Source organism: Microtus oregoni, unplaced genomic scaffold (assembly GCF_018167655.1).
Source record: "Microtus oregoni isolate MIOR12 unplaced genomic scaffold, Mior012 000091F_ref0000469, whole genome shotgun sequence".
NCBI classification, from domain to species: domain Eukaryota; kingdom Metazoa; phylum Chordata; class Mammalia; order Rodentia; family Cricetidae; genus Microtus; species Microtus oregoni.
This window is the reverse complement of record NW_024544600.1, coordinates 2,209,277-2,280,872: the sequence shown is the minus strand read 5'-3', so window position 1 is coordinate 2,280,872 and position 71,596 is coordinate 2,209,277. Positions and strand designations below refer to the sequence as shown.

Here is a 71,596-nt window from a genome sequence, read left to right as displayed (position 1 = left end):
GTGGCAAAAAACCTATTTACAGCATATGTAGGGGAATCCCACATCAGTTTGCCAGTATTTTATTGAGTATTTTTGCATCACTGCTCATGAATGAGATTGGTCTATAATTCTCTTTCTTAGTAATATCTTTGTGTGATTTTGGGTATCAAGGTAATTGTAGCCTAATAAAAGGAGTTTGGCAATGTTCTTTCTTTTTCTTTTGTGTGAAACAATTTGAGGAGTATTGATGGTTATTAGTTCTTCTTTGAAAATCTTGCAGAATTCTGCACTGAAACTATCTGGTCCTGGGATTTTTTTTTTTTTGGTTGGGAGACTTTTGATGACTGCTTCTATTTCTTTAGCAGTTATAGGTCTACTTTATTTGCTTATTGGGTGTTGATTTAAACACTTGACATTTTGATATTTCTTCTACCTTCTGGAAATCACCTCTCCTGTCCATCCATCCTCATGGTCATAAGATTCAATATTGATTGTTTCTCAGATCCACTCTTCCAAGGGTGTTGTTATGAATAATGGTCAGAAAAAAAAGCTAAACAAAGGAGAATAGACTTAGGGTTTTTGTTTTGAAAAGAAAAAAGGGGGAATGCTGTGTGATAATGCTCTTATAAACTGTAAAGACTTGTCACTCATGTTGGTTTAATAAAATGCCGATTGGCTAGTATTCAAGCAGGAAGTATAGGCAGGGCAATCAGACTAAGAGAATTCTGAGAAGAGGAAAGGCAGAAACACAGTCATAAAACCAGTTGTAGAAGAAGCAAGATGAACATGCCTCGCTGAGAAAAGGTATCAAGATACGTGGCTAAACATAGATAAAAATCATGAGTGAGTTTAAGTTGTAATAAGTCCAAGCAATAGGCCAACAAATTAATAATTAATATAATCCTCTACATGCTTATTTGGGATGGAATAGCTGTGGGTGTGTGTAGGACAGAAATTTCCATCTACAGAAACCTTCCATGGATCTACTGTTTCAAAGCATGTTAGTGTCACTAAAGCAGGGCAGAGGGGAACCAAGTTGAGTATTTAGAATTCTGTTTAATATGTGAACTTTTTTATGTGGTTCATCAAAACAAAATGACAGACACTATGAAATGATGATAGCACAGAGTTTATTAAAATTGCTTATTTCCAGGGACACATGTTATAAGTGAGAAGAAAGAAAAAAATACCACATAAAAACATTGGGGTAGCTAAGAAAATACATTTGAAAAGATAATGGATGAAATCAAGTTTTATTTAGGAAGTAGTGTTTTCTTAAGATATTCGGCGAGAGATATAAAGATCCTAGTTCAGAATTTAGACTGATACCTGACCTTCACATCCGCCCCCATGAAGATGACATCCATAATCTTTGGAGATGACAGGAGAAACATGTGAGGGATACCATCTTTCCTCACAGCATTTCCCACACTTAAGTTAAATTTTATATTTGCCAGGTTTCCTGGTGAGAACATGAAGGGGGTCAGCAAAGGCTAAGGTGTAACTTTGTAAACCTAGGGCCCATCAACTCTCTGGAGAGCATGGCTGTGCAGACATTCCTTAGGGGCGCTGGTCAGCAGCAGCAGGGTTGGCAGCAGGGTGTGCTGCAGCTGATGGTCACACAGGTTGGCGTGCAACAGGTGTCCTTGCAGCAGGTGGTGCCACAGCAGGTGCTTTCACAGCAGCTGGGCACACAGCAGCAGGGCTGGCAGCAGGTGGGCACACAGCAGCAAGGCTGGCAGCAGGTAGGCACACAGCAACAGGGTTGGCAGCAGCAAGGCTGGCAGCAGGTAGGCATACAGCAACAGGGTTGGCAGCAGCAGGGCTGGCAGCAGGGTGTGCTGTAGCAGATGTTCACACAGGTTGGCTTGCAACAGGTGGTCTTGCAGCTGGTGGTATCACAGCAGCAGGGCTGGCAGCAGGGTATGCTGCAGCAACATGGGAGACAGCAAGGCTGACAACAGTTGGACTCAGGGCAGCTGGGCTCACAGCAGCAGCGCTGGCAGCAGGTGGTCTTGCAGCAGGTGGTCTTGCAGCAACATGGCTCACAACAAGGTGGGCAGCAGCAGAGGGCCATGGTATCAGGTGTAGAGGGTTTTACTCTGTTCGTAGGAGAGTTTTCAACAGGGTAGCAAGTTTTGCCAGTCAGGGCCTTTTATACCATGAGTCTCCCAGGATTAGGCCAATCAGAAAGACTCTTCTTCTTTGTTCACCATTTCCATATTTAATTTGTGTTCATGAAGAAGGAAATTCTTACCTAATATTCTGTCCATTTGAAAGAGTACATTTCTTATTTGGGGATAGCTTACTTGAACACTTTCCAGTTTCTCAACGATTAATCCCACTTGCTTTGTTCTAACTCTCATTGTCATCTGGTCTTTGGTAGCTCCTGCTCTATGGGCAGGTCAAGATTCCTTCATTCTTACAACTTTCTTCTGCCACCTGTGCTTAGATTTATAAATGTCTCTGGGCATGAGTGTACTGTATTCACAATGATGGATTCAACACCTTGTTCCCTGTCTGTTTGCCCACAAAGCCCATCCTCAAAAGCTATTTCCTACTGTCTTCAAGGGTCCGGGTCAGTCTTCCAAACTTGGCATCACTTTTAACATCTTTGCAAATCAAAATCAGTCTGTGTCTTTGATGATAGGATGATTGTGACAATCCTCACCATCATGACCCTCAGTTTGTACAATCTTTTTATGTAATCTTTTCCTAAATGAATTTGACACCGTTCACTGTAATTTTTTTCCAAGAAAACAAATTGTTTACTGTTTGGGACTATTCAAAACAATGCTGTTACAATTGTTTCTGTTTTAGACACTAAGGCTGGACGTCCACATCTGGGTATCTGGAAGCTTGCTTATCGTGAAATGCTAGCACTTTCATTTGCAGAAACCTAGTCCTTCTTTTACTAGATTTATTTTTGGATTCTTTTTTAACTTTATATTTTTTGTTTGTTTGCTTGTTTTTCTTTTGGTGTTTTTGATATAAGGTTACTCTGTGTCGTCCTGGCTGTTTTGGAACTAACTCCATAGACCAGGCTTGCCTTGAACTCATAAAGACCCCTCTGCCTCTTCCTCCTTAGTGCTGAGATTAAATCTGTGCATCACCCAGCTGCACTATATGTATTTGAATTTAAAACTTCCACTTTTGAGCCTGGTGGTGGTGACACACATCTTTAATCCCAGCACCTGGGAGGCAGAGACAGGTGGATCTCTGTGAGATTGAGGCCAGCCCCATCTACAAGAGCTAGTTCCAGGACACCTAGTCCAAAAAACAAACAACAACAACAAAAAAAAAACAGAAGAAAAATCCTACTATTTTTGTTTTGTATGACATAAAGAAATTGATTGATTTGTATTAGCTTGCACTGATTTCACAAAACAGTGCATTTGATCACAACATTGTTGTGAATGCATGTAACACAGTTTGATCAAATTCACTCACCATAACCCTCTTTGATGTCCCTTGTGGCCTCTTCCTGATTCTCTTTCTCTTCCCAAATTGACTAATCGCTTCTTTTGTGTCCCCACCCTTCCTTAGATGATGGAAACTTGACCTTTGCCTTTGGAGTCCTACATACTTCACTTATCAAGATGATCTCCACATTTCATGTTTTCTGGAAAACAACATCATTTATTCTTCCTTATATGCACCATATCTTATTCATGCATCTGACAGGCAGGCAGGCTGGTACTTTGTTGTATGTACTGTGGAATAGTCATGTGGTGGTTCTAATTTTAGTTTTTTGGAAGATCTTGCATGCTAATTTTTATATAGTGTATGCCAATTTCCATTACTATTAACAGTGTGTAAATCCTTTCCCCTGGATTCTCACCAGCACTTGTGTTTGCTGGTTTTCTTGATGACAGCCCTTCCTGAAGGAAGTGAGGCAGAGTTTCAAGGATGTTTTGACTTGTATTTCCTGGTGGCTAGTGGTGTTGGACATTGTTCTTCATGTATTCTTTTAGTCATTTGTACTTTCTGTTTTTTAAAAAAGTCTTCAAATAATTGGACCAGTTAGTGATTGTATTATCTTTCCCTTTGATTTTAACTTCTAAATTTATTCTCTCTCTCTCTCTCTCTCTCTCTCTCTCTCTCTCTCTCTCTCTCTCTATTGGATAACTAGTTGGCATAATTCCTGCTCAGATTGATACCTGTTCATGTGGTCAAGTATCGGATCCCTGCAACTGTTGGCTCAGGGCAGTTGCTCTTCTTCAAAGCTGATCTTTGCCTGCTGTACTTAGATACTAATTTTATTAGGGGATGGATATAATGCTATGGCACCCACAGTGATGAACTAACTAGTTGGATTCTAGCCTGAATTTCTATGTAAGTCTTGGCTTCTGTCCCTGTAAGAGCCTCTCATCTCTTCTCTATGTGTGAAGAAACATTTAGTTTGTGGCAGAAGTTAAAAAGGAACAAGATGTAATGGGCAAACCAGCTTCCCATTCAAACCCTCAAAAGGGTTCTCTGAGGGTAGGGAGAGTGCACGGATGTCCGCAGCCAGTACAATGTTTTTCTTGAACTTTTTCAGAGACAGGATCATGCCAGTGTCTCTGATGGGCATTCCACCCTCATATAAGATGATTTCCATCTGGGATAGATGAAGAACATGGTCATTATATAGAGACTGTCTTTGTACATCAGCATAATCTCCCTCTCTACAAAGTTGTTCTTGGGACATTTCCACCCCGTTAGCCCTACTTCATTGTTCAATGATTTTACTCTCTTCTTTCAACCAAGTTGTCCACTGTAATTGAGGACCAGGCACCAAGACTGTTTTAAGCAAGTCTCCGTAGTCTCTAGGAATAATTCTGTTATAAGTTGACCATGAGTTTACCATCTGCTTCACAAAAGGTGGATGTATGCCATTTGAGACTGTTGCTTCTTTGAATCTCCTTAAATCTAATATTTCCACAGGAGTCCATATAGCTATTGCACAGTCTTGGGATATTTGTCATTTGGCAGTTTCTGTAAGGTGACTGAATAAATTAAAGTCATTTGCTGTAAATCTTAGGCTGTTCATCTCTAACCTTATAATGCAATGCTGAAATTGGTTCTACATTAAATTCCTCTGTCTGGATCTGAATATCTCTATGATATTTTATTACAGTTTTTCTAAAACTTGTAGCTTAGCACTCTTGTTAACCAACCCTTTTAGTGAAAAAAACAAAAATTATAAGACTGATAAAGTTTAATATTGACATTAGGTAAGTACCATCTAAATTAGTTATCTTCTTTGTTTGGAGCCCAGGTTCTTCTTGAGTTTGAGTGGCAGGTGGATACTGTTTCAGAGAGGCTACAATAGGAAAATATCAAACTTGTTCAGAGACTTGGCGGGGGGCGGGGTAGTAAAGGAAGCCTAGCTGGGCAGGACAGGAGCCCCAAATTAAACTAAAACAGAAGTCCACATGTAGGTTCAGCTTCTGCCAGTGGCTATAGAGACACAGAAAGTGGCTTTTTCATGAATTCCTGCCCCGCACTGGGTGCCAGTATGTAGGATAAATTCTAATATGTGTTAGTAATAAAGGCTTGGAGTCAAATATTGGAGAAAATGCTGAGATCAGAGAGTTGAAGGAGCAAAACCACAGCCACCTTACCTCTCAACTTCCAGGCTGAAAAAAGAATGAGTTCCTGTGTCCTCCTGCCTTAACACTTCCTCTCTCCTACTAGCCATATAGCTTCCTTTCTCTGTGGACACTTTTTCTCTGTGGATAAACTTTTTGGGATGCTACTCTACAGAGACATGAAGCTCTAAGTTGATGAAGGCTATTATCTGGGAGCTGGGAAATGGTTCATTGTGTAAGAGCACTCGCTTGCAGAGAACCCAGATTCAGATCGCAGCTCCTATAAGGTGATGCACAACTCTCTGTGACTCATGTTCCAGGTTATCAGATGCTCTCTTCTGGCCTCAGTGGGAACTTGACTCATATGGAGCACGTAATACTTGTAGGCAAAATTTTATTCATTTATATACTCATAAATCTTTGACGTGTATGGCAGATAAACTCAAAACTGCCGTTAAAGAATTACATGAAGGGATAAAATAAGAGGGTTTCTATTCTCTGACACTAAACCAGTTCTTCCTATTTCACCAGCAACCATGGAAAAAACTGAGATCTCACCAAGACATGGCCCTCAAACTTGGCTGGAGTATGAGAAGGGAGAGGTGACAGATTAAACAACATTTTATATATATATAAGAGGATCTCCTGTGAGTCAAGGGAGACAAAGGAACATTTTAGACAATGAACAAGAGCATCCTCCTGAAACTATTCAGAGTGGTTATGCAGTATTGGAGTGCTTCCTATTCCTTTATCTTTTCTATGACCTGGTTTGAGTCCGGGTTGAAAGCTGGCTGGCTGCTGCTGATGCCATTTGGCAGTAATTCTCTAGGGAATTATATAATGAATCTGGGGTGGACTCAGGTCAGCATAGTCTTTTAGAGTTGAAACCTCTTTTTCTTGGATTCCTACTGTACTGTGTTTCTTAAGAAAAGCCAAGGTCCTGAATGTCTTTATGGCTTTCTAGAGAAGTATCATTTATGAAACCCAAACTCTTGTTCTAGGAAAAAACATTTTCAGGGTTTGGGGGTATTTTAAATCATAGCAAAATATCACTAAGACAGAAATATCACCAGGAAAACAGCATATCCAGTTGCTCAAGACAAAAATCAAGACTTCAGATTACTTTTAAGGGTAAAACTTTTAAGTCGCACAAGTACCCAGCTGTGCATCTCCACTCCTTTAATTCCAGTACTTGGAAGGCAGAGAAGGCAAATCTCTGTGAGTTCAAGGCCAGAATGTCTAACAGAGAGCTCCAAGATGGCAAGGGAAACACAGAGAGATTCCTTTTTGTTAGCTTTTTTGTTTTAAAAAGAGAATAGCACAAGTAGCTGTAGAGTCATTTTGTGCAAAGGCAACTTGTGGAAAGGAGTAGCTCAGACATTAGGAGAGCAGGCACTGGTGCTGTGATGGGAAGGAATGCCATTTCTCTACAGATAACTGGTTGATGAAGCATGGAATTTTAGAGCCCAGGGAGCTACACTTAGACAGTGCCTTGTCCAGTGCAGCACATCAGAGGGACACTGTCCCTTCATTCTGTGTTGCTTTTTTCCTGATGGCATGAGATATCTCCAAACCCTGGAATATTATTTGTGTAACTTTGGCAATATTAGAATGTTGTCTATTTAGTATCAGAGAAAGAAGAGATCAAAAGGTGTTGACAAGTATGTTGTGAAATTGAGGCTCTTCAGAAGAGGGCACTGGAAACTTACAACAAGAATTACAGGTGGTTATAAGTTGCTATGAGGACACCAGAATGAACCAGTGTTTGTACCTAAGACCACTTTGTGTCCTTAACCACACTGCCATCCCTGTAGCCCCAGAAGCTGGAACTCTTGCACAGCAGTAAGAACAGCAGGGGTACAGAAATTTATAAAGACTTCTCAAAAAGGTAACAGTATAGGTACTTTATGACTCAGTAGTCATACCTCAGAAGATTTATTCAAGATAACTGAAACCAGAATCTTCTTTTAATTCAAATTTTAATTTTTAATAACGTCCATTTATTGAATGTACTTAGGGAATATATAAAGTCCTTTAAGTATGTCATGGACTCATGTACTTTGGTGATGTTTGTTCTCCCATAGCTTCTCCCCTGGGTAGTTGCTCACTTTATCAAAGACAATCTATAGAATTTGAAGTTTTCTTGTAAAATTTTGGGTTTACAAATGAGAGCACTTCCTTGATAGTTTTTTGAGTTTTGTATATTTAATTCAACGTGAATACTCATATGTAGCTTTTTTTCTAGCAAAGGACATGATTGACATTAGAATCCTAAAAGGATGTCAACACTCCCAAGATTATGTCAATGCCATTAACAATTAATAAGAACTAGCTTAAAATTAAGTGCACTTTGACTAGCAAATGGATAAAAAAATTAAGACAGAGATTCCATTACTATATATGATTCCACCCAAATGATGTTTATAAACTTAGACAGCAAAGTAGAGAAAAGACCCTTGGTTTATGGGAGCTGAGTTTGGATGAACCAGGAAGATGGTCATCATTGGGTATTAAATTTCAATTATTGTAGATAGAAACCTTCTTTGGATCTACTGTTCAACACTATGGTTAGTGTCACTGATGCAGGGGGACCACATTAAACATTTAGTAGTCTATTGATTTTGTGGATTTTTCATTAAGTGATTCATCAGAATAAAATGACAGACACCATGGAATGATGATAGCCCAGAGTTTATTAAAATTGCTTTCTTATAGAGATACATTTCATAAGTGAGCATAAAAAAGAAAATAGCATATGAAAATTTGGGCATGACTCAGAAGAAAATACAGTTGAGAAGAAAACAGGTTAAATGAAGTTACATTTTTTGGGGAATTTTTTTTAAAGTTATTTGGTGAGAAACACAGAGATCTTGACTTAGAGTTTAAACTTATACCAGACCTTTACATCAGCCCCCATGAAGATGGCACAAGATCTATATTCCCTGGGAATGAGGAGAGTGAGGGGAATGGACTCCATCCTTCCTCACAGCATTTCCCACACTTAAGTTAGACTTTATATTCCTCAGGGTTTCCCGGTGAGAGCATGAAGGGGGTCAGCAAAGGTTAATATGTGACCTTGCATCTAGAGCATGACTGCTCTCCCCAGAGCATGGTTGTGCAGATATTCCTTAGGGGAGCTGGTCAGCAGCAGCAGGGCTGGCAGCAGGGTGTGCTGCAGCAGATGCTCACACAGGTTGCCCTCAACAGGTGGTCTTGTGGCAGGTTCTTTCACAGCAGGTGTTTACACAGCAGGTGGGAACACAGCAGCAGGGTTGGCAGCAGATGGGGGCACAGCAGCAGGGTTGGCAGCAGATGGGGGCACAGCAGCAGGGCTGGCAGCAACTGGGCACAGAGCAGCAGGGCTGACAGCAGCTGGGCACACAGCAGCAAGGCTGGCAGCAGGCAGGCACACAGCAGCAAGGCTGGCAGCAGGCAGGCACACAGCAGCAGGGCTGGCAGCAGAGTATGCTGCAACTTGGGGGACAGCAAGGCTGGCAACAGATGGACTCAGGGCAGCTGGATTCACTGCAGCAGGGCTGGCAGGAGGTGGTTTTGCAGCAGGTGGTCTTGCAGCAACATGGCTCACAGCAAGGTGGGCAGCAGCAGAGGGCCATGGTAGCAGGTGTGGAGGGTTTTACTCTGTTCATAGGAGAGTTTTCAACAGTGTAGCAAGTTTTTCCAGTCACAGACTTTTATACCATGGACCTCCAAGATTTGGACCAATCAGAAAGTCTCTTCCTCTTTGTTCACCATTTCCATATTTAATTTGTGTTCATGAAGACAGAAATTCTCACCTCATGCTCTGAATCATTTGGTAGCATCCTTTTCTTATTTGGGGATAGCCTACTTGAACTCTTTCCAATAACTCAGGTGCTCATCCCGTCAGCTTTGTTGCAGCTCTAGTCATCATCTGGTCTTTGGTAGCTCCTGCTCTATGGGCAGGTCAAGATTCCTTCGTTCTTACAACTTTCTTCTGCCATCTGTGCTTAGATTTACAAATGTCTCTGGGCATGAGTGTGCTGTATTCTGTAAGATGGACTCAACATCTGGTTCCCTGTCTATTTGCCCACAAAGCCCAATTCCAAAGTGTCCCATGTAGGTGTCAATACATGTATAATTTGCTACACCTTGTATTGGGGGCTCATTAAAAGTTGTTTCAGGTAAGGGTGTCTGGAATTATGTGTTTCATAGCAGAGTGGAACCAGCACTGATTGGTATAGAAAGAAACAGCGTATCGTGCTGGTGGCACAGCCTGGATAGCTGAGACTGGTGGGAGGTGCTGGGATTGAGACATGGAAGCTGCTTTTCAGGTGGAAGAACAGCAACCTTTATTTTTCCGCAGCTAAAGCCTTTTATACCTCTACTGCTTCTGTGGAAAACCAGCCGTCAGAAAGAACACAAACATCCTTGTCAATCACAGACCACAAGGAAGTTCCACTGTCGGTCAGGGGAAGTGAGGGCAGCTAGATCACAACAGCACTCTAGCAATAAGAAGGCATCAATGGGGATGTGAGTGGCCACTAGTCCTGACTGACTGTCCACACCTGGGAGTTCATGGGGACGAAGTGCTTAGATCCAGACAAACGGGGGTTGGCAGGTAACTGTAGTGCACATCTGGCTGACAGCAGGGACAGTGACCTTAGACTGGTGATCTCCTGATTTCCTTCTTTTGCCTGACTCTCTTTACTTTTATCCCCATCACATTCTGACTGGTCTTTCTCCTTTATTGTCTTCTCACCACTTTTCTTTCCATTCAGAGAAAGAATCATGGTTATTTGAGATGTATCTAATTTATTTGTGGTGAAAAAGATATGCATCTCTCTCTGTCTCTCTCTCTCTGTCTCTTTCTCTCTCTCTCCATTCCCCTCTCTTCTACTATTTATACTAAAAATACATAGATAATTTATTTCTAATTGAGAGAATAAAACATGAACACAGCCATAGCATTATTAAAGAAATGGAAACTTATCTCAGTCTTTACAAACCATTTCATGTCGCTTATCCTCAAAAGCTGTTTCCTACTGTCTTCAAGGGTCAGGGTCAGTCTTCCAACCTTGGCATCACTTTTAACATCTTTGCAAATCAACATCAGTTTGTGTCTTTGATGACAGAACGATTTGACAACTCTCACCATCGTGATCCCCAGTTTGTTCAATCTCATTTTTGTGTAATCTTCCACTAAGTGAATGTGACACCACTCACTCATTGGAGTTTTTCACCAAGAAAAATAGTTTTGGATTATTGAAAAGCAATGTCACTACTTTCTCTTTTAAACACCAAGGCTGGATGCCCTCATCCAGGTACCTGGAAGCTTGCTTATCATGAAATGAAATGCTGGTACTTTCTTTTGCAGGAGCCTTGCCCTTCTTTTACTAGATTTATTCTTGAGTTGTTTATTCTTTTATGTGTTTTCTGTTTGTTTTTATCTTTCTTTAATTCTGTTTTAATTTTTGAGACAGGGTTTATCTGTGTAGTCCTGATTGTTCTGGAACTCACTCTGTAGACCAGGTTGGCCTCGAACTCATAGAGATCCACCTATCTCTTCTTCCCTAGTGCTGGGATTAAAGGTGTACACCACCATCCCTTGGCTTTACTATATGTGTTTTAATTTAAAACTTCCATTTTTGTTTTGTATGACACACAGAAATTGATTAATTTGTATTAGCTTGCACTTATTTTTACAAAGTAGTGCATTTGATCATGACATTGTTATGAATACATGTAACACAGTTTGATCAAATTCCCTCATCATCCCTGTTTCTGATGCCCCCTGTGGCCTCCTCCCAATTTTCTTTCTCTTTGCAAATAGTCCTCACCTTCCTTATATGAGGGAAACTTCGCCTTTGTCTTTGGAGTCTGACTTACTTCACATAATAAGATGATCTCCAATTTTCATCTGTTTTCTGGCCAATGACATCATTTATTCCTCTTCGTATGTACCATATCTTATTCATGCATCCATCCACTGACAGACAGGGAGGCTGGTTCTTTGTTGTATGTACTGTGGAATAGTCATGAGGTGGTTCTAATTTTAGATTTTTTAAAGAGATCCTACAAGCTAATTTCCATACAGACTTGTTAATTTCCATTCCCATTACTGTGTGTAAAGGTTTCCTTTCCCCCTGGATCCTCACCAGAACTTGTTGGTTTTCTTGATGACAGCCTTTCCTGAGGGGAAAGAGGTAGAATTTCAAGGATGTTTTTATTTGTATTTCCTGGTGGCTAGTGGCATTGACCATTTTTGTAAACATTTTCTTTTAGTCATTTGTGGTTTTTGTTTCTTAAAAAGCCTTAAAATAATTTGGCAGTTTAAGGATTGTATGACCTTTTCCTCTAATTTTTTACTTTTAAATATCTAATGGATATCTACTTGGCATCAGTCCTCAGATTGACAGGTGAGTCATGCTCTACTTTTGTGGAGGAAGGCCTTGGAACTCCATCTGGTTAAGTGTCTTCTGTCTGAAAGAGTTGAATGGGGCAGTTGTTCTTCTACACAACTGATCTTTGCCTGCACTTAGATACTAAGTTTATTGGGGGATGGATATAATGTTATGACACCCACAGTGATGAACTAAATGTTGGCTTCTAGCCTGAACCTCCATTAGTCCAGGTTTCTGTCCCTTTAAGAGCCTCTCCACTCTCATCTCTATGTGAAGAAAGGTTTAGTTTTTGACAGAGGTAAGGAGAAATGAGATGTGATGGGCAAATCAGCTTCCCATTCATAGGATGAGGGTTCTTTGAGGGTAGGGAACAGCATGAGGAAGTAAACAGCCAGTATAATGTTTGCTGTAAACTTGTTTTCAGAGAGAGGGTCATGCCAGTGTCTATGCCTTCCACCCTCCTCTAAGATGATGTCCATCTGGGATAGATGTAGTATAGGCCAAGATGACACTGTTATAGAGGAATTGTATTATGGGAATGTATTCCAACGAGATGGTAATGAATCTGGGGGTGAATAGCAGGTCAGTATAGAACTAAAACCTGTTTTGCCTGGTTTCTGTCTTTTCAGGCAAAATGTCTGAAACAGAAGTCTTTCAAAAATATTTTTTCTTAATGCTACCTGTACCATCACTTTGCTATTACACATCAGAAACACCATCACTGGGGATGTGTCCACAAGTGCCTGATGATTATTTCTGAAAAGTTGTACTCAACAGCAATGTACATAGGAGTAAAGTCAAATTTACAAGGGCAATATGAAAGAATGAGAGATTTCAACATGCGTAAAGTGTACAACACTTTAATTGAGGAATTTGAAAAATAAATGTGTATCACTCAAAATGTATTTGGGTAGACCATCACAGATGTATGGAGATGGAGAGACACACCTCTACTTGTTGATGATACCTACCTGTGCCCAAGACAGAGGAGGGACAACTTTGATTAGTCTTCCTGATCACCAGGAAAGATTGAGGAAACTGCTTGCTTACATATCATTTCTCACAGCTGACTTATTAAATATTGGCTATTTAACATTCATTGGTCCAATGTCTGCCTTTGCCAAACCTTCTGCATAACCCAGAAGGAAGAGGTATTCTGTTTCAGTTATGCTTAGAAAAAACATTGTTCCCAGAAACAACCTGTTTACAACCCCTTTTCAGGTGGCCATGTTTGCTACTATTGAAACATTTGACATTTCAATTTTTCTTCAAAGCTCTGGAAATCATGTCTCATATCCATCCATCATCATGGTCATGAGATTCAATGTTATTTGTTTCTTGGATCCACTCCTCAAACGGTGCTGATTTTGCCTTCAACTGCATAATTATCTTTTTACATTGAGAACTAGCATTTTCAAAATCAGAGATTCAATTAGTATTTGTCTAGATTCTGAAGCTGGTATCATTCGATTATTGCTGAAGTCAGTCTTTGGAAGAAATTCATGGAGGTTTCCTTTGAGCCCTGTGAAATTTGTAAATGACTCTACTTTGTTTTCTATTTCTCCAATTCTGTGCCAAACATTCAAAAGTGCTGTGTGGCATAAATCAAGAATGTGATCATTACATAGAGATTGCCTTCATACACCAGTATAATCTCTCTCTCCAAGAAGTTGGTCTTGCGAGATTTCCATACCTCTAGCACTTCTTTGTTGTTCAATAGTCTTAGCCTCTTCTTTCAACCAGGTCATCTATGTAACTGTGGACCAGACTCCAAGATCACATTAACCAAGTCTTTCCACAAGTTCAACATCTGCTTCATAAAAGGTGAATGCATGCCAAATGAGTTTATTGTTTTCTTGACTCTCCTTAAATCTAACATTTCCACAGGAGTCCATTTAACTCTTGCACAGTCTTGGGGATATCTGTCATTTGACAGTTCTTCTAAGGTGTCTAGTTAAATTATAGTTTGTTGTTTGACAATCTTGGGCTGCTCCTCTCTAAACTTACAATGCAATGCTGAATTTGATTCTATATTAAATTCTTATGTCTGGATCTGAATATCTCGATGATCTGTTTTATTAAGCTTTTCTAAAACCTGCATCTTTTTTAATTTTATTTTTTTTAAAAAAGAAAAAAACCTACATATTTTCCATTATATACACCCAATCCAAGTTCCCACTTCTCCCCTTCCTTACATTCCTTTCACTTACCCGACCACCACCACACTACCCCCAATGCAATCCTCAGAGAAGGTAAGGCACATTGCTTTAGGGAAAGTCCAAGGCCCTCCCTACTATATCTAGACTGAGCAAGGTATCGATCCAAAGAAAATTAGTTTTCAAAAATCCAGTAAAAGCAGTAAGGATAAATCCTGCTGCCAATACTAGTGGCTTTTCAGTCTGCCCCAGCCATGCAACTGCCAACTACATTCAGAGGGACTAGGTTCATCCTATGCTTGTTCCTTCCCAGTCTGGCTGGAGTTGGTGAGCTCCCATTAGCTCAGGGAGACAGTTTCATTGGGTGTCCCCATCGTGTTCTTGACCACTTTGCTCACACTCTCACACCTCCCACTCTTCAAGTGGACTTTGGGAGCTCAGTCTAATTCTCTGATGAGGATCTCTGCCTCTGTTTCTAGCAGTTGCTAGATAAAGGTTCTATGGTGATATTTAAGATATTCATCAGTCTGACTACAGGGCAAGGCCAGTTCGGGCACCCTCTTCTCTATTGCTTAGAGTCTTAGCTGTAGTCATCCTTGTGAATTCCTGGGAATTTCTCTAGAGCCAGGTTTCTTGCTAATCCCACAATGGCTCCCTCAATCAAGATATCTCTTTTCTTTCCCTCATCTCTGTCCTTCCTCCAGCTCGACTATGTTATTCCCTCAAGTTCTTCTCACCCATTCCCTTCTCTCCTCGTTTTCCCCTTCTATTCTCCCTTCTTCCCCTCACCCCATGTTTCCAATTTTGTCAGGTAATCTTGTCTATTTTGACTTTCCAGGTGGATCTATCTATCTATATATTTCTTTTAGCTTCTCTAGGATCATGAACTATAGGCTCAATATCTTTTGTTTATAGCTAGTATCCACTTATGAATGAGCTCATACCATATTCAGCCTTTTGGATTTGGGTTACCTCACTCAGTATGGTGTTTTCTAGTCCCATCCATTTGCATCCAAAATTCAAGATGTCATTATTTTTTTTAATCACTGAGTAGTACTCTAATGTGTAAATGTGCCACATTTTCTTTATTCATTCTTTGGTTAAGGGGCATCTAGTTTCCAGGTTCTGGCTGTTACAAATAATGCTGCTATGAAGATAGCTGAACTTATTTTTTGTAGTATGATTGAGCATCTTTTTGGTTTGTCCCCAAGAGTGGTATTGTTGGATCCTGAGGTAGGTTGATTCCCAGTTTTCTGAGAAACTGCCATACTGATTTCCAAAGTGACTGTACAAATTTACATTCCCACCAGCAATGGATGAGTGTTCCCCTTACTCCACATCCTTTCTAGCATAAGCTATCATTGGTGTTTTTGATCTTAGCCATTCTTACAGTGTAAGATGGTATCTCAGAGTTGTAAAACCTGCATCTTAACACTCATTGACCAACTTTTTAGTGAAAAAATCCTGAAAATGATAAACAGATAATGTTTAGAATTGTCCTTTAACTCTCCATGACCTGACTTGAGCTTATAAAAGGGGATGGACAGCTAAAGTCACTGAAGAGAAACCGGGGAAGTGTGCAAGGTCCCTGGTCTTTGGGAAGACAGCTAGATACTCTACTGACAGAGATATCCAGACTCTCAAAGACATCATAGATGAAGCTCTCAGTTGATGAAGAATGTTCTTTCAGAGCTGGAATGATGGCTCAGTTCTTAAGAGCACTCTCTTGCAGAGACCCCAGATTCAGATCTCAGCACTTAAATGGTGGCCCGCAACTGTCTGTAATTCATGTTCTATGTGATCAGATGCCCTATACTGGCCTCTGTGGACACTGCACTCATGTGATGTATATACTTGTAGGCAAAATTTCATACATTTATACATTCATAAATCTTTGATGTGTATTGCAGATAACCTCATATCTGGTTTTAACGCATCTCATGAAGGGATAAATTAATCAGGTTTATATTCTCTGACATGAAACTAGTTCTTCTTTTCCCTCTTGGAGTCATGGAAGAAGCTGAGATACCCCTGAGCCATGATCCTCATACTTGGTCAGAATACAGGAAGGGAGAAGTGACAGGTGAAGCAACATTTAATACAAATAAAGGACGAGAGAGTCTTCTGTGGATCAAGAAAAAGAGAGGAGTATTTTAGGTAATGAATAAGAATATCTTCCTTGAATTATTCCCAGTAGGTATCCAGTAATGGTGGACTTCTTGTCCTTTAACTCTCTATGACCTGACTTGAGTCTGAGTTGAAAGCTAACTGGCTCGTGATGACACTGTCAGGCAGGAATTCACTAGGGATGAAATGAATCTTGGGGTGGACTCAAGGGTGGCATAGTGTCTTGTAGAGCAGGAATCCTTTTTATACAGCTTCCTGCTGTCCTCTGTTTCCTAATAGTCAAATTCCTAAAACACTTCATGGCTGGCTAGAGAAGTGCCATGTATAAAATTTGAACTCTGGGTTCCAGGAAAAGACATTTTCAGGGTTTTGTGGGTGTTTTAAATGGCAAAAAAATTTCCACTAAGTCAGAAATCTCACACAAAAGTACTACATCCAGGTGCCCGAGACAGAAATGAAGACTTCAAATTTCCTGTAAGGGTACAACTTCTAAGTAGCACAAGTACCCAGCTGTGCATCACCACACCTTTAATCCAAGTACTTGGGAGGCAGAGGAGGCAAACATCTGTGAGTTCAAGGCCAGGATGGCTTACAGAGAAAGCTCTAAGAGCCTTGCTACATAGAGCAATTCTTTTTTTGTTTGTTTTAAAATGAGAATAGCTCAAGTAGCTGCAGAGCCATTTTGTGAAAAGGCAACTTGTGGAAAGAGTAGGTACAGAGATTAGGAGAACAGGCACTGGTGCTGTTTTGGGGAAGGAATGCCATTTCTCTGCAGATTGATGAAGTATGGAACTTTACAGCTCAGGGACTCACACTTAGACAGTGCCTGTCCAGTGCAGCACAGCAGAGGGGCATGTTCCTTTGTTGTCTGTGATATTTTTCTCTGGTGGCATGAGATATCTCCAAATACTGGAGCATTACTTGTATAATGTTGACAGTTTTAGAATGTTGTCTATCTAGTATCAGAAAAAGAAGAGATCAAAAGCTGTTGACACACGTGAAGAAATTTGGACTCCTCAAAGTTTAATAAATTTGAAATGATTTATTTATTATAGTTTATACACATAAGTGTTTGCCTGCATGCATGTATATAGACCACATGTTCAAGATGTCAGAAAAGGGTATCAGATTGCCTTGGAACTAGAATTGCAGGTGGTTGTGAGCTGCTATGTGGATGCTGGGAAATGAGCTGAGGTTTCTACTCAAGAGCAATTTGTACTCTTAACTATGGTGCCATTCCTCTAGCCCCAAATCTGGAAATCTCTCACCTCAGAAGGAATATAAAGAAGAACAAAAGGTGTACAGAAATTTACCAAGACTTCCAAAAATAAAAGTAGAGGTACTTTAGGGCTCAGCAGTCATATCTCAGGGTATTTGTTCATGCTAATTGAAATCAGAGTGTCCTTTCAATTTAAATATTTATTTTTAATTGTATGAGCTTATTGAATGTAGGAGGAAATCCCTGAAGTCCTTCAAGAATGTCATGGACTCGTGTTCTTTGATGATATTTGCTCTTCCATAGCACCTCCCCTGACAAGTTGCCCCCTTCTCACAGACCATGTATAGGATTTGAAGTTCTGTGTAAAATCTTGGGTTTATAAATAGAGCATGTGGTTGATAACTATTTTGAGTTTGGTTTATTTCATTCAACATGCTAATCTCATACACATCTGTTCTCTAGCAAATGGCATGGTTGAAATCAGAATCCTAAAGTGATAGTGTCACTTGCAAGTTTGTGCCCTTCCAATTAACAATTGATAAGATGTAGCTGAATCTTAGATGCTCTTTGAGAAGCAACTGGATAAAGAAATTAAGACAAAAAGTCCATTGCTGTATACAGTTTCACACAAATGATGTTTATAAAAGTCAGACAACAAAGGAGAGAACAGACCCTTGGTTTATGGAAGCTGAGATTGGATGAACCAGGAAGATTATTATTATTATTTTTTTGAGGCAAGGTTTCTCTGTAGCTTTGGTACCTGTCCTGAAACTAGCTCCTGTAGACCAGGCTGGCCTCGAACTCTCAGAGATCCACCTGCCTCTGCATCGCGATTGCTGGCATTAAAGGCATGTGCCACCACCACCGGCTAGATTATCTTCATTGGGTATTAATTTCAATTAATCCAGATAGAAACCTTCCTTGGATCTACTGTTCAACACTATGGTTAGTGTCACCGAATCAGGGGGACCATGTTAAACATTTAAAAGCCTATTGATTTTGTGGATTTTTCACTCAGTGATTAATCAAAATAAAATAACAGACACAATGGGATGATGACCACACAGAGTTTATTAGAATTGCTTGCTTTCAGGACACATCTTATAAGTGAACAGAACGTTGGAAATAGCACATAATATTCTGGGTATAACTCCAAAGGAAATACAGTTGAGAATATAACAGGTTGAATCAAGTTTTATTTTTGGCAAAGGGTTTTCTTATTTGGTGAGAGATATAAAGATCCTAGCTCAGAATTTAAACTGGTACCAGATTTTCCTATCAGCCCCCAATAAGACAGCACAAGATGCATGATCTCTGGAGATGTGGAGTGAGAAGGTGAGGGATGCCATCCTTCACCATATTTCTCATACTTAAGATAGATTTTACATTCATCAGCTTTCCTTGTGAGAACATGAAGGTGGTCTGCGAAGGTTCAGATGTGGCTTTGTGCATCTAGGGCAAGACACTTATTCCCAGAGCATGGCTGTGCAGATGTTCCTTAGGGGAGCTGGTCAGCAGCAGCAGGGTTGGCAGCAGGGTGTGCAGCAGCTGATGGTGACACAGGTTGGTTTAAGGGAGGTGGTCTTGCAGCTGCTGATTTCACAGCATGTTGGTTGGCAGCAGAGCTGGAGCAAGCATGGCTGGCAGCAGGAGGGCACACAGCAGCAGGGCTGGCAGCAGGGAGTGCTGCAGCAGATGTTCACACAGGTTGGCTTGCAACAGGTGGTCTTGCAGCAGGTGTTTTCACAGCAGGTGGGCACACAGCAGGTGGGCACACAGCAGCAGGGCTGGCAGCAGCTGGGTTCACAGCAGCAGGGCTGGCAGCTGGTGGTCTTGCAGCAGGTGGTCTTGCAGCAGCATGGCTCACAGCAAGGTGGGCAGCAGCAGAGGGCCATGGTAGCAGGTGTGGAGGGTGATACTCTGTTCACAGGTGAGTTTTCAACAGTGTAGCAAGTTCTTCCAGTCAGGCCCTTTTATACCATGGGTCTCCAAGGTTTGAGCCAATTAGAAAGACTCTTCCTCTTTGTTCACCATTTCCATATTTAATTTGTGTTCATGAAGACGGAAATTCTCACCTCATGCTTTGAATCATTTGGAAGCATCCTTTTCTTATTTGGGGATAGCCTACTTGAACTCTTTCCAATAACTCAGGTGCTCATCCTGTCTGCTTTGATGCAGTTCTAGTCGTCATCTGGTCTTTGGTAGCTCCTGCTCTATGGGAAAGTCGAGATTCCTTCATTCTTACAACTTTCCTCTGCCATCTGTGCTTAGATTTACAAATGTCTCTGCGCATGAGTGTGCTATATTCTGTATGATGGACTCCACACCTATTTTCCTGTCTGTTTGTTTCCTGAGCTCTATTCCAAACTGTTACAGATGTGTATCAATCTCTGTATAAATTCCTATCCCTGTGTATCTGGGGCTTATTAAAGGTGGTTTGAGATAAGTGTGTCCAGAATGGTGTTTTTCATAGCAGTGTAGAGCCAGAACTGGTTGGTATAAAAAGAAACAGCACATTAGGAATAAGGCTGACCAAGGTGCTGAGAATACATAACAATTGAGGGCCCAGCACCAAGAAAGACTTTAATACCACTACATGTCAAGCTCAGAGGACATTGAAAATGAAGGACAGAAAGTGTGGAGGCCCCAAAATGTACGCCAATTCCTCCTTGTCTGAAGGTCAGAGAGTTTGAATTTGCTCAAAGTTGTGAAAATTGTGGCTACACACCCTGACCTAAGGTGTGATTACCTGGTATTTTGGACATTAAGATGGCTCATAGAGGTAGAGCCACTTCACCCTGACCAATGGTCAGAGAATTCAAACATACTTTTGCTCCTTATTTTGAAAGATGAGGTTTGACCTAGGAAGCAGCTACCTTCAGGATACTTGGTCTAGGGTGGGTTCACTTTCTAAACAATAGAAAGTTTTTCTCAAGAAATAACAACTTGATGTCTCAAGTATTGGGGCAAGAAACTGTTCTTGTTGTCCTTTGTATCATGTTAAAGCAGTCTTTTGCCTATTTTCTCATTTGGTGTTTGGATATAAAAGTGTATAGAAAATTCAACATGGGTGAACTCAACTCAGAAGTCAAAATGAAGAATTCAGCATTTACCAAGTTGTCTTCCCATTACCTTCCTGTGTCTCTGTAATTTTTTCTTATCTCTGTTCCTCCTAGCTAGCTTTTCTAATCCTTACATCCCTACCCTGGAAAGTGTGAACCCACCATGACTAGGATAGCGGCAGTAGTTACTCCAAAAAAGTCACTCCCAACATAAGAGTTAGAGGATAGGAGAAAAGGCCATAAAATGTTATCCCATAAGTCTCAAGGCAGCCATTGATCTTGTAAACTCACAGCAGCGGTAGTTACTTTCACTGAACCTGCACAAGACTGGCCCTGTCAATCATCAATGATAGATGGGGGAGGGGCTCAAAAGACCCAATGCTTTATTGCTGAATTCTTGGCTAAGGAAATATTCTGGGATAGAAAGAGTCTTCAGTTATGTACTCAATGCTGAGCCCCTCAGGCTCCAGTGGATAACATGGACACCCCTAGGTAAACTCTTTGCGCCACACATCAAATGAGGATGGATAAGAGGTTTGTGTGAGGGGCTGGGTAGACAAGGGTGACTGTGAAATAAGGGAAAGTAGAGGATGAGAATAATCAGCATGTGTTTTATATATATTTGAAAATGTCAGAGAACAAATTTAATAATAATAATAACAATAATGCTAAAAATGTTTTTAAAAAGGGAACACAGAGCTTCTGTTAAGGGTCTGTGCCTCATAGCAGCACACTAATGTTTTGTGTTTGTTCATGTTTCTTCTGAGACTTCATTCATTATAGCATCCTGCCTTTTGTCTCTTTTCACTTATAGAGGCTTTAAGGTCAAAGAAAAGGCTGTGTCTGCTAAACTCACTGAAGAGAAGCTGGGGAAGTGTGCCAGTCCCTGGTCTTTGGGAAGCTACTCTACTGACAGAGACATTCAGACTCTCAAAGGCATCATAGATGAAGCTCTCAGTTGATGAAGAATGTTCTTTTGGAGCTGGAGTGATGGCTCGGTTGTTAAGAGCACTCTCTCGCAGAGATCCCAGATTCAGATCTCAGTACTTATATGGCAGCTCACAACTGTCTGTAGTTCATGTTCTAGGTTGTCAGATGCCCACTTCTGGCCTCTGTGGGAACTGCACTCATATGGTACAAATAATACTTGTAGGCAAAATTTTATGCATTTGTATAGTTATTAATAGATCTTTGATGTGTATGGCAGATAAACTCATAACTGTTTTTAAAACATGCTATGAAGGGATAAAATAAAAGGGTTTCTATTCTCTGAAATGAAACCAGATCTTCTTATTCCTCTGGGAGTCATGGAAAAAGCTGAGAAACCACAAGCCATGGCCTTTATACTTGACCAGAGTACGGGAAGGGAGAAGTGGCAGGTGAAGCAACATTTAATATAAATAAAGGATGAGAGGATCTCATGGGGCAAGGGGAGACATAGGAGGATTTTAGATAATGAATGAAACATCTTCCTTGAACTGTTCAGAGTGGGAATCCAAAACTGGTGGACTTCCTATTCCTTCACCTCTCCTCTGACCTGGCTTGAGTCTGAGTTGACAGCTGACTGGCTGGTGGTGATGCTGTCAGGCAGGAACTCACCAGGGAGATGTAAGATGGGATGCAATTAAACTTGCGGTGGACTCCAGAGTAGCATAGTGTCTTGTAGAGCAGGAACCCTTTTTATACAGCTTCCTGTTGTCCTCTGTTTCCTAACAGTCAAATTCCTAAAATCCTTCTTGGCTGGCTAGAAAAGTGCCATGTATAAAAATTGAACTCTAGGTTCCAGGAAAAGACTTTTTCAGGGTTTTGTGGGTGTTTTAAGTGGTAAAAAATTTTCACTAAGTCAGAAATCTCACATGAAAACAGCACATCCAGGTGCCCAAGGCAGAAATGAAGACTTCAGATTCCCTTTAAGGGTACAACTTCTAAGTAGCACAAGTACCCAGCTGTGCATCACCACACCTTTAATCCGAGTACTTGGGAGGCAGAGGAGGCAAACATCTGTGAGTTCAAGGCCAGGGTGACTTACAGAGACAGTTCTAGGACAGTCTGGGTTACACTGACAGATTCTCTTTTTGTTTCTTTGCTTTAAAAAGAGAATAGCTCAAGTAGCCGCAAAGTCATTTTGTGTAAAGGCAACTTGTGGAAAACAGTAGCTCAGACATTAGGAGAGCAGGCACTGGTGCTGTGATGGGAAGGAATGCCATTTCTCTACAGATAACTGATTGATGAGACACGGAATTTTAGAGCCCAGGGATTTACACTTAGCCAAGCCTTCTCCACTGCAACACAGCAGAGGGACATTGTTCCTTCATTATCTGCATTATTTTTTCACTGATGGCACGAGATATCTCTAAACACTGGAATATTATTTGTATAATGTTGACAGTATTAGAATATTGTCTATTTAGTTTCAGAAAAAGTAGATATCCAAAGGTGTTGACATGTATATGGAGAAATTGGGACTCTTCAAACTTTAAAAAAACAACACAACTTATTTATTATATTTTATGTACATGAGCATTTTGCCTGCATGTATGTATTACAGCACATGCTTAGGGATGTCAGAAGAGGGCATTGGATGCCTATAACCAGAATTACAGGTGGTTGTGAGCTGCTGTGTGGATGCTGGGAAATGAACCAAGGTTTCTTCTCAAGAGCGATTCGTGCTCTTCATCACGGTGTCATCCCTCTAGCCCCAGTACTAGGAATTTCACACAGCAGAAGGGATAAAAAGAAGAATATAGATGTATAGAAATGTACAAAGACTTCTCAAAAAATAAATGTAGAGATACTTTTGGACTCAGTAGCCATATCTCAGGATATTTGTTCATGCTAATTGAAATCAGAGTGCCCTTTCAATTTAAATATTGATTTTAAATCATGTCCATTTATTGAATGTAGGAGGAAATCCACAAAGTCCTTTAAGTATGAAATGGACTCGTGTTCTTTGATGATATTTGCTCTTCCATATCCCTTCCCCTGACAAGTTGCTCTCTTTCTCACAGACAATCTATTGGATTTGAAGTTCTGTGTAAAATATTGGTTTTGCAAATGAGAGCACATGATTGATAATTATTTTGAGTTTCATTCAATGTGCTAAGCTCATATGCAGCTGTTCTCTAGAAAATGACATGGTTGAAATTGCAATCCTAGAGTGATACTGACACTTGCAAGTTTGTGCCCTTCCAATTAACAATTGAAAAGATGTAGCTGAGTCTTAGATGCTATTTGACAAGTAAATGGATGAAGAAACTAAGACAAAGGTCCATTGCTATATATGATTCCACACAAATAATGTTTATAAAAATCAGACAGCAAAGGAGAGAATAGACCCTTGGTTTATGGATGCTGAGACTGGTGAACCAGAAAGATGGTCAGCATTGGGTATTAAATTCCAATTAATCCAGATAGAAACTTTCCATGGATCTACTGTTCAACATTATACTTAGTGTCACTGATGCAGAGGGACCATGACAAACATTTAGAAGTCTATTAATTTGTGGATTTTTCACTAAGTGATTGATCAAAATAAATTGATAGACACTATGAAGTGATGATAACACAGAGTTTATTAATATTGCTTGCTTCAATGAACACATTTTATAAGTGAACAGAAAGAAGAAAATAGCACATACAAATCTGGAGTGACTCAGAAGAAAATACAGTTAATAAATACCTGGTCAAATCAAGTTTCATTTTGGGATAGTGTTTTCTTAAGTTATTTGGAGAGAGATAAAAAGATCCTAGCTCAGAATTTAAACTGATACCTGACTTTCCACATCAGCCCCCATGAAGATGTCACAAGATGCATAATCTCTGGAGATGAGGGGAGAGAGGTGTGAGGGACACCATCCTTCCTCACAGCATTTCCCCACACTTAAGTTAGATTTTACATTTGCCAGGTTTCCTGGTGAGAACATGAAGGGGGTTAGCAAAGGTTAAGGTGTGACTTTGTGAACCTAGGGCCCATCAACTCTCTGCAGAGCATGGCTGTACAGTCATTCCTTAGGGGCGCTGGTCAGCAGCAGCAGGGTTGGCAGCAGGGTGTGCTGCAGCTGATGGTCACACAGGTTGGCTTGCAGCAAGTGGTATCACAGCAGGTGCTTTCACAGCAGGTGGGCACAAAACAGCAGGGCTGGCAGCAGCAGGTGGGCACACAACAGCAGGACTGGCAGCAGCAGGTGGGCACACAACAGCAGGACTGGCAGCAGCAGGTGGGCACACAACAGCAGGGCTGGCAGCAGCAGGTGGTCTTGCAGCAGGGCTGGCAGTAGGGTATGCTGCAGCAACATGGGGGACAGCAAGGCTGACAACAGTTGGACTCGGGGCAGCTGGGTTCACAGCAGCAGGGCTGGCAGCAGCTGGGCACACAGCAGCAGGGCTGGCAGCAGCTGGGCACACAGCAGCAGGGCTGGCAGCAGCTGGGCTCACAGCAGCAGGTAGTCTTGCAGCAGGTGGTCTTGCAGCAACATGGCTCACAGCAAGGTGGGCAGCAGCAGAAGGCCATGGTAGCAGGTGTGAAGGGTTTTACTCTGTTCACAGGTGAGTTTAGAACAGTGTAGCAAGTTCTTATAGTCAAGCTTTTTTATACCATGGGCCTCCAGGGTTTGGACCAATCAGAAATACTCTTTCTCTTTGTTTATCATTTCTATATTTAATTTGTGTTCATAAAGAAGGAAATTCTCACCTCATGCTCTGAATCATTTGAAAGTGTTCACTTCTTATTTGGGGATAGCTTGTTTGAATACTTTTCAGTATCTCAAGGGTTCATTCCATTTGCCTTGTTCTAACTCTAATAGTTATCTGGTCTTTGGTAGCTCCTGCTCTGTGGGCAGGTCAAGATTTCTTCGTTTTTACAACTTTCTTCTGCTATCTGCACTTAGATTTATAAATGTCCCTGGGCATGAGTGTGCTGTATTCAGAATGATGGACTCAACACCCAGTTCCCTTTCTGTTTGCCCCCAAAGCCCAATTCCGAAATGTCCCTGTTGTGTGTCAATCTCTATATAAATTCCTATTCCTGTTCATCCAGGATTCATTAAATGTGGTTAGAGATACGTTTCATTGCTGAGTAAAACCTGTACTAATGGGGATAAAAAGGAACAGCCCATTAGGGAAAAGGAGGTATCAGTGGAGATATGGGTGACCATCAGTCCTGAATGACTGTCTTCTCCTAGGAGCTCACGGGGGAGGAAGTGCTTACATTCAGACAAAGGAGGCTTAGCAGGTGATTCCAATGTACATCTTGCTGTCTGCAGGGGCTATGACCTTAGACTGGTGATCTACTGATTTCCCTCCACCATCCTGGATCTCTTTACTTTTATCCCAATTCCCGTCTGTTTGGTTGTTCCTTTTCATTTTCCTCTCTTATCTACCTCTTTTCTGTCCATTCAGTGTAAGAATCCTGATTATTTAGCACATACATAATTTATTACCCAATTAATCTGTGGGGGAATACAATGCGCATCTTGCACTCTTTCTCTTCCTCCCTCACTCTTTCCAGTCTACTATTCATACTAAAAATACATGTATAATTGATTTCCATTTTGGACAATAAAAGGTGAACATAGTATTATTAAAGAAATGGAAATCAACCTCAGTTCTTACAAACCATTTCATTACCCTCATTCTCAAAGATGGTTCTCACTGTTTTGAAGGGTCAGTCTTCCAACCTTGGCATCACTTTTAGCATCTTTGCAAGTCAAAATCAGTCTGTGTCTTTGATGCTAGGATCCTCACCATCATGACCTCCAGTTTGTGCAATGTTTTGGTGTAATCATCCCCTAAATTATTTGACACTGTTCACTGATTGGAATCTTTTTCCAAGAAAACAAATTGTTTACTGTTTTGGACTATTTAAAACAATGCTGCTACAATTGTTTCTGTTTAAAACACTAAGGCTGGATGTCCACAGAAACTTGGAAGCTTGTTTATCATGAAATGCTGGCACTCTCTTTTATAGGAGCCTAGTACTTCTTTTACTAGATTTATTCTTGGGTTGTTTCTGTTTTATATGTTTTTGTTTTCCTTGTTTTTCTTTTCTTTCTTTTTTTTTCAAGATGGGGTTTCTATGTGTAGTCCTGACTGTTCTGGAACTCACTCTGTAGAACAGGCTGAACTCAAACTCATAGAGATCCTCCTGCTTCGTCTCCCTATTGCTGGGATTAAGGTGTGCACCACACTGCTGGCTGCACTATGTATTTCAATTTAAAAACTTCATTTTTGTGTCTTATAACATACAGAAATTGATTAATTTATACAAGTGTACATTGATTTTACATAACAGTGCATTTGATCACGACATTGTCATGAATGCATGTAATACAGTTTGATCAAATTCACTCACCATCACCCTATCTGATGTCCCCCGTGGCTTCTTCCTAATTCTCTTTCTCTTCCAAAATTGTCTTATTGCTACTTCCATGTCCCCACCTCTCCTAAGATGAGGAAAACATGCATGACCTTTGTCTTTGGAATCCTACTTACTTCATTTAATAAGATTTTCAAACTTCATCTGATTTCTGGCACGTGATATCATTTATTCTTCATCATATATATCCATCCACTGACAGACAGGCAGATTGGTTTTTTTTCTTGTATGTACTGTGAAATAGTCATGTGGTAGTTCTATATTTAGTTTTTTTTTTTTTTTAGATCCTACAAGCTAATTTCCATACAGACTTTGCTAATTTCCATTCCCATTAACAGCATGTAAAGGTTTTCTTTCCTTCTGGATCCTCACCAGCACTTGTGTTTGTTGGTTTTCTTGATGACAGCCCTTCCTGAGGGGAGTGAGGTAGAATTTCAAGGATGCTTTGATTTGTATTTCCTGGTGACTTGTGGCGTTGAACATTGTTTTTTATGTATTCTTTTAGTCATTTGTACTCCTCGTTTTTTTTTCTTTTTTTTATTGAGTAAAGGAGAAAAAAAAACAAGTTTCAGCCTCCTCCCAGCCTCCCATTTCCCTCCCCCTCCTCCCACCCTTCTCCCCCTCCCCCCACTCCTTTCCCCCTCCCTCTCCAGTCCAAAGAGCAGTCAGGGATTTCTGCCCTGTGGTAAGTCCTAGGTCCTCCCCCCTCCATCCATATCTAGGAAGGTGAACATCCAAACTGGCTAGGCTCCCACAAAGCCAGCACATTAAGCAGGATCAAAACCCCGTGCCATTGTCCTTGGCTTCTCATCAGCCCTCATTGTTAGCCATGTTCAGAGAGTCCAGTTTTATCCCATGCTTTTTCAGTCACAGTCCAGCTGGCCTTGGTGAGCTCCCAATAGATCAGCTCCACTGTCTCAGTGGGTGGGTGCACCCCTCATGGTCCCGACTTCTTTGCTCATGTTCTCCCTCCTTCTGCTCCTCATTGGGACCTTGGGAGCTCAGTCCAGGGCTCCAATGTGGGTCTCTGTCTCTATCTCCTCGTCTTTTTTTAAAGTCTTCAAATAATTCGACAATTTACAGATTGTATTTTCCTTTGATTTTGACTTTTAAATTTGTGTGTATGTGTGTGTGTGTGTGTGTGTGTGTGTGTGTGTACACATATTCTCTCCATGTGGTCAAGTATCTGACTCCTGCAACTGTTGGATCAGGGAGGTTGCTTTTCTTCATAGCTGATCTTTTCCTGCACTTAGATAGTAAGTTTATTGGGGGATGGGAATAATGCTATGGCACCCACAACGATGAACTAAATGTTTGGCTTCTAGCCTGAATCTGCATTAGTCTAGGCTTCTGTCCCTGTAAGAGTCTCTCCTCTCTTGTCTCTATGTGAAGAAACGTTTAGTTTTGGCAGAGGTAAAAAGTACCGAGATGTGCTGGGCAAATCAGCTTCATTCAAAGGATGATGGTTCTTTGAGAACAGGGGACAGTGCAAGGATGTCAACAGCCAGTGCAGTGCTTTCCTCGAACTTTTTCAGAGAGAGGGTCATGCCAGTGTCTATGCCTTCCACCCACATATAAGAGGAGTTCCATCTGGGATAGATGTAGTATAGGCCACGATGACACTGTCAGGTAGAAATTGTATTAGGATAAGGTATTCCAATGAGATAGTAATGAATCTTGGGGTTTATAGCAGGTTAGTATAGAACTGAAACCTGTTTTACCTGGTTTCAGACTGTCTGTGTGGCTTCCTAAGCAGGTGAAATGTCTGAAAGAGAACTCTGAATAAAAGACTATTTCTCAATTCTACCTGTAACATTACTTTACTAGTATACATAAGAAATATCATTACTAGGGCTGTGTGCTTTAGCACCTGAAGATTGAAAATCAATAACTTAGATTATCCCTGGATAGTTGAACCTAAGAGCAATATATATAGGAATAAAGCCTAATTTACATGGACCACTTGAAAGAATGAATGATTTCAAGATTAATAGAGTGTACAAAATGTTATTTGAGGACTTCAAACAATAAATGTGTATTACTCAAAATGTATGGAGTTGGAAAGACTTACCTATTCTTATTGATGGTACCTACCTTCTCAAAAGACAGAGAAGGGACAACTTTGCTTGTTTTTCCAGATCATCTGGAAAAGATTGAGTAAATTGCTTATGTATTATTTCCAACAGTTGACTTAATAAATATTGGCATAGGGTGGGGCTATTTAACATTTCCTGTGAGAGGATCTTCTATTTATAGCTCTTAGAAGGCTGATAATTTTATAAGTAGGCACCGTAAAGGCAAATTTTTCTCTTTTCCTTGTGAAGATATAGTGAAGAAACAATATTTTATATCAAAAACTACAAGAGGCCATCATTTAGGCAAGAGAGAAGGCAAAGGAATGTCAGACTGTAGAGAACCCACTGACTAAATCACCTTAGACAGCTTAGATCTGTGACCATTCTCCATTTTCCAGATTTCTTTTAACAACAAATACAGGAGAATTAAAAAAGCTGGTGGATTCTTCAATATGTTGAGCATCTAGTTGTTCCTGTTCTAGATGTTCTAAGGCCTGCAGATTCTCTGTTGTTCAAGGCCATTGCGCAAACCATACAGGTTTGTCAATCAACCATTTTCAAGGTAGGGTTCTTGGTGCTTTTTGAAAGATCAGCAGTTGTTGTGCCTTGTTCTTATACACCCTGTCAATAATCAATGATAGATGGATAAGGGACTCATAAGACCCAATGCTTTATTGCTAAACTCTTGGATATGGATAAATTCTGGAAGAGGAAAAGTCATTGTCTTTATTTATGTGCTCATTGCTGAGCCCAAAAGGCTCCAGTCGATAATTCCAAACACATGGTCACAAGGATAGCCCTGGATAACTCTTTGGGCTAGACACCAAAACAAATAAAAATGAGAATGAAGAAGAGATTTGTATGAAGGGGTTGGGTAGACATAGGTGGCAGTGAAATAAGGGAAAAGAGGGTGTGAGAGTGATCAGCATGAATTTTATACATGTTTAAAATGTTAAAGAAGAAGTTTAATTAAATAAAAATTATATTAATAACAATAAAATTTCTCAAAAAGTAAAAAAAAAGGCAACATACCTTTTCAATTAAGGGTCTGTGCTTCATAGTAGCACACTAATATTTTGCATATGTTAATATTTCTTCTGAGCACTTACATACTATAGCATTCTGCCTTTGATCTCTTTTCACTTATATATTCTTTAATGTTAAAGAAAAAGATTTGCCAGCTAAACTCACTGAAGAGAAGCTCCCTGGTCTTTGGGAAGACATCTAGTTACTCTACTGACAGAGACATCCAGACTCTCAAAGTCATAAAAGATGAAGCTCTAAGTTGATAAAGAATGTTCTTTTGGAGCTGGGGTGATGGCTCAGTTGTTAAGAGCACTCTCTTGCAGAAAGCCCAGGTTCAGATCTCAGCCCTTATATAGTGACTGTCAACTGTCTGTAACTCATGTTCCAGGTGATCAGATGCCCCTTCTGCCCTCTGTGGGCACTGCACTCGTATGGTACATATAATATTTGTAGGCAAAATTTCACATATTTTTATATTCATAAATCTTTGATGTGTATGGCAGATAAACTCATAACTATCATTCAAGCATGTCATGAAGGGATAAAATAAAAGGGTTTCTATTCTCTGTCACTAAAACAGTTCTTCCTATTTTTATGGCAAGCATGGAAAAGGCTGAGATACCCCTAAGCCATGGCCCTCATACTTGGCCAGAGTATGAAAATTGAGGAGTGACACATAAGCAACATTTTATATAAATAAATTATGAGAGGATTTCCTGTGAGTCAGGGGAGACAGAAGAGCATTTTAGATAATAAATAAGAGGATCTTCCTTGAACTATTCAGAGTTGTGATGCAGTACTTGTGGACTTCCTATTTCTTTATCTCTCCTGTGACCTGGCTTGAGTCTGGGTTGAAAGCTAGCTGGCTGTTGTTGATTCCATCTGGTAGTAATTCACTAGAGAAGTGTATAATGAATCTTGTCATGGACTCATGTCGGTATAGTCTTTTAGAGAAGAAACTCCTTTTACTCGGCTTACTGCTGTTCCATGTTTCCTAAGATTAGCCAAGACCCTGAATGTCTTTATGACTGGCTAGAGAAGAGTCATGTAGGAAACCTAAACTCTGCGTTCAAGGAAAAGACATTTTCAGGGCTTAGGGGTGTTTTAAATCATAGCAAAATATTGCTAAAGCAGAAAACTCTCTATGAAAACAGCACATTCAAGTGCTCAAAACAAGAGTTGAGACTCCTTTTAAGTAGCACAAGTACACAGCTGTGCATCACCACTCCTTTAATCCCAGTATTTGAGAGGCAGAGGAGGCAAACATTTGTGAGTTCAAGGCCAGGTTGACATACTGAGAGAGTTCCAGGACAGCCGTGGTTACATAGAGATTCCTTTGTGTTTGTTTGCCTTAAAAATGAAATAGCATAGGTAGCTACAGAATCATTTTGTACAAAGGGAACTTGTGGAAAGGAGTAGCTCAGACATTAGGAGAGCAGGCACTGGTGCTGTGATGGGAAGGAATGCCATTTCTCTACAGATAACTGGTTGATGAAGCATGGAATTTTAGAGCCCAGGGAGCCACACTTAGACAGTACCTTGTGCAGTACAGCACAGCAGAAGGACATTGCTCCTTTGTTGTCTCTGCTATTTTTCCCTGGTGACATGAGGTATCTCCAAACACTGGAATATTGTTTGTGTAATGTTGGCAGTATTAAAATGTTATCTATTTTGTTTCAGAAAAAGTAGAGATCAAAAGTCTTGACAAATATGTTCAGAAATTGGGGCTCTTCAACCATTAAAAATTCAAATGATTTATTTATTATATTTTATGTATATGAGTGTTTTTTCTGCAGGTATGAATGTATACCACCTGCCCAAGGAATTGGCAGAAGAGAGCATTGTAAATTTGGAACAAGAATTACAGGTGGTTGGGAGTGTGTATTATAAGGATACTGAGAAATGAAACAAGGTTTGTTCTCCAGACCAATTTGTGTTCTTAAGCACGGTGCCATCCCTGTAGCCCCAGAAATTGGAACTCTTGCACAGTAGGAGGAATAAGAAGAAGAACAGCAGGTATTCAGAAATTTGCAGACTCCTCAAAAAATAAAAGTAAATGTACTTTATTACTCAGTAGCCATATCTAAGGATGTTTGTTCAAGTTAATTGACATAAAAATCTTCTTTTAATTTAAATTTATTTCTATTTATAATTGTGCCCATTTATTGAATGTTGTGAGGGAATACATAAAGTACTTTAAGTATGTCATGGACTCATATTTTTTGATGATATTTGCTCTTCCATAGCTTCTCCTCTGACTAGTTGCCCACTTTCTCACACGCAATCTATAGAATTTGAGATTTCTGTACAAAAGTTTGGGTTTAGAAATGGAAGCACTGGCTTGATAATTTTTTTGTGTGTTTTGTTTAGCTCATTCAACTTTACAATCTCATATGCAGCCTTTTTCTAGCAAAGAACGTGATTAAAAGCAGAATCCTAAAGGGATATTTACATGCCCAAGTTTATGCCAATCCCATTAACAACTGATAAGATGTGACTGAAAATTAGGTGCTTTTTGTAAAGTAAATACAGAAAGAAAATGTGACAGGGATGTCATTGTTATATATGATTCCACCCAAATGATGTTTATAAAGGTCAGACAGCAAAGGAAAGAACAGACCCTTGATTTACAGGAGCTGAGGACGGAAGAAGTAGGAAGATGGTAATCATTGGGTATGAAATTTCAGATTATAAATGTAATTTATAAGAAATAAATTATATTATTCATTTTATAGAAACCTTCCATGGATCTATTGCTCAACACCATGCTTAGTGCCACTGATACAGGGAGACCACAATGTGCATTTAAAATTCTATTAATTATGTATATTTTTCACTTAGTGATTTATTAAAGTAAAATGAGAGACACTATGAAGTGACGATAGCCAAAAATTTATTAAAATTGCTTTCTTCCAGGGACACATCTCATAAGTGAGCAGAAAGGAGAAAAGAGCACATACAAATCTCAGGGTAATTCAGAAGAAAATACATTTGAGAAGATAACAGGTAAAATAAAGTTTGATTTTGGGGAAAATGTTTCCTTAAGTTATTTGGTGAGTGATACAGAGATCTTGGCTCAGAATTTAAACTGATACCAGACCTTCACATCAGTCTTCCCCACAAGGAAAATGTCACAAGATCCATAGTCTCTGGAGATGAGAAGAGTGAGGGTGAAAGATGCCATCCTCAGGTTTCCTGGTGAGCTCCTGAAGGGGGTCAGCAAAGGTTAACATGTGGCTCTTGCATGCAGGGCATTTCTGCTCTCCCCAGAGCATTACTCTACAGCTGTTCCTTTGGGGAGCTGGTCAGCAGTAGCAGGGTTGGCAGCAGGGTGTGCTGCAGCTGATGGTCACACAGGTTGGTTTAAGGGAGGTGGTCTTGCAGCTGCTGGTTTCACAGCATGTAGGTTGGCAGCAGAGCTGGAGCAAGCATGGCTGGCAACAGGAGGGCACACAGCAGCAGGGCTGGCAGCAGGAGGGCATGCAGTAGATGTTCACACAGGTTGGCTTGCAACAGGTGGTCTTGCTGCAGGTTTTTTCACAGCAGGTGGGCACACAGCAGCAGGGCTTTAAGCAGCAGGGCTGGCAGCATGGTATGCTGCAGCAACACGGGGGACAGCAAGGCTGGCAGCAGACGGACTTGGGGCAGCTGGATTCACAGCAGCAGGGCTGGCAGCAGGTGGTCTTGCAGCAGGTGGTCTTGCAGCAGCATGGCTCACAGCAAGGTGGGCAGCAGCAGAGGGCCATGGTAGCAGGTGTGAAGGGTTTTACTCTGTTCACAGGTGAGTTTTCAAAAGTATAGGAAGGTTTTTCCAGCAGGATCTTTTATACCATGGGCCTCAAATATTTGGACCAATCAGAGAGAATCTTCCTCTTTGTTCACCATTTCCATATTTAATTTCTGTTCATGAAGAAGGAAATGTTCTACATCATTTGAAAGCATTCATTTCTTATTTTGGGATAGCTTACTTGAACTCTTTCCAAAAACTCAGTGGTTGATCCCATCATCTTTGTTGTAACTCTAATTGTTATCTGGTCCTTTGGTAGCTCATGCTCTATGGGAAAGTCAAGATTCCTTTGTTCTTAAAACTTTCTTGGGCTCCTGGGAGCCACTCTAGGTTCAAGTCTCTTGCCAACCCTAAGGTGGCTCCCTTAACTAAGATTTGTGCTTCCCTGCTCCCCTATCCAACCTTCCTTTATCCCAATCATCCTGTTTAGGGGGGGGGGAGGGGGAGAAGGGTGGGAGGAGGGGGAGGGAAATGGGAGGCTGGGAGGAGGCGGAAACTTTTTTTTCTTTTTCTCAATAAAAAATTTAAAAAAAACTTTCTTATACTATTGGTGTTTAGATTTATAAATTTCTCTAGGTATGAGTGTTCTGTAGTCTCAACTGTAGACTCAACACCTGTTTGTTTGCCCTCAAAGCCCAATTCCAAAATGTTCCAGGTAGGTGTCAATCACTGTATGAATTGCTTATACCTTGTATCTGGGGTTCACAAAAGGTAGTTTGAGGTAAGGGTGTCTGGAATGCTGTTTCATAGCAGAGTAGAACCAACACTGGTGGCTATAAAAGGAAACAGCACATTAGGAATAAGGAGGCATCAGTGAAGATGTGGGTGGCCATCAGTCCTGAATGACTGTCTACACCTGGGAGCCCATAGGAAGGAAGCACTTAGTGCAGAAATAGGAGGGTGAGTGGGTGACTCCAGTGCACACCTGGCTGTCAGCAGGGGCAGTGACCTTAGACTGGTGATCTCCTGATTTCTCTCCATCTGCCTGGCTCTTTACTTTTATCTCCATCCCTCTCTGTCTGGTCTTTCTCCTTCATTGTCTTCTCTACCTCTTACCTTTCCATTCAGAGAAAGCATCATTACTATTTGAGATGTATCTAATTTATTACCTAATTCATCTGTGGGGAATAAGATGTGCATCTCTCTCTCTCCTTCTCTCTCTCTAGTATACTAAAAATACATAGATAACAAATTTTTGATTTGAGAGAATAAAAGGTGAACACTACATAGCATTATTAAAGAAATGAAAATTACCTCTGCTCCTTACAAACCATCTTATATCATTCAACCTCAAAAGCTGTTTCTCACTGTCTTAGAGGGTCACTTCCAACCTTGGCATCACTTTGAACATCTTTGCAAATCAAAATCAGTCTGTGTCCTTGATGATAGGATGACTGTGGCAATCCTCGCCATCATTTCCACTAGTTTGTTCATTCTCATTTTTGTGTAATTGTTCATTAAATGAATTTGACACTGCTCATTGTTTGGAATTTTTCTCCAAGAAAACAGGTTGTTTCCAGTTTGTTATTATTCAAAACAATGCCATTACAATTGTTTCTGTTTTAAACATGAAGGCTGAACTTCCATATCCAGGTACCTGGAACCTTGTTTATCATGAATTGTGTAACTTTTTTTTTTTGAAGGAGCCTAGTCATTCTTTTACTAGATTTATTGTTGAATAGTTTCTTTTTTCTTTTTACTATATTTGTGGGTTTTTTTTTTGAGACAGGGTTTCACTGGAACTCACTTTGTACACTAGGCTAATCTCAAGCTAATAGAAATCCACCTCCCTCTTCCTCTCTAGTGCTGAGATTAATGATGTGTGCCACCAACTCCTGGCTGTACTATATGTTTTTTAAATTTAAAACTTGTATTTATGTGTCTTATGACATACAGAAATTGATGGATTTGTATTAGTGTGCACTGATTTTACAGAACAGGGCATTTGATCACGACATTATCGTGAATGCATGTAACACAGTTTGATCAAATTCACTCACCATCACCCTCTTTGATGTACCCTGTGTCCTCCTCATGATTCACTTTCTCTTCCCAAATTGTCCTATTGCTTCTTCATGTCCTCACCCCTCCTTAGATGAGGGAAACATGACCTTTGTCTTCGGAGTCCTACTTACTTTATTTAAGATGACCTCCAATTTTCATCTGTTTTCTGGCCAATGACATAATTTATTCTTCCACCTATACACCATATCTTATTCATTCATCCATCCACTGACAGACAGGCATGTGTTGGTTCTAATTTTAGTTTTTTTAAGATCCTACAAGCTGAGGTAGGCTTCTCCAATACCCCCATTCCATCCATTGGATCAAGAAAGTTATAAGTCCCACTCTGCTGCCAAACAATCCTCTCCTCTCCCCACAACCTCAGTGAATCTCTGAAACACAGCCTGCTGTTACACAGAGAGTACCAAGAGGTGAGTGACCACACGCTCAGTGGGATATCCCACTCTCTTTGCCCTCCGAACCGTGGCAAAACCCCAGGCCCCTCCCCTACCTGCCTTAACTTTTCTAACCAGCCAGCAGGCAAGGTTCCTGCAGGTAGGCTGCTCCAATACCCCCATTCCATTCATTGGACCCTGAAAAGTCCCACTCTGCCTCCAAACCCTCCTATACCCCCAACAACCTCAGTGTAACTCTGAAACACAAGCTGTAACTACACAGAGAGGACCAAGAGAAGAAGAAGCACAAGCTGTGACTGCACAGAGTGGACCAAGAGAGCGAACCAAGAGAGCAGGCCAAGAGAGACCTCCCTGAGACACAGACAGTGACAGCGCAGAGCTGAAGGCATAAGTCACAAAACAATCCTACACCAGTTCAGAATTATGGATAATAAAAGGGTATTTATTTAAGGGGAAAACTTACAGATCACTGTCCTAGACAACAGTCCTCTGAGTGAACATGAATAGAGTGTAGCAGCAGGAAGCAGGAGCCAGAAGCAAGAGAGCAGGCTTTTTAAACTATAAGAGACCAAGAGACCATGCCCAGGTGACTTTTAGGGAACCTATTCTCTTTGGATGGATACCTTGCTCAGTTTAGCTATAGTAGAGAGGGCATTGGACCTTCCCCCAAAGCAATGTGCCTTACCCTCTCTGAGGAATGGATGGAGGGTGGAGTGGATGGAGGTTGGAAGGAATGGGGAGAGGGGAAGCACAGGGAACTAGTATTGGTATGTAAAATGAAAAAAGATAGTTTGTTTTATTTTTTAAAAAGAAAATAAATTAAATGTAAAAAAATTACAAGCTAATTTTCGTATAGGCTGTGCTAATTTCCATCCCCATAGCTTGCCTTTCCTCTGGATACTCATCAACACTTGTTATTGTTGATTTTCTTGATGACAGCCCTTCTTGAGTGGAGTGAGATGAATTTTCAAGGAAGGTTTGATTTGCATTTCCTGCTGGCTAATAATGTTGAACATTGTTTTTCATATATTCTTTTAGTCATTTGTACTTTTTTCCTTAAAAAGTCTTCAAATAATTTGACCATTTATGGATTGTATGACCTTTTCCTTTGATTTTTACTTTTAAATTCTATTATATATGTATTCTCTAATAGATAGCTACTTGGCATCATTCCTGCTCACACTGACAACTGTCCATCTGGTCAAGTGTATGATACCTGCAGGAGTTAGATAGGGCAGTTGCTCTTCTACACAGCTCATCTTTGCCTGTACTTAGATAATAAATTTATTGGGGGATGGATATAGTGCTATAGTATCCACAGTGATGAACTAAATGGTTGGCTTCTAGCCTGAATCTCCATTAGTCTAGGCTTCTGTCCCTGTAAGAGTCTCTGCTGTCTTGTCTCTGTGTGAAGAAAGGTTTAATTTTTGGCAGAAGTAAGGAAGAGCAAGATACAATGGGCAAATCAGCTTCCCATTCTAAGGATGATGGTTCTTTGAGGGTAGGGGACAGTGCCAGAATGCAAACAGCTAGTATAATGTTTTCCTTGAACTTTTTTTGAGAGATGGTCATGCCAATGTCTCTGGTTGGCATGTTATGCCTTCTACCCTCCTATAATATGATTCCATCTAGGATAGATTCAGTCTATGACAAGATGACACGTTTATGGAGGAATTGCTCTACAGAATGTATTTCAATGAGATGGTAATGAATCTGGGGGTGAATAGCAGGTCAGCATAGAAATGGAACCTGTTCTGCCTGGTCCCAGGCTGTCTTGTCTGTCTGCCTAGTCAGGAGATATGTCTGAGACAGAACTCTGTCAAAAACATTTTTTTCCTCAATGCTACCTGCAGCATCCCTTTACTATTATACATCAGAAACACCATCAAGTGTCTGAAGATTAAAAATCAATAGCTTAGATCATTTCCAAAAAGTTGAACTGAATCGCAATGTACATAGTAGTAAAGCCAAATTTACAAGGACAACATGAAAGAATAAGTGACTTCAAGATTAGTAGAGTGTACAACACTTTAATTGGGGAATTTGAAAAATAATTATGTATCACCCAAAATGTACTTAGGTAGTCCAAAACAGATATAGAGAGTTGGAGAGACATACCTGTACTTGTTGATGATACCTACCTGAGCATAAGACAGAGGAAGGACAACTTTGATTCGTCTTACAGATATTCAGGAAAGAATGAGAAAATTGGTTACATATCATTTCCAATAGCCAACTTGCTAAATATTGGCTATTTAGCATTCCTTGTGGGAGAATATTCCATTTGTATCTCTTAAAGTGCTGATAATTATTATAAGTAGGCACTGTGAAGGCAAATTTTTCTGTCTTTTTCTCATAAAGGCACAGTGAAGAAGCAGTCTTTTAAATTAATAACTGTAAGAGGCCATCCTTTAGGTAATAGAGAAGGCAGAGGAATGCCAGACTGTAGAGAACCCATTGACTGAATTACCTTATTAATAACTACAGATCTGTCACCATTCTCAATTTTCCAGATTTTTTAAAACAACAAATACAGGATAATTTCAAGGGCTGGTGTCAAATGGGATGTACATGAATGTTCTGCCTGCATGTATGTGTGTACAGCACATACACAGGGATGTCGGAGGAGGGTATTGGGTGCCTTGGAACCAGAATTGCAGGTGGTTGTGAGCTGTTTTGTGGATGCTGGGAAATGAACCGAAGTTTGTACTCAAAAGCAACTTGTGCTCTTAACCACAGTGCCAACCCTGTAGCCCCAGAAGCTGGAACTCTTGCACAGCAGTAAGAAATGAAGAACAGCAGGTGTGCAGAAATTTACAAAGATTGCTCAAAAAAATTAAAGGTAGTTTATGACCCAGTAGCCATATCTCAGGATATTTGTTCAAGTTAATTGGAATCAGAATCTTCTTTTAATTTAAATTTTTATTTTTAATTGTGCCCATTTATTGAATGTAGTGAGGGAATCTGCGAAATCCTTTAAGTATGTCATGGACCCATGTACTCTGATGATATCTGCTCTTCCATAGCTTCTTCCCTCACTAGTTGTCATCTTGTTCAGAGAAAATCTATAGGATTTGAATTTTCTCTGTAAAAATCTTGGGTTTATAAGTGAGAACATTTGCTTGATAATTTTCTGAGTTTGGTTTATTTCATTCAACAAGATAATCTCATATGCAACCATTTTCTAGCAAATGACATGGTTGAAATTAGAATCCTAAAATGATACCCACACTTCCAAGTTTATGCTAATCCCATTAACAATTGTTAAGATGTAGCTGAATCTTAGATACTCTTTTACATGCAAATGGATAGGAAAATACGACATGTAAGCCATTGCTACATATGACTCACCAAAACGATGTTTATAGAGCCAGATAGCAAAGGAGAGAACAGATCCTTAGTTTATGGAAGCCGAGGGTGGAAGTTCTAGGAAAGAGGCAATCACTGGTTATTAAATTTCAGATTTTGCAATATAAACCTTCCATGTATCTACTGTTCAACACCATGCTTTTGTCACTGATGCAGGGGGACCAGACGGAATATTTAAAATTCTATTGAATATGTAGATTTTTCATTAAATGACTCATCAAAATAAAATGACAGACACTATGGAATGATGATAGCACAGAGTTTATTAAAATTGATTGCTTTCAGAGACACATACCATGAGTGAGCAGAAAGAAGAAAATAGTATATAAAAATCTAGGGGTGATTCAGAAGAAAATATAGTTGATAAAATAACAGGTTAAATCAAGGTTTATTTGGGGGAAAATGATTCCTTAAGTTATTTGGTGAAAAATATAGAGATAGAGATCATGATTCAGAATTTAGAGTGATACCAGACATTCAATTCAGCCCCCCATGAAGATGGCACAAGATCCATAATCTCTGGATGAGGAGAGTGAGGGTGAGGGATTCCATCCTTCCTCACAGCATTTCCCACAGTTAAGTAAGATTTTACATTCCACAGGTTTTCTGGTGAGAAAATAAAGGTGGTCTTCAAATGTTAATGGGTAACTCTTGCATCTAGGGCATTTCTGCTCTCCTCAGAGCATGGCTGTGCAGATGTTCCTTTGGGGAGCTGGTCAGCAGCAGCAGGGCTGGCAGCAGGGTGTGCTGCAGCTGATGGTCACACAGGTTGGTTTAAGGGAGGTGGTCTTGCAGCTGCTGGTTTCACAGCATGTTGGTTGGCAGCAGAGCTGGAGCAAGCATGGCTGGCAACAGGAGGGCACACAGCAGCAGGGCTGGCAGCAGGGTGTGCTGCAGCAGATGTTCACACAGGTTGGCTTGCAACAGGTGGTCTTGCAGCAGGTGTTTTCACAGCAGGTGCTTTCACAGCAGGTGGGCACACAGCAGCAGGGCTGGCAGCAGGAGGGCACACAGCAGCAGGGCTGGCAGCAGGTGGGCACGCAGCAGATGTTCACACAGGTTGGCTTGCAACAGGTGGTCTTGCAGCAAGTTTTTTCACAGCAGGTGGGCACACAGCAGCAGGGCTTTAAGCAGCAGGGCTTGCAGCAGAGTATGCTGCAGCAACTTGGGGGACAGCAAGGCTGGCAGCAGACGGACTTGGGGCAGCTGGATTCACAGCAGCAGGGCTGGCAGCAGGTGGTCTTGCAGCAGGTGGTCTTGCAGCAGCATGGCTCACAGCAAGGTGGGCAGCAGCAGAGGGCCATGGTAGCAGGTGTGGAGGGAGGTACTCTGTTCACGGGTGAGTGTTCAACAGTGTAGCAAGTTCTTCCAGTCATGCCCTTTTATACAATGGTCCTCCAATTCTTGGGCCAATCAGAGAGACTCTTCCTCTTTGTTCACCATTTCCATATTTACTTTGTGTTCATGGAGAAGGACATTCTCATGTAATGCTCTGAATCATTTGAAAGCATTCATTTCTTATTTTGGGATAGCTAACTTGAACACTGTCCAATAACTCAATGGTTTATCCTATCAACTTTGTTGTAACTCCTATTGTCATCTGGTCATTTGGTAGCTTTTACTCTATGGGAAGGTCAAGATTCCTTTTGTTCTTACAACTTTCTTCTGCCATCTGTGCTTAGATACATAAATGTCTCTGTGCATAAGAGTTCTGTATTCACAATGATGGACTCAACACCTAGTTCTCTGTCTGTTTTCTCATAAAGCCCAGTTCCAAACTGTCCCACGGAGGTATCAATCTCTGTAAAATCTTACCCCTGTGTTTCTTGGCCTCACTAATGGTGGTTTGAAATTAGGGTGTCTGCAATGGTGTGTTTCTTAGCAGAGTAGAACCAGAATTGGCGATTATAGAAAGTGTGCATTAGGAATAAGGAGGCATCAGTGGAGATGTGGGTGGCCATCAGTCTTGAATGACTCTTCTCCTGGGAACTCTTGGAGAAGAAGCACGTAGATCTAGACAAAGGCGGCTGAGTTGGTGACTCCAGTGCACACTTGGCTGTCTGCAGGGGCAATGACCTTAGACTGGTGATCTCCTGATTTCCTTCTGCTGCCTGACTCTCTTTACTTTAATCCCATCCCTCTCTGTCTGGACTTTCTCCTTCATTTTCTTTTCTACTTTACCTCTTTTCTTTCAGTTTAGTGATAGAATTATGTTTATTTGAAATGTACCTAATTTATCTATGGGGAATATGATGTGTATCTCTATCTTTCTTACTCTTTCTCTCTCATTCTAGTTTACTATTCATGCTAAAAAATACATAGATAATTAATTTCCCATTTGAGAGAATAAATGGTGATCACAGCCACAGAATAATTAAAGAAATGGAAATTAACTTCGGTCCTTACAAACTATTTCATGTCACTCATCCTTGATTGCTGTTCATCACTGTCTCAGAGGGTCAGTCTTCCAACACTGGCATCACTTTTAACATCATTGCAAATCAAAATATTTGTCTATGTCTTTAATCATAAGATGATTGTGACAGTCCTCACCATCACGACCCTCAGTTTCTTTATTCTCATTCCTTCGTAATGTACTGGAGATGGAAGTCCTGTCTAATCCTGTGGCCATTCAGTTCTGAATAAACACACTGAGTCTTATATTAATTATAAACTGTCTGCTCATGCTTATTATTAACTAGCTCTCACAACTTAAATGAACCCATCTTCTTATCTATGCTTAGCCATGTGCCTTGTACCTTTTCTCAGTAAGACCTTCTCATCAGCATCTGACTTGTGAGTTCAACTCTGCCTCTCCTTTTCACAGAATTCTCCTAGTGTGATAGTTCCATTTATACTTACTTCCTGGCTATTGACCAATAAGGATTTATTTAACCAATATAAGTTTAAAATATTTAAAGTGTATTTATAATGCTCTTGCATTATAAATGAATTTGACATCACTTATTGATTGAAAATTTTCCCAAGAAAATAGATTGTTTACAGTTTGAGACTATTCAAAACACTGCAGCCACAGTTGTTTTTGTTTTAAACACTATGGGTGGACATACATACCTGGGTACCTGGAAGCTTGCTTAGCATGAAATTCTGGTACTTCTTTTGTAGGAGTCTAGTCCTTCTGTTACTATACTTATTCTTGGATAGCTTCCTTTTTTGTCCTATATGTGTTTTTGTTTGTTTGTTAGTCTTTCATTTGGTGTTTTTGAGTCAGGGTTACTCTGTGTAGTCCTGGCTATCCTGAAACTAACTCTGTAGACCAGGCTGACCTTGAACTCACCAAGATCCCCCTGCCCCTACCTCACTAGTGCTGGGATTGAAGGTGTCATCTGTCCATGTTGTCAAGTGTTTGCTGCCTGTAAGAGTTGGATTGAGGTGGTTTGTCTTCAACAAAGCTGGTCTTTGCCTGCATTTAGATTGAAAAAGGTTATTGGGGGACAAACATGATGGCATGGCGCCCACAGAGATGCACTCTATGCACTTCTAGTCTGAATCTCCTTTAGTCCAGGCTTCTGTCTCTGTAAGAGCCTCTCTTCTCTTGTTTGTGCACGAAGAAAGGTTTATTTTTTGGTAGGGGTAGGTAGGAGACAGAAATGATGGGCCAGTCAGCTTCTCTTTCAAAGGATGAAGGTTCTTTAGGATAAGGGGACAGAGCGAGTTTTATAGTACCAAAGAGTTACACAATAGCCCAGAATGAATATAACAAGGTTTTATTTATTTGGGGGATAAGCTCACAGTAAGGGTAGCTATCCACACTCCCCTGCATGTGCTGGTAACTGGAACAGAATCCATCAGAAAAAAAGGCTGCTCATGTTTTTCATTTGCACTTATAGCACATGAGACCATAGCCAAAGTTGGCCAGCATCTTAAAGGCTATTGGCTGATAGCGTTCCTGGAACAAGTGAGGATGTAAACAGCTAGAGGAAAGTTTCCCTTGAACTTTTTCAGAGAGAGGGACTTGCCAGCGCCTCTGGTGGGCATTCTATGCTTTCCACCCTCATATAAGATGGTTTCTGCCTGGGATAGACACAGTGTGGACCAAGATGACACTGTTAAGAAGGAATGTACTAGGGGAGTATATTCCAATGAGATGGTAATAAATCTGTGGGTGAACAACAGGTCAGCATAGAACTGGCACCTGTTTTGCCTGGTCCTAGGCTGTTTGTGTGTCTGCCTAGTCAGGTGATATGTCTGAAAGAGAACTCTGTATAAAAGACTGTTTCTCAATGCTACCTGTGGCATTACTTTACTATTAGACATCAGAAACGCCACCCTTGAGGCTGTGCACTCAGGTGCCTGAAGATTAAAAATCAATAGCTTCGATTATCTGCGGAAAGTTGATCTCAACAGCAGTGTACATAGGGGTAAAGCCTCATCCACAAGGCCAACATGAAAGAATGACTTCAAGAGTAGTAAAGTGTACAACACTTTAATGAGGACTTTGAAAAATAAATATGCATCTCTCAAAATGTACTTGGGTAGTCCACCACAGATGTTGGGAGACTGTGAGAAACACCTGTTCTTGATGGTACCTACATGAGCATCAGACAGAGGATGAACAACTTAGATTGGTCTTTCAGATCATCAGGAACATCACAGCCTTGACACTGATTATGTGTGATGTTATTAAACTTTGATATATTATTTGATTTTATAAATGATTACAACAGTGAAATTTTATTCCTAATACCAGTACAATCTGAATAATCATGTCGACAAGGAAGTGAATGTGTTGTATTTCTGTAGAAATATGAAATAGTGTAGGAGGTATGGAAATGACTATGGAGATTCCTTAAACAATCACAAGGAAAAATATCATGTGACCCAGCATCTGTATTTCAGGATGTTTATTTGAAACAACAGAAATAAGAATTCTAGGGAGAAGCTACTGCCAACAGTCAAGGCTGGCCTTGAACCCAGTCCTCTGTGCGTCAAGTACCCCATCACACCACTGATTGTTTCCTTGTTTTTTTGCACTTTCCTATAATTCTTCATTCTTTTCAAGAGTTTTTAAAAATTTATTTGCTTATATTTTAATGCCTATACATATGTGTCTGTGTTTGTATGAACTGTGTGCGTGTGTGCAGGAGTCAAGTAAGCCAGAAGAGGGTACTGGATCCCCAAACCCAGGTCCCCTGGGGAGTAGTTGCTCCTAACTGCTGAGCCATTTCTTGTGCCACTCCAGTTTTAAGAGTTTTTCATGTAATCTTTAGGACCTAAGTATTGAACCATATCGGGTAGAAGTCGAAATGTTTTCCTCTTTCATTTGTATTGTTTTCATTTCCTATGTTTGTCTTATTGCTTTGACTAGGATTCCAATCACCATTAAAAACTTTTTTTTATTGATTCTTTGTAAACTTCATATCATGCATCCCAATCCCACTCATATCCTTAGTGGGTAAAGCTGGACATGGCGACACATACATTGCATCTGTAATGGCAGAGCTCCTGCAATAAGATGGGGCCTGGAGATAGGAGAATAATCAGAAGGATCAGCTAGTTCCATATATGAAGCAGCCATGAGACAAAGTCTCAAACAAGGACTGACAAATGAGGCTGTCTTCTGCAATCCCATGTTCACTGTGGCTGGTGAGCATGTGCACTCACACATGAGGACGCGCACATGCGCACACACACACACACACACTGTGTACAGTGCACAAATTGTTTAATCTTCATGCATTTGTGTTGCCTCTCTTGCTATACCTTGTCCATCCATTTCAAAGCTGTGCATAGAGATGTAAGCAAATATTTAATGTTTTATAATTGTTCAGACTTGCTACATGTCCTTTTTTTTTTTTTTTTTTTTTTTGGTTTTTCGAGACAGGATTTCTCTGTAGCTTTGGTGCCCTTCCCGAAACTAGCTCTTGTAAACCAGGCTGGCCTTGAACTCCCAGAGATCCTCCTGCCTCTGCCTCCTGAGTGCTGGGATTAAAGGCATGCGCCACCACCACCCAGCTTTTGCTGCATGTCTTAGGACACAACCACACTGAAGAGGATTCCATGAACTCTTGAAAAAATGTACATTCCGCAGCTCGCATCCTTCTTTCTTCCCTACTGTCTGTCTGTCTTGTTTTTCTCTTTCCCCTTCTCCTAGTTGCTTTATCACTTTTTTCTATTTGAAGAAGGAATTATAATTCCTTGAGATCATATTTAATTTCTATGTGAGGGCTAACAACCTTCACGGGCTTTTAGGTCTTCCACGAATTTTAAACTGATATAAACCGCTAATCTCCAACTTGCGAGACTTTTACAAAGAACACATTCTAGCCATTATCAATAGCACAAAGAAGAGAAGCTAAACTCATTCCCCACTAGCAATATGAACTCATTGTCAAAGAACACTGAACATTTTAGTACAGCAGGTCACATCATAACTGGTTCTAAAATGTTATGTCTCAAAGGAATAAACCAAAGGAGTAGAAGTTAAACTAGGTTCTTTCTCCTCCAAGGCATTCTGGACACAATAACAAAGCTGATGTTAAATTCAGTTGCGAAGGAAGGTTTATTTTTGCCCAGAGGAAGGAGCGGTAGTCAGTGAAACAGCCTTCCATTCATGTAAAGGATGAGGGTCTTTTAAGGGTCAGGAGAGGCAGGAGTTTAGAAAACACACAAAGGTATTTTCCTTGAACTTTTCACGAGGGAGCCAGGTCCTTATAGGAGTAGCACTTCCTCTCCTTTAAGGCTCCTGCAAACTGGTCCTCCAAATCTGTTTGGGAGGAGGCTGGACCAAGATGACACCATCAGGCAGAAATTTTACTAGGCTAGTGTATTACAATGAGATGATAATGAGTCTGGGGGTGAACAACAGGTCAGCATAGCATCCTTTAGGTCTGACACCTATTTGATCTGGTTCCATGTTCTACACTGGGTTTCCCAGAAACAGCCAGTGCCTCAAAGTCTGTGGCTGGCTCCTCAGAATTGAAACATTCCCTCCCAGAGTGACACTTCCGAGTCTGGGAATGAACAAAACTTACTGGAAGTATACAGGAAAGTTGCAAGAGTCACAAGGTCCTTCTCCAAGGTTCTAGAGACAGTGACAGTTCTGGAAAATGATGACTCTCTAGATCAAAGCCACCGGAGGGTTCTGTAGGGAGCTTCTGGGATGTGGCTTTCATGAATATCACCCATGCTGGGATGAACTTTTTATGGTGTAGCTGCCTCTGAGTGGTTCATGCTCCTCTAAGTAACATCAATAAACTACCCAGTGCACTAAGGCGGACTTGGGTGGAATAGTCTCTCTGGTCTGTTGTCAGTGTCCTGTGGAGGCTGTATAGATGTTTCTTTATTCCCCAGAAGGAAAAGTCATACAACACAGGCAGGGTATGTTTCCACTAAAAAAAAAAAAAAAAGTGAGTGGCGAGTGTGTTTACCTTGTATCAAAATTCAACTCTCATAAGTCAGAAATATCCACCATGGGTGTTCCCAATAGGAAAAATAAGGAGTGTCACCTTCCTTTGAAATTTCAAGTTTATTGTAACCCAAGGAAGAAAAAAGTCAGTTAGCACAAAGGTAACTTCAAGACAAGGAAGGGTGTCAAGATTCAGAGTAGACTCCAGCCTGGACAAGGCACTTGTCGACGTGATGTGTCTTTCTTAAAAAGAACTGGGTAGAAGTTTAGAGCTGAGTAAGCCATGCCTGGCCCTTTTCTCACTGAGGAGCTGAGCTCTGCCCAGGGAAGGAACATCTTTCCTTGGTCTTCCATTTTATTATACATCACGTGCACTCTGGTCGCATTGCATGGAATTTCACTAAACTTTAGAACATTGTTTTGCTGGTGACCATGTCTGTAGCAAGGAGGTCACTTATTTGTCCCCTGATGCTCAGCCCTGAAAGAATCACACAGAAACTATATTATTTGAAACACTGCTTGGCTCATTAGCTTCTTACTGGCTAACACTTATATTTGAATTTAACCCATTTTTAGTAACCTGTGCATCACCATGAGGTCATGGCTTACCAGCAAGGTTTCAGCACCTCTGTCTCTGGCAGCAGCTCCATGGCTTTTCTCTGCCTCTGCCTCTTTTCTCCCCAGCATTCAGCTTAGTGTTCCCCACCTAGCTCTGTTCCCCTATAGCTCTGTTATAGGCCCAAAACAGTTGGGATTTCCAAAAGTAAGTATTTAGTATATTTTTGGGTTTGTTTTTAGATACAAGTGCGGAGTCACACCACCATTTTGTCATGTGATTCCTGCAGCCTGGAAGGGTCAGGGTCTTTCCTCTGCAGCTTTGTTCCTTTGTGCTGAGATTAGGAAGCATATGGGAAGGAACCTGATCACATCATCCTCCCAGTGAGCAATGCAAAGCTTGGTTCCATGTCTCTTTATCCTTCGGAAGTCCCATGCAGGAGTGGTGTATGCACATGTGTCCATACCAGTCTCCACACCTGTGTGTCCCATGTGTGTTACTGACACTGGGGAGATGGCTGGGAAAATGCATTCCCGTGCAGCACAGCACCAGATCAAGTGAGTAGAAGCAAAAGTTTGCCACTCAGATAAAAACCATCAACCAACGTTGCATCTGGTAGACCAGTAGTCCCTCCTTTGTATAATCGTTTTCAGAATGAGAAAATCTATATGGGCGGGGCCAGGAATAACTGAGGTACATTTTAGGGATACCAAATGCACTGGTGGCTCTCTTTCTAACACTGTAAAGCAAGGAAGTCAGTGATCTTGAGTGACTGACTTCTGTCTCTGTTTGTTCTTCCGAATGAACAAAGGAATAGTTTAGAAGAGAATGATGTCTGAGTTATAGGTAAGCTCTAACATATTGGAAACTTTTATGAGAAATAGCATTTGTCCTAAGTTAGGTTACTGTGATCAATTACCATGATTAAAAGCATGTTGGAGAGAAAAAATTCCTTTCACTCAGAGTTCCATATAACAGTTCACAGCCAAGAGCAGTGAGGGCAGGAACTCAAGCAAGACAGGAACTTGGAGGCGGGAGCTGATGCAGAGGCCATGAGGGTTGCTTCTTATTGGCTTGCTCCTCAAGGTTTGCTGAGCCTGCTTCCTTATAGAACCCAGGACCACCAGCCCAGGGGACTGAACCCTCCCCCATTAATCAATAATCAAGAAAATATCCTACAAGTTTGTGTACAGCCCAATCTTATGGAGGCATTTTCTTGATGAAGGCTCCCTCCTCTCGAATGACTTTGCCTTGTGTCAAGCTGACATAAAACTATTGCAACACAGCACTCATTTAAAAAGGTGTTGAAGTTTCTAGTTTACAACTTCATCACAAGGTGAACATGCCCGGGGCACTATAACCACATTGAGAAATCGAACTTAACACCATCTTCTCAGAGTAGAATCTCTTCACATGTCTTTACTAATACAATAAATTATAGGTTACTTCCAGCTGCCTTTAAAATTTATGTGAGCGAAGTAGTATAGAATCTGCTACTTTTATGTCTGCTACCGCCATTAGTTCATCCAGGTAATTCATTTATTATCCTTGGTTTATAATCTCCCAATAAATGAGTAAGGCATAATTTCTCTCCTCTACTGTTCATGCGGTATAGCTAGCAATTTGAGGCTATTAAAATATTAAAAATCATTCTGGTACATAAGGTCACGAAGGGGTCTTTTGGTTAATGGATGGATTCTTTAAAACAGTAAAACACCTAAGAGCAGTGTTCGTGGATTTGCTCAGTGTTTGGCCGGAGAGGCAGCACAGCAGTTAAGAGCACTCATGAGTTTACTCCTGCAGAGGGCCTGAGTTCAGTTACTACCGCCTGTGTCGGATGGCTCATCGTGACTCCAGCTTCAGGGCATCCAGCGCCCTCTTCTGGCCTCTTTAGGCATTAACACACATGTGGCTCACATGTGCATACATATACACAGAGAAATACAAATAAAAATAAATCTTGGATAAATTCCATAGTGAAACTTCTATAATGTTGTGTCTAGCCGTCTCGCATAGCATCCATTAGCTTTATGTCTAGGCATTTTACCTTCTGTGCTAATATGCATGCTGCTGTTTTAATTCTTAGCTATGTATATGGGACAACAACTTATGTATACACATTGCTTTTGCACCCAAATTCCTTTATCATTTTAATCATTTACCAACAAGGGTTTGTGGAGGATTTTAAATGATCTGGCTTGACTCTAGTAGATATAATAAATATATTTGTATATTCTTGATACAGGAGGGACAACTTAGTATTTCACAATTATAATACTTTGTGTCTGTTGTATGTTGCCTCATCAGAGTAGCTGGGATTTCCCCTTATTGTTTAAACCATTATGTCTTTAAAATATTGATATTTATAGCACTCCTTTCCCTTACTTTTTGGGATGACATTATTTTTTTTTCTAGTTAAAGAACAAAGCTTTTAATATGGAAATATTTCTAAACAATCTTTTTGGCAAAAAAAAAAAGAAAGAAAGGTGGCACGGCAGCCGCCACCTGAGCCCTGAGAGGAAACACGTGTGTCAGCAGGACCTGTGGGCACTCCTGCAGCAGCCTCGGCGGAAGCACTCAGTCCAAGGGTAAGTTCAGGTCCACAGGCGACACAGCCAGGATGCCTGCCCAGCCCCCATGGGCCTGGATCCAGGGCGCAAAGCTGTGTACGTGATCTACACTGAGGCTGGCCAGGGTGCCCCCCAGCCCGGCCACGCGCCGGCTCAGCTCCATAGCCAGAGCCAGGCGGGCCAAAGGCTCCGGGGATGGCGGTGGGGGCGCCAGGCATGGCAACGAGGGGCTTGTACAGCTTGGGGAGGAGCTGACTTCACGACTGGAGAAGAGTTCCACAAGGCGGGCGAAGGAGCCCGCTGACAGGCGAGCAAGTTTCCGGTGCAGAGCTGGGTCAGAAGCTAGCTTTTGGTTGATGACTTCTGCTTCCTCCTCCAGCAAGGCTACCAGCCTCCTTAGCAGGGCTTCCTTTTCTGTGGGTGGGGGTCCCTGGAACTCTGGGCTGGGCGGAGATCTCAGTTGCTCTTGGACCAATTGTTCCAGACGCTGGGCAACCACGGCATAGAAGTCTGAAGTAGCTGGACCAGGTCCCGAGTCATAGCAGGGGCGTAGGGGAAGGAAGCAGGGCCGAGAGGACTCCGGGGGAGGGGCTCCTCTACCCAGGGGACAAGGGAGACATCTTCGGAGACGACTCAGGAAATCTGTGGGCTCCTCTTGGGCAGGGCTCCTGGGTGGAGTTGGGACAGGGCACCCAACAGCTTCACCGCGCCTAAGGAAAGCTACCAGAACCCTCAGTGTGTCCTCTCGGAGCCCCAGCTCTTCAGAGCCGGCCATGGAGGCACCTGAGGGAGAGGACGGAGGGTGAACCAGTGGGAGAGTTGATTCTGTCGAGGAAAAAGGGTCTGGAGAGAGGAGGTAGCTGAGTGCTAGGACTACCACATCGAGGTACTTAAGTCTATTTTTTTTTTATTTAGTAACTCTTTTTAGAAAACAAATATCAAGGTCCACATCTTCGTTCCATTTGTATTTCTGAGGACAATTCGGTGTGGTTATGATCACACTTCTGGGGCACAGAGTTGGAATGACTTTTATGCAGTTTCTGTTTATGATACATTCCACCTCCCAGATTTAACTTTCTGTCCTTTATTTCCTTCACATTCACCAATAAAATTAGCTCCCAATAAGTCAAGATTCCTCAGTCTCCTGTGATCCAGTTTGGCCCTGATGTGACTTTTTTTTTTTTTTTTTTTTTTTTTTTTTTGGTTTTTTGAGACAGGGTTTCTCTGTGGTTTTGGAGCCTGTCCTGGAACTAGCTCTTGTAGACCAGGCTGGCCTCGAACTCACAGAGATCCACCTGCCTCTGCCTTCTGAGTGCTGGGATTAAAGGCATGCGCCATCACCGCCTGGCCTTGATGTGACTTTTTATATTCTCTTTTTTCTAAAGCACTTTCTTGCTCAAACCACACATTAACAGTATTATTAGTGGGTGTGGAATGTGGATAGCAAGTATTAGATTAGGTATTACAGAATCACACAGCACATCCTTCTGTGGCCTGGTATGGAATGTTTCTCCAAGGTTTATGTGCTGACATCTTGGTCTCTGGTTGGAGACCATTAAGTAGGACTCTTAAGAAGTGGGATCTTCATGCTGCCACTGGGGTCATATTGATCCTGGTGGCCTGTGCTGCCACCAGGCCCATGGTGACATCCGGGTCTGAGCAGCTGCCAAAGGCCATGTCTGGGTCCATGGTCCTACTGCAGCTGGGGTCTGTGATGATGTCCTTGGCATGTTAGCACAGGGGTTATTGGAACCATGCTGTGCTGTGCCAACCCTACCCTTTGCTGACTCTGGGATAGTTGGTCCTGCCCCTGATTAGATACTGTTGCAGGAAAGCTGGCTCTGCCCCCTGCCTTTGGGAAAGATGGCCCCATCCCTTATAGCACACTAAGCTGACTTTGTGGTTGGGGGCTGACTTTGTTGGGTTAGATGAGCTAACCCTGGAGGTGTGAGAGCAAGAGAGCTGAAGCTGTCCCCTGTCTGCCATGTGGTAGCAAGGGTGAGAGAAAGCTGCTCTATGCTCTCTACCTCCTTGCTAGCTGTTGCAGGCAAGACAGCTGACCCTGGGATCATGAGAGTGAGAGAACCGGCCCTGCCCTTCACACAGGAGAGCAGGCCCTGCACTCTGCCTGGACAGCACACTAGAGCTGACCCTATTGTTGGGTGCACAGAGGAGCCAGCCGTGAGGGCATGAGAGCAAGGTGGGGGCGCTGAACCCAGTCATCATCCTTTATAGACCACCAACAGCAATCAAGAGAGAGGGTAGGCCCTGTACCTCACCTGGGCAAAACAGTAGAGCGGGCCCTGGTGGTGTGAGCGTGGGTGACCTGAATCTGAGGGCCTGAGAGAGAACTGGCCTGCTCCTTGCTGTAGGCAGCATTGGATGAGCTAGCTGAAGTGGTGCTGGAAATATAGACCAGGTAGAGATGGTGAGGGGAAAAGCTGGGGGGTTGACCAACCCAGCTACCACACAGGCCCAGAATCAGGGCTATGAGAGTTGGCCCACACCAACATCCACCTCATCTAAGAACTGTTGGAGTAGGTGAAGGAGATGACCCTACATATCCTAAACAGCAGGATCTCCATGACACAGGACAACAACAGGATATTCAAGGAAAGCCCCAGCGAGAGCTCGTTATTGGTGGCTGGCGTAGCAGAAGCCAAAGATCTCAAGCCAGCCTAATGACTCATGGCATGAACACTTACAAGTAAAAATGAATGGACTAGAGGGTAAACTGTGTGACTCAATGGGCCACACTACAGCTTCTACCACAGATCTCTCTCTCTCTCTCTCTCTCTCTCTCTCTCTCTCTCTCTCTCTCTGTGTGTGTGTGTGTGTGTGTGTGTGTGTGTATGAATGTTTTGTTTGGTTTTGGATTTTTCTTTCAAATTTGGTTAGTTTTGCGGGGAAGTTTGCAAGGGCAGAGGGCAGATGTGAGACAATGGGGAGGTAAGTGGGATGAAAATGAATGATTTAAAACCCACAAAGACAATAAAAAAAGAAGTGGGGTCTTGTGAAAAATAATTAGATGTGGTGATTGGCCCTCATGAATGGATTGATTTTGACTCAGGAAATGGGAGGGTTTTTTTGAAGTTGAACCAGGTCCTAAGAGACTAGGTTGTTACAAAAGAAATTTGATTTTTGCCAACACAGTCTCTTGCTTTTCCTCAGTGTACATCCTCTCTTTCTGCTTCTCTATCATGTTAGGATTGCCAAGAAGTCCTCACGAGATGCAGATCCGGGGACTGTCTGGACTTGTCAGACACCTGAATCATGAGCCAGATGAACCTCTTTCCTCTAAAAGTCGTATGGTCTCAGAGGTTTCGTGATAGCAACACTAAACATTCGAAGACACATTTTAAAGAAATAGTGCTGAAGCTAGCAAAAGTCTTGCTGGTTTAGTTGACAATTTATAAAAACGATGTAGAGGAGTGAGGAGTGGTGAACTAGGGTGGTTTTGGTGAAGGGGAGGCAGAGATACAAGTACTGGCAGTGCCTATCCAAATGCAGTACAGGGAAGAGGGTTGTTATTCTGTGTCTTCTGGGTCTTTAGGCCAGCTGTGGATTTCAGTGTGCATTAAAGAGATCCCAGGAGACATGCTGCCACTCTCATTTGCTATTCATTTAGAGCGTGACCTTCATTATTTGACTTCCCTTTAGAACTCATGACCAGAGAAATGACTTTTAAAGATAGCATTAGACTTATGGAGATAATAAATTTTACATGCCCTCCCCACAGGGAGTCTCATCCTCTTCCATTTTAGCAAGATGAGGTTTCTGAATTTGCAAGAATCATTTTCAAACCCTGGTAGATCTGTAGAAAAAAAAATAAAATACAACTTAGAAGCTATAAAGTAAAGGAAAATATGCAACAATCCACAGGACAGAGAGGCTAGTCAATAAGGAAATTTCAAGGAGGAAGGCTCAGATCTCTCTGGGAAAGGGAAAGGACTCGGGGCAGGTGGAGAAAGGATGGAGACAGAGTTCTGAAAGAAGACTGAAATGGGGGCGTTTGGGGGTGCAGTAGAAACCTGGTGCAAGGAAAACCCCCAGGAACCTACAGGAACGACCCCAGCTAAGACTCTAAGCAGTATGAGTTGCATAGCCTACACTGGCTAACTTCTGTGACCAAGTAAGGCTCACAGTGAGGAAACAGGACACCAACCCAGTCACATAATCTTCACCTTTCAGTCAGTCCTGCCTTAAGGCTACTATGGAGATTGTGGGAGTGGCCAAGTGATGACCCATGCCATGGGAATGAGTCCACAACTGGCACTGCCCAGGGTGCTAGGACCCAGAGGTTTGATGGCAAAGATTGAAACAAACATGACTGGAAAAAATAAAATCTCAATTTAATGATGCCTAATAATATTTTGCTATACTCACAGATTGGTACCTAGCACAATGGCCATCAGAGAGACTTCATCCATTAACTAATGGAAAGAGATAGAAAATTCTAAAGCTTTTTTAATGTTCTTCTGTGTTTATTTTTCTTAATATCTATCCATATTCCCTCTTTAACTGTCCTCCTTATATCCATTCATGACTTCTAATGATCTTCTATTACAGAGCTCTTGTTTTTTATTTTATCTTACTCAAAACTTTTAATTTAAAGTCCCGTAGTATGATTGTGTGCTAGGCATACTCACCTATCCTCCATTCCTTTACCCAGCCTTTGGCCTCCCTTTTCATTATTAATCTCTTTTATTCCTCTAGAAAATTTTACTTATATTTTTAAAACTACTTTTTCGGAATTTTGTGCATAATTACTGTATTTTACATCATTTATACCTGCCCCTCCACAAACTCCTTCATGTCCTTTTACTCTCTCTCTAATTCATTTCCTCTTCTATAACTATCACACATGCATGATCATGTGTTCAAATGTGTACACACACACACACACACACACACACACCACCCACGAAGTCCATTTACTGGTGCTAGTATGTAGAACTGTTTAGGCCTGACTATTTGGTGTTGGATAACCTATCATGGGGCTCATACCTGAAGAAAACAGATTCTCCATTTCTCAATAGCCGTTGATTACCTTTAGCTTTTCATCTACCTTGTGAGAGTTTCCCTATGGGTGTAGGCATGTCAACTAGTGTTGTCATTACCCTGGTATTGCTAAGGCAACCATATTGTTGAGATTTCGTGGGTAAAGCATGCCTGTCCTATCTAGGAAACATTCAAAGAGCAGATATCTGCCCCCCTCTTCTGTGATGTCCTCTGAATCCCAGAGGTTATAGGGGTTGTGTTGTAGATATACCAACTTGGGCTGAGAAAACTCCAGGCTTCCCTACATGGTCACTTCTCCGCTGCATTCCGACTAGTCCTGGAGCTCTGTGGTAGTGTGTCTCCGCAAAAGGAAGCTTCTTTGAGAAGTGATGAGAGCTATGCTGTTCTGTGCTAGAAGGACAAGTATTTAGAATACCGCCAGAAATTCTATAGGTTCAGATAAATGGCAGCGATTCACTTCTACTTTCACACAATATATATGTTATTGACTATATAAAATCTAGGAGCCAAAAATAAAACAGGATATTTGTCTTCCTGTCCCCATCTTAATCCACTTGACACAATTGTCTCCAGTTTGCAACCACTTTCCCCAGGGGGGAAATCACAATTTCATTCTTTTCTATGGATGAAATTATCCAGGATGCATAGAAGACACATTTTTCTAACCCATCCCTCTTAGTTGGATGTTCAAGTTGGCTACTGTAAATAGCACTGCCGTCCTTAATTTTCTTGTGCACAGAAATGTGCCCTGTGCATGCACGTGTGTGGCTTTCTCTTGCAGGAGAGGCCAGAGCCAGGCACTCCTTACCTGTTCCGAGTTGTTTCTGTTTGGAGGAAGATGTAAGTGGAAGTACCATGAGATGTTATTCCAGATGACAGTGAATAAGGAGTTTTGTTGGCTCTGAACATGTTATGAGGGTACTGAGGAACTGTGCACTGATGATGGAACTGGAAGGCATTCAGAATATAAGCTTTTCTGAAGGAAATGCTGTTGCAACACATAGTTGCCCAGGAAAAGATGAAACAGCAGCCAGACAGTTTTCAAAAACACATGCAGATTTATTTAGAATACTTGTAATCCAGAAGACAATTTAAAGCGAGCCCAATAGTGAAGAGAATAGGAATACCCAGGGAAATGAAATAATTCATCACCGCCCAGGAATAATAAAGAAGAATGGAGGTTTGATTTACTCAAGTTGCTTGGAGAGATAGAATAAATATTCTTTTCTGAATGTGAGAACATAACTCAAGGTCAAGAGAAGATCAAATAGACCAGAAGGTTAAGTACTGAGCAATGAGAAGAGCAGGCTCTCTCAAGTCCACACCCACAATCATGTGCAACAAGACAACCTACTAATAGTTAATGACGGCAGAGCATGCAGTTATTTTGTTGGAAGATTTTGGTTAGACAATGGCAAGTTAGCATGTGACTAAAGACAGAATCAGCAGCTACAGGGCTCACAGCAGCTAGACCCACAGCCCTGGGACAGACAGCCAGGCACACAGACACATGTGGGCTGGTAGCAAGTCCTGGTGACGGTCACAGGTCCAGAGCAAGCTGGCTGGCAGCACAGCTCAGGGCAGCAGGGCTGGCAGCAGGGCTTGAGACAGCAGCTGGGCTTGCAGCAGCTGGGCTGGCAGCAGGGCTGGCAGCAGCTGGAAATACAGCACCTGGGCTGACAGCAGCTGGGCTCACAGCAACTGGGCTGGCAGCAGCTGGGCTGGCAGCAGCTGGACACACAGCAGCAGGGCTGGCAGCAGGGTGTGCTGCAGCAGCTGCTCACACAGCTTGGCTGGAAGCAGGTCCTACAGCAGCTGGGCTGGCAGCAAGGCTGGCAACAGCTGGAGCCACAGCAGCTGGGCTGGCAACAGGGCTGGCAGCAGCTGCTCACACAGCTTGGTCTCCAGCAGGTGGTTCTGCAGCAGGTGGTCCTGCAGCAGGAAGGCTGGCAGCAAGGGGAACAACAGGAGTTGGTCATGGTGTTGGATGTGGAGGAAGAGGTTCTGTTCACAGGGGTTTCTGAGATTCTGACAGCTGTTTCAGTCCTGGGGCTTTTATACCCTGGACATGCCACGAAGGGACCAATAAGCAGGACTTTTCCTTGTTGTTTGTTTTCTACTGTTCAGGAGGAAATTCTCACAGAAGGAAGTACTCCTCGAGTTGAAGAAATCTTTTGAAATTATGCTGCAAGCAGTTAATTGTGGGTAATTCAAGGAAGGTAATTTCTAGAAGTCATCATCAGCATTGTTTCTGCTCAGATCATTATTTGCTCAGGTGATCGCTGCTGCAGCCACAGGAGGGGCTGACACACGCCCTTCTTCAAGTTGTTTTCCTGTTTCCTTGGCTGTATGCAGACTACGATGTGTTTGTAGCGAGATCTATATTCACAGTGGCTAAATGAAGCCATGCCTTTATCCAGGATTTTTCCCAGAGATGTTTGCTTGTTATACACTACAACAGGCGAGCCCATTTGCAGCAAGTATTACCCATGCTCAAACAGTCGTATCAAAGAACCCATGGAAAGATGGTAGCTTGTAGTCTCTTCTCAAAGGCACCCATGAGCACCAAAGCCAGAATTCAAAATCAGAGGAAGATGTGGGGATCAGAAGACCTCAGACAACCTAGATCTGAAACCTGTTCACTTGTAGGATAATGAGGAAATTAAACACCGTAACTAGACAGCTGCATTTTAAAGTAAACTGAATCATAATATACTTTCAGAGATGGGCATACCCTGTAGTTTGATGAGATATAATATGAGAAATGGTGTGTCTGACCTTCATATCAAGTGTCAGTATGTATATGTTTAGTAGCTGTCCTTGATTTTATAATTGCTACCATTGCCCTGCTATCTAAGGCAACTAGTATATGGTTTTGGCCCTCACAGTGTGTCAATTTTTGAGTTTTATCAAAAACGAAATAATATAACTCATATGGTTCATTTTCCTTTGCTCCAAATAATATTTGTGAGATTTAATGACTTTGTTAGATTCACTAGTCATTTCATTTTAATTTTCCTCAATCATTTCACATATTTGTATGGTAAGACTATAATCTATTAATGCTCATTGCATGACAAGACCTTAATGTTTTCATTTCTGTGTCTTTGATGGACATTTTCTCATTATTAAGACTTTTGAGAATGATACTCTTATGATGATTTCTCTATTTTTTAATCTACGAATTTGTGGATGTTTGTAGATGTATTCTTTGATGGGAAATTTTGGATTCCAAATTGTAGGTATAATGAACATCAGTATACAGTTCCGAATGGTTTTTAAAAACCCAGCTGCACGTGTTGGGCAGACAGGTCAGCTGGTAAAGTGCTTGCCGTGCAAGCATGAGAAGCCGAGTTTGATCTCCAGAACCCTTGTAAAAACTGCCGAGCAAAGTGACATGTGCTTGTAATGCCAGCATCATAGAGGAGGGTACAAGGTTTTCTGGCCAGGTAGACTAACCTAATCGACAAGTTCCAGTGAGACCAGCTCAAATGCAAGGTGAATGGCTCCCTGAGGAACACCTGAGGTTGTCCATGTGTACACAGATGTATCACACCTGCATACATGTGTGTATCCATACAGACACAAACACAAACGCACATGAGCACACTCAAGGTTGCAATGATATACACAATACACAACTGATTATTCACATTGCTTTAGGTATCATCTACACTTGATACTTTCAGTCTGGGCTTTTAGGCATTTCTTTTATTATGTATCTGCTATAGTTATAGTTTGTTTGTTAAATGTCTGCTCGGAGTTGATGTGTTGAAGCCTTGGTCCCCAGCTGATGGTACTGCTAATGAGTGATGAAAAGTTTAGGGGCGGGATCTATGTGGAGGAAGGAGGCCATTGAGAGCATGTGTTTGTCTTTGTCTCTGAATATTTGTTTCTCAGTGACCATGTGGCAATCAGCTTTCATTTCCGCCATGGTTCTGCCACCATACAGTGCTTTAACCCTAAGCCTAAAAGCAACAAGGCAGAGCAGTTGTGGACTAAAACCTCAGAAACCACAGCTCAAACAGACATTTCCTTTTAAGTTGTTTATCTCATTTTGTCACAGGGATGGATTGCTGACTAACAGAGTAGCTATTTAGTATTCTCTTCTTCTTCTTCAAAACTTCATTTGATTTTCCTTGAAGGCGAATGAGTTGATCTCCCATACATTCACTGGACATGTTGAGTTCTCTTTTATGGAATGCTAATCGTGTCTTAAGGGTTTTTTTGGAATTATTTGTTTTGTTCTTATTTCTATATTGACACCTTTGTTAATTTCATGTGTTCCCAGTGCTGCCTTTCACCCTGGGGCCTGCCTTGTCCCTCTGTCAATGTTTTCCTAGTTTTATTGTCATGAGTTTATTGTGCATAGTGCTGGGTTCCGTAGAGACTATTTCTTGCATGTCTGCCACATACTTTGACCGTGTTTTCTAATTAGGGATCTCAAGAAGAAGAGATCTCTCTTATGCCCAATGTGAAAAGAACCCTGGCAAAGACAGAGGAAGATGGAAAGCACATGCACAAAAAAGGTCATGATCCAAAGGACACATGCAGTTCTACAAGCTGAAAAATGCCAGGAGGTGGATTTCCTCTATTTCTGGGAGTAGGAATACACCCATCTCAACTGCTGCATTTGAACCTATGACGCTTCAGACTTCACAACTAGAAGATAACACTGCTGTGCTATTTTAGCAAGGAAGCTGGCAATGATTCATTACAAGAGTAATAAGAAGCAAATACATATTTCCAGTCCCGTGGTGCCCTAACTTGACTTTCCTATATGGCTTTTCTAATGGCTCCCATTTAATTTTTGAAGTTAAGCTATGTTATTTCAGAGTTGCTTAGACTCCAAAAATACTTTCTCTTGGAAGGAATGTGATTAAAATCTAAGAGTCGTCTCTAGCTGTGTCAAAAGGAGAATTTCAAAGAGCATTAAATGCTTATGTAATTTTCCACAAACCGATTAAAGATGCATTTTAAAGAACACATAACTTTAAAGAACATGTAACCCATGAAATAAAGAGAGTTAAATTTGTGCTAATAGAGTTCAGCCAAAGCCTATATGGGCTGACCCGCTGGGCGTCTAGTTTTCCGTTTCTATGATATTGCTGAATCTATGTGTAAGAAACAAAATTCAGTCCAGTGAGCTCCCTCAGCTGTGTCCTTAAAAATGAAAATCCACTAAACTGGGCTAAGATGTGTCTCTCTCTGAAGATCGATTGCACATAGACTGCTGGAGACTTTCTAAGTATACATCTGAGAAGAATTGCGTGTCTCCTATGCCGTGAACCCATTAGCATTGTGTAGGTGTGCTATATTGTTCCCAGGGAGGTAAATCTGTCCATTCATGTTTATCTTTTTCCCATAACAGTGTCAGCCACTATATTACGAAGTTCTCCATTGTTTATGGAGCTCTGGGGTTTCCTCTGTCAGGTTCATATTCGTATAGATCATGGCTTCTAATGTGTCTCTTTCCCTCTTTCCCCCTCTCCTTTTCTTCACAGTCTTGATGCAACAACTCGGGCTTTCATTTCCCTGCGCTGATTTGTTTTTCTCTCCTCAAACTCCGGAAGATATTTTGATTCCTTAGGTGTCCCAGAGATGTTAGAAAATCAAAGGCTGGTAGATGACCTTGAGTCCTGGGGTCTCTCACTCCTTTATTCCCTTAATAATGTTTTTACTCAGAAACAGATTGTCTCTCTATGTCTGAGTGCAAGGGGGAGATTTATTGTGTTTCATGAGGCATGATTTATTCCCATAAGACTATTTGTTATTACTAACAAGAAGTGTGAGAACATAAATAATGACACTTCCACTCAGGAGCAAGCTATTTCTAGTGCAACTGCTCACATCAAAGTCCGAGGACAGCAGCAGGCACAAGTGAATCACCAAAAGGATTAAAGGGGCCAACCAGTTGCTGGGCCGAGACCGAGACAATAGAGTTCACATCCTTTTACCATTGCCCGTCTTAAGTGGCTAGTGGTGACCCCACTGTGAGCAATGGATGGAAAAGAGCCTTTTGAGCGAAGATGATCTGGAAATGAAAGGAACTGACATTTTCTTTGCCAGAGATGAACCGGAAAGACACATATTTACAGTGCTCAAGCTCCAGTGTTGGAGATAGTTCAACTGAGTTGTACCTGTGTCTCTGTTTGCTCCAGAATCAGAAAAACTGGGCCCTGGACCTGATTCTACCCATCCCTAGGTACGTGGTAGAGATTGGGCCACTTAGTCTTTGCAGGTAACAAGAGCTGCTGTAAGATTCTAAGAGCAATGGCCGTGTCGCGGGCAGGAGACAATGTTTCAGAGAACTCTTCTGCATCCTTCTGCCACGATGTTCCTTGACCCTTTGCAGTGGAGTAGGAGAGGTCTATAGATGTCGTATTTAGGGCCAAGCGCCCATAGTCACTCATTGTTCGCACTTGTATAGTGTCCCTACACACTCTTGCCCCATGATGTTCATCCAAGCAAATGAGGCCAAGCAATCATGTACTGAGCCCCCTGAAGCCATGAGTTACAAGACATTCATTTAGTTGCTCTTTCTATGATTTTATTCAGAGTGAAGAGATTCTGATTAATGCACTGAATCTAATGCAATGACTGGCATGACTTAGATCAGAAAACATGATGTAAAAGACAAATAGAAAAAGAATCAAACATAATATGAAAGGTAGAATAAAGAAGATTTTATTAGAATAGCAATGGGTAGTATCTCTATAGTTGGAGAGACAATATAAAGTTGCCACGATTACTCACAAGATGAGTCATAAAACTGTGAAGACACAACACATTGAAGTATAATGATGGGCATTTATCTCTGCAAAGATGCAACAAAACATTCGTGAATTGTATATGTATTTTTAACTTCTTAACCTATTAAGGGAATAGATTCTGCGCATGCTAACACTACGAATCCAGGTCATAGCAGATGAAGCTGGCAGGCAGAGAAATGAAGATAGCATCAGATGGCAGTTAGGGTGCTTTTCACAGGTTGTTAGTAGGAAGATTGGTCATTTGAGTATTGTCTCTGTGTTATAGGCAGAACAAAGGCAGAGAGTTTGGCATAAAGCAAAACTCCAGAAGGTCTGAGAACAGATTATTCTATTCCAGTAGTGGCTTCATCAACAGTTGCAGGGCTCACAGCAGTTGGACCCACAGCCCTGGGACAGACAGCCAGGCACACAGACACATGTGGGCTGGTAGCAAGTCCTGGTGACGGTCACAGGTCCAGAGCAAGCTGGCTGGCAGCACAGCTCAGGGCAGCAGGGCTGGCAGCAGGGCTTGAGGCAGCAGCTGGGCTTGCAGCAGCTGGGCTGGCAGCAGGGCTGGCAGCAGCTGGAAATACAGCACCTGGGCTGACAGCAGCTGGGCTCACAGCAACTGGGCTGGCAGCAGCTGGGCTGGCAGCAGCTGGGCTGGCAGCAGGGCTGGCAGCAGCTGGACACACAGCAGCAGGGCTGGCAGCAGGGTGTGCTGCAGCAGCTGCTCACACAGCTTGGCTGGAAGCAGGTCCTACAGCAGCTGGGCTGGCAGCAAGGCTGGCAACAGCTGGAGCCACAGCAGCTGGGCTGGCAACAGGGCTGGCAGCAGCTGCTCACACAGCTTGGTCTCCAGCAGGTGGTTCTGCAGCAGGTGGTCCTGCAGCAGGAAGGCTGGCAGCAAGGAGAGCAGCAGGAGTTGGTCATGGTGTTGGATGTGGAGGGAGAGGTTCTGTTCACAGGGGTTCCTGAGATTCTGACAGCTGTTTCAGTCCTGGGGCTTTTATACCCTGGACATGTCATGAAGGAACCAATAAGCAGGACTTTTCCCTGTTGTTTGTTTTCTGTTGTTCATGAGGAAATTCTCAATAGAGGAAGTTGCACTTTAAGTATTACAAATCTTTAGAAAATTGTGCTGCAAGCAATTAATATGCATAGTTCTTTGAGGGTAGTTTTGGAATCATTACCACCATTTCTGCTCTGATTATTCTCCAGTCATGTGATGGCTCTGTGGACCCAGGAGGAACTGACCATTTTCTCCCTTCAGTTTGTACATTTTGGTGTAGTCTGGGAAGTGTTTGAGAGAAGGAGAGTGATGTTGATGTGTTCATAGTGACAAACTCGGTCCTTGCCTGGTCCAAGCCTGTTCATCAGAGCTGCCTGCTTATTCCACGCTGCAATAGACATGTTTATTTGCAGCAAGCATGGTCACTGTCACATCAACTTTATCAAATAGATCATGGGTCTTTTGAGCATGTGAATCTAAACCAGACCTGAGGATACTGGCAGGTGAATATTGGGGGGGGGGTCATAAAGAGTCAATCAATTTAGATCAGAAAACTCAGTACCCTTAGGTAGGCATCCCAACATGGGTATAGTCTTCATAAAATGAGAAAAAAAATTACCACACAAATAAGTTTTAAAATGGAAACTTAATCCTAGTGTGCTTCCAGAAAAATGCACGCTTTTAAATGTATAGTTCAACCAAACATGACAAGACTATTGTTCATACCAGGAAATAGTATGCACCTTGGAGTAGCTGTTTTCATTATCATTACCTTTTCCTCTCCTATAAGATAGTCTGCTGACTTATAATAGCAGTGTTTGACAATTATGAAATTTTACCCCAATTACAATAGCATAGAATATGTTTTTCTTTTTTTCTTGCCGCAAAGTATGTTCGTTAGAATTACTGTGTTGAATAGGGTAGTTGCTTGTCCCTTTTCCATACAATTGATTATTGTGTTCTAGTTTTAAAGATTTGTTTATTTGTATTGTGTTTGAGTGGATGTGTACTAAGTATACATTGCGCACAGACACCACACACCAGTCCTTGGTGCTAAAGTTACAGACGGTTGTAAGCCACTGTGTGTGCTCTGGGAATTGAACCCTGGTCCACCAGAAGAGCAGTTAGTGGCTCTTAGCTACTAAGCTCTCCCTCCAGCTCTTCTGTGTGATATTTTAGTTTATTAATTCTTGTGTTATGTTGGACAACTTTTATGATTAGGGCTTTGTGACTCATGCTGTCATGAATATATTGGTTTAGAGCTTGGTCCACTTGAATGAGTACTCCTGTGAATATATACCCACATATTCTTGTTGTGAAGTTTCTGCATTACAGAATTTGCATATGATCAAAATTAGCAAATACTGACATATAACCATCATTATTGCTTTATGACTTTATTTTTTATTATCTTGTGTGTGTGTGTGTGTTTGTGTGTGTGTGTCCATGCACATGTGTATGTCATACACCCATGAGGAGGTCTAAGAACAATTTGCCCGAGTCTGTTTTCTCCTTTCACTATGCAGGTTCCAACCTCAGGTTGTTAACCCATCTCTGTGGACCATTCCGTGCTTTGTGTTTTAATACCTGGTATCTTCACTGTAGGATCTGAAGCATTTTTGTTATCTGTATAAGTAGTATGTCTCATTATAATTTTCAGCCCCACTGTCTCAGTGAGTGGGTGCACCCTTCGTGGTCATGACTTCCTTGCTCATGTTCTCCCTCCTTCTGCTCCTCATTGGGACCTTGGGAGCTCAGTCTGGTGCTCCAATGTGGGTCTCTGTCTCTATCTCCATCCATCACCAGATGAAGGTTCTATGGTGATATGCAAGATATTCATCAGTATGGATATAGGATAGGGCCATTTCAGGTTCCCTCTCCTTAGCTGCCCAAGGAACTAGCTGGGGACATCTCCCTGGACACCTGGGAACCCCTCTAGAGTCAAGTCTCTTGCCAACCCTAAAATGGCTCCCTTAATTAAGATATATACTTCCCTGCTTCCATATCCTCCCTTCCTTTATCTCAACCATCCCATTCCACCAAGCTCTCCCCATCCTTCCCTTCTTACTTTTCTCTCACCATTTCCCCTTACCCCCATACCACCCCACCCCCAAGTCCCCAATTTTTGCCCAGCAATCTTGTCTACTTCCAATATCCAGGAGGATAACTATATGTTTTTCTTTGGGTTCACCTTCTTATTTAGCTTCTCTAGGATCACAAATTATAGGCTCAATGTCCTTTATTTATGGCTAGAAACCAATTATGAGTGAGTACATCCCATGTTCATCTTTTTGGGTCTGGGATTACCTCACTCAGGATAGTGTTTTCTATTTCCATCCATTTGCATGCAAAATTCAAGATGTCATTGTTTTTTTACCGCTCAGTAGTACTCTAATAAGGATATATTCTACACTTTCTTCATCCATTCTTCCACTGAAGGGCATCTAGGTTGTTTCCAGGTTCTGGATATTAAAAATAATGCTGTTATGAACATAGTTGAACAAATGCTTTTGTAATATGATAGGGCATCTCTTGGGTATATTCCCAAGAGTGGTATTGCTGGGTCCAGGGGTAGGTTGATCCCGAATTTCCTGAGAAACCGCCAAATTGATTTCCAAAGTGGTTGTACAAGTTTGCATTTCCACCAGCAATGGATGAGGGTACCCCTTACTCCACAACCTCTCCAGCAAAGGCTATCATTGGTGGTTTTGATTTTAACCATTCTGACAGGTGTAAGATAATATCTCAGAGTTTTTTTGATTTGCATTTCCCTGATAGCTAAGGAGGTTGAGCATGACCTTAAGTATCTTTTGGCCATTGAAAAACAAAAAACCCAGGATAGTCAAAATAATCTTATATAATAAGGAACTTCTGGAGGCATTATCATCCCTGACTTCAAACTCTATTACAGAGCTACAGTATTGAAAACAGCTTGGTATCGGCATAAAGACAGAGAAGTCGTTGCACGAGCAAGGAACTCAGGACCACGAGGGGTGCACCCACACACTAAGACAATGGGGATGTTCTATTGGGATCTCACCAAGGCCAGCTGGCCTAGGTCTGAAAAAGCATGGGATAAATCCGGACCAGCTGAACATAGCAGACAATGAGGAATACTGAGAATTCAAGAACAATTGCAGTGGGTTTTTGATCCTACTGCACGTACTGGCTTTGTGGGAGCCTAGGCAGTTTGAATGCTCACCTTACGAGACCTGGATAGAGGTGGGCAGTCCTTGGGCTTCCCACAGGTCAGGGAACCCTGATTGCTCTTCGAGCAGATGAGGGAGGGGGACTTGATCGGGGGAGGGGGAGGGAAATGGGAAGAGGTTGTGGGGACGAGGCAGAAATCCTTAATAAATAAATAAATTTAAAAAAAAAAAGACAGAGAAGTCGACCAATGGAATCAAATAGAAACCCGGATTTTAACCCACAAACCTATGAACACCTGATTTTTGACAAAGGAGCTAAAAGTATACAATGGAAGAAAGAAAGCATCTTCAACAAATGGTGCTGGCACAACTGGATGTCAACCTGTAGAAGAATGAAAATAGATCCATATCTATCACCATGCACAAAACTCAAGTCCAAATGGATTAAAGACCTCAATATCAATCTGAACACACTGAACCTGATAGAAGAGAAAGTGGGAAGTACCCTACAACATATGGGCTCAGGAGACTGCTTCCTACATATAACCCCAGCAGCACAGACATTAAGAGCAACATTGAATAAATGGGACCTCCTGAAACTGAGAAGCTTCTGTAAAGCAAAAGACACTGTCACTAAGACAAAGAGGCAATCCACTGACTGGGAGAAGATCTTCACCAACCCTGCAACAGACAAAGGTCTAATCTCCAAAATATATAAAGAACTCAAGAAACTAGACTTTAAAATGCTAATTAACCCAAATAAAAAATGGGGCACTGAACTGATCATTCCCAAACTTTTAACTAAAATACTAGATTTATCTTTTTTTATTTGGTAGAATAAATAATTAAATAATTTAAGACTATAGGTTTCCCTCAAAATGCCATTTTTCAAGATAACCTCTGAGTTCTGGCATCTCATGACGCCATCATCATTAAATTTCTCAATTGTTTTAATTCCGCTATAAAACATTTCATTTTGGTGTGTATTCCAAGTCAGCAGTTTTTACCTATATTGTGTCCTGTCTACACCTACTTCTATTATTCATAACAAATATTTCATTTGGTTTGCTTAATAATCATTTTCTATAAGAGATGAAGAATTAAACAACATTGTAATTTTACAAAATAAAATAAAGTTGGTCTGTAAATGAAATTATTGGTGCAATCACAATCACTACACCAATGACATTATAGTGTCAGAAGGAAGGGTGTGGTTCCTCAAATTCAATACCCAGTTTTAGATGTGCTCAGGTTTCTGTGGTGCCAGAGTGAGGGTTTTTTCAGTTCTGACTATGATATTTAGAGAAGCTCACTAGGGGTTAGCATGTTTCTAAGGTTAGCATGTTTCTAAATATTGCCAACCAACTGTTCAAATACTCCAACAGCTAGTTCTGAGTCATGAGAGTATGCTGAACCAGTAAACAAGAACAATGAGCCTCTATACATAGCCTTGTAGATCTTAACATTCTAACTTTCGTAACTTCAAATTATTCTTTGTTTGTCTAGGAATACTTTGACTGATATCATTTTAGAAGAAATAGTCACATTATACCATTTAATTCTGGATCTTTCCTCACTATGAGTAAGTTACTTCTGAACATATCAAGTTTCTTCTTGTGATTAGGACAGCAGTCCTTAAGAGCTGGCCATGTCCTGACCTATGACTGTGTCTCCCTTTGTGGTGAAGGAGTTTTGAGGACATGATTAAGAATCTCAAGAGAGAGAGAGATTGTTCTGGATGATTTGTAGCTGATCAATGTAAACACAGGGTCCTGATCAATAAAGAAGAAGATGGAAAATATGGGCAAAATAATTTAGTGCCACGATGCAAGGAGGGTGGGCTGCCCTAGAAGATGGAAAATGACAACCACTGCTTACAGAAAAGGTACAACCAACAAAAAACTTAACACTTGGATTCAAGTTCAGTGATACTTAATTTTTGACATCTGACCTCTAGAACTGGGAAGATAATAAATTTGTGTTGTTTAAGCCACTAAATTAATGGTGATTTGTTTCAAAGATAACAAGAATTGAATATAAATTTCCAGTCCTACTATGCCTGAACTCAGTAACTTCTGTAATGACCTGTATAATGCCTCTCTTACAGTTTGGAAAATTAAACTGTCTGTGGTATCCTAGAGCTTGCTATTTTCTCTTTGAAAAATGAAACATAAGCTAAACCTAGGAGTTTAGTTACTAAACTGCATGTTAAAATGAGGATTTCAGCTATTCATTCAATGCTTACAGAGTTTACTATAAATTAATTGAAGAGGAATGGACAACAAAATAAAGTTAAGTTTGGGAGTTGGATGAAAGAGCATATCAAATGACTGTTGATGTTGTTCTTCTAGAAAATGTCTATACTGATCCATTACCCCTGAAGTCAATCTACTGTTTCTATTGGTAAATTCTCTGCAGAATGTTCATATCAAAGACCACATGATGCTCAGCCTCTGACCTCCATTTTCTGTTTCCATAAACAGAAATAAAATAAAAATAATATGGGCTAATCTCTGTGTGTGTGTGTCTCTCTGTGTGTCTGTGTCTGTCTCTGACTCTCTTTCTGTCTTTTTCTTTCTCTCACTTACATTTTTGGAAGTGTGTACAGGGAATCTCTGGCATGTGTCGGGGAAGACGATGCATCTAGGTCCTCTAAGGTATTTATTTAGTTATTTCTTTTCATTATTCCCACTTTCCTGTAGCAACGCCAGGCTTTCTATCATTGTTTTCCATTGTTTGTTCTTTCTTTCAGAATGCCTATTGTTTTCTCTTTCAGCTCCTGGTTCATAATTACCCCTGCTCCTAGAATCACCTCCTTCTTTGATCTCTCTTCACAGCCTCGCTGACCTTAGAAGTAAAGTTTTCATTTTTCTCAGTTCGTTGTTCTTTCCCTCCCATAGGTCAGGTATATTTTTGGATCCCTCAGGTGGTTCAAAGACCATGGAAGATCAAAGCCTGCTAGCATCAATAATTTGCCTTGAATTCTGGGATTTGTCACTCCTATATTTCCTTAATGCCACTTTGACCTTGAAACAATTATCTTTCCATGTGTGAGTGCAAGTGAAATTCTGTCTATTTCCCAATGATACACACAGTCATATAAGAATAAGGACCAGAAAAACAAGCGCATTCCTGTGGCATCAATAAACATTTACTAGGGCAACTATTCACATCAAAGTCTCACGACAGTGGCGGGAACACTTGGATCATTGAACGCAGTTGAAGACACTTACCATTTGTCTGGCTGGAGTGTATAGCGTTTGGTAGGGCTCTTAAAACACTGCTTATCTTAAGGAGTGGGTGGTAGAGACCAAAGTATGAGAAACAAATTGGGAAGAGCTTTGTGAATGAAGGTGAACTGAAAATGAGAGAAGCAATGATGTTACCTGAGAAGAAAGCGAAGTATACATCTTCTTAGTGTTCAGTTTACAGTACTCTATTTCCTTAAGCTAAAACTGTACCTGTGACTATCGTACCTCAAGGATCAGACAACCAGAGGCCCTTGATTTGATTCTGGCTATCGCTACTACCTGCCGTAGCACATGTCATTTAACTCATGTTGGGTTTGCTCATGTTATTGTTTGAATATGAAATGCCTTCCATGGGCTCGTGCACTGAATGCTTGGTCCTCAGATGATGATTCTGTTTATATGCTCAGTAAACCTTAGGAGGTGGAGCCTAGTTGGAGGAAGTAGGTCACTGGGCCTTTGCCTTTGAAGGTTATATGAAGTCCCATATTACCTCCTTGCTCTGGCTTTCTGTCTATGTGGTATCAACACCTTCTCAATGTGTTCTTGACACCTTGGCATTCTATCCAAGCACAGGAGACCAAACAATAATGTAGAGAAACCATGAGCAAAAATAGGTCCACAATGAGGAAATTCTACCAGCACATTAACTTTGGAACTGTGATGTAACTCGGATACTATAAGATAATTCCAAGAACAAAACAATAAAAATAAACAAAACATAGACTAATACAGTCAAGAATATTATTAGAGTTTATTAGAAAAATCAATGGACAATGTGTGAATGCTTTTTTAAGCCAAGAAGAAAATATAAAGTCATGAAAGAGTTGCAAGATGATTCATAAAATCATATAAACACATTGGAATAGAATCATAGATATTTATCATTGCAAGGTTCTAATCACATAATTGCAAGTGGCTTTTCTTGTTTTTAATTTCTTAAATTAAAAAGGAAATTATCTCTTTGTCAAGGCTGAGCTTACAAACCAGTCTAGATCAGCTGATGCTTAGAAGCAGTCAGAGAAATAAAAATGGTTATCAAAGTGGGTTGGATTGTGGCCAGTGATCAAGGCAGAGATTTCTTAACAAGAAAATGAGTGGGAGTTTGATAAGATGAATATTACTTTTAAGTGCATATTATTGGCAGAGAATGGTGTTAAACTGATGCACTGTCATTATCTTGCAGGTCTGTTGTTAGTGGGTCTGTGGTAAGTTGATCAGCAGATACAGGGCTCGCAGCAGCTAGACCCACAGCCCTGGGACAGACAGCCAGGCACACAGACACATGTGGGCTGGTAGCAAGTCCTGGTGACGGTCACAGGTCCAGAGCAAGCTGGCTGGCAGCACAGGTCAAGGCAGAAGGGCTGGCAGCAGGGCTTGAGACAGCAGCTGGGCTGGCAACAGGGCTTGCAGCAGGGCTGGCAGCAGCTGGAAATACAGCACCTGGGCTGACAGCAGCTGGGCTCACAGCAACTGGGCTGGCAGCAGCTGGGCTGACAGCAGCTGGGCTGGCAGCAGGGCTGGCAGCAGCTGGACACACAGCAGCAGGGCTGGCAGCAGGGTGTGCTGCAGCAGCTGCTCACACAGCTTGGCTGGAAGCAGGTCCTACAGCAGCTGGGCTGGCAGCAAGGCTGGCAACAGCTGGAGCCACAGCAGCTGGGCTGGCAACAGGGCTGGCAGCAGCTGCTCACACAGCTTGGTCTCCAGCAGGTGGTTCTGCAGCAGGTGGTCCTGCAGCAGGAAGGCTGGCAGCAAGGAGAGCAGCAGGAGTTGGTCATGGTGTTGGATGTGGAGGGAGAGGTTCTGTTCACAGGGGTTCCTGAGATTCTGACAGCTGTTTCAGTCTTGGGGCTTTTATACCCTGGACATAGCAGGACTTTTCCCTGTTGTTGTTTGTTTGCAATGGCTCATGGGGAAATTCTCTAAGGAGGAAGTTGAACAATATATTACAAATCTTTGACACTTCTCTTTACATAACTAATTGTGGGGGGTGGTGACTGTAGAAAATGATCGGTGTCATCCCTGCCCGAGTCATGTGACAAATGTCACGGCCACAGGGTCATAGGTTTCCTTCATCCTGTACCTTTGGCTGTATGGAGATTGGGGAAAGGCTATGATAATGATACGTTCACAGTGACAAACTGAATCCACGTCTGGCTCCAACGCTTTTGTTCAGAAAAGCCTACACCAGGCAACAGGCTCTTTCTGTGTTTCATCCGCGTTATCACAGGATACATGGACAGAGGTGGGGTTGCCACAGCCTCTTTCAAACACAAACAAATACAAATGTGGGTCAATAGAGGCAGCAAGATGACATAAGGGCGTAGAAAGCATCCATCAAATTAGATCTTCATCCTTTCTTAGCAGCAGGA

General features: G+C 41.5%; 4 protein-coding genes and 1 pseudogene across 7 annotated transcripts; all 5 read right to left on the bottom strand.

Moving 5' to 3' along the window:
- Positions 1–1,552: 1,552 nt before the first annotated feature.
- LOC121442339 (keratin-associated protein 9-1-like) lies at positions 1,553–2,056 on the bottom strand. Its single transcript, XM_041643841.1, has one exon. The coding sequence runs from the start codon at positions 2,054–2,056 to the stop codon at positions 1,553–1,555; it is 504 nt and encodes a 167-aa protein (XP_041499775.1).
- Positions 2,057–24,427: 22,371 nt separating this feature from the next.
- LOC121442338 lies at positions 24,428–25,006 on the bottom strand (annotated as a pseudogene).
- A 25,042-nt stretch (positions 25,007–50,048) lies between these two features.
- LOC121442366 (bcl-2-like protein 12) lies at positions 50,049–50,820 on the bottom strand. Of its 2 annotated transcripts, XM_041643868.1 has the most exons (2): positions 50,389–50,820; positions 50,049–50,100 (listed from the first exon to the last, which is right to left on the bottom strand). In XM_041643868.1, exons 1-2 carry the CDS (start codon positions 50,814–50,816, stop codon positions 50,049–50,051), a joined length of 480 nt encoding a protein of 159 aa, XP_041499802.1. In that variant the 5' UTR covers positions 50,817–50,820. The 2 variants fall into 2 exon arrangements, with proteins under 2 accessions (XP_041499802.1, XP_041499800.1); XM_041643866.1 differs by having other exon boundaries at positions 50,049–50,820.
- A 5,685-nt stretch (positions 50,821–56,505) lies between these two features.
- LOC121442369 (keratin-associated protein 4-12-like) lies at positions 56,506–57,042 on the bottom strand. The gene has a single exon (XM_041643874.1). The coding sequence runs from the start codon at positions 57,040–57,042 to the stop codon at positions 56,506–56,508; it is 537 nt and encodes a 178-aa protein (XP_041499808.1).
- A 5,142-nt stretch (positions 57,043–62,184) lies between these two features.
- Positions 62,185–71,002, bottom strand: LOC121442368 (keratin-associated protein 9-1-like). Of its 3 annotated transcripts, none has more exons than XM_041643871.1 (2): positions 70,668–71,002; positions 62,185–62,443 (listed from the first exon to the last, which is right to left on the bottom strand). In XM_041643871.1, exons 1-2 carry the CDS (start codon positions 71,000–71,002, stop codon positions 62,185–62,187), a joined length of 594 nt encoding a protein of 197 aa, XP_041499805.1. The 3 variants fall into 3 exon arrangements, with proteins under 3 accessions (XP_041499805.1, XP_041499806.1, XP_041499807.1); XM_041643872.1 differs by having other exon boundaries at positions 62,185–62,428; XM_041643873.1 differs by lacking the exon at positions 70,668–71,002 and having other exon boundaries at positions 62,185–62,748.
- Positions 71,003–71,596: the final 594 nt, after the last annotated feature.

What these genes read in the sequence shown, in the direction of transcription:
- LOC121442339 (XM_041643841.1), bottom strand. Translation starts at nt 2,056, where the DNA reads ATGGCCCTCTGCTGCTGCCCACCTTGTTGTGAGCCATGTTGCTGCAAG.
- LOC121442366 (XM_041643866.1), bottom strand. Translation starts at nt 50,816, where the DNA reads ATGGCCGGCTCTGAAGAGCTGGGGCTCCGAGAGGACACACTGAGGGTT.
- LOC121442369 (XM_041643874.1), bottom strand. Translation starts at nt 57,042, where the DNA reads ATGACCAACTCCTGTTGTTCCCCTTGCTGCCAGCCTTCCTGCTGCAGG.
- LOC121442368 (XM_041643871.1), bottom strand. Translation starts at nt 71,002, where the DNA reads ATGACCAACTCCTGCTGCTCTCCTTGCTGCCAGCCTTCCTGCTGCAGG. An exon ending in CCCAGCTGCTGTCAGCCCAG is followed by an intron (nt 62,444 to 70,667) that starts GTGCTGTATTTC and finishes CTGCCAGCCCAG; the next exon opens with TTGCTGTGAGCCCAGCTGCT.